This window comes from the organism of the source record quoted next, unplaced genomic scaffold, assembly GCF_019419815.1.
Source record: "Pyrus x bretschneideri cultivar Hongxiangsu unplaced genomic scaffold, Pyrus_bretschneideri_v1 Contig11, whole genome shotgun sequence".
Taxonomy (NCBI): Eukaryota; Viridiplantae; Streptophyta; class Magnoliopsida; order Rosales; family Rosaceae; genus Pyrus; species Pyrus x bretschneideri.
Genome location: NW_025999402.1, coordinates 1,181,760 through 1,235,080, shown reverse-complemented (window position 1 = coordinate 1,235,080; position 53,321 = coordinate 1,181,760). Strand labels below are relative to the sequence as shown.

Sequence of the window (53,321 nt, the reverse complement as noted above, 5' to 3'; positions counted from 1 at the left end):
AGATCATGATATGAGATACCTTTGCTTTCGCCCTTGATGATATGAGATACTTTTGCTTTTGAAGAAGCAGCGAATGAATCAGCACATATATTTGTTGCGCTTGTCTCCACATGCTTTGATCCATCATTTCCTCTTGCCTCATCTGTACTCCAGGCATCTGGTATCTTCTTTGGGGGATACATCAATGGTTGAATTTGTGGTCTCAGGAGAAGAAGAAAGTATGTTGAGAGGGTTGGTTGCATTTACATTCTCGGCCGAGAAGGAAAGTCATGCGCTTCTGGGTGTATGCCTTGCCATGAATGTTGATGTATATAGGAATTGTAATGGCAAGTGGCAATGCGGATGCGGAAATTACCTCCACACGTCTTCAGCTTTGTCAGAGAGCTTTTGACAAAGTGGCACGCGTTTTCTGAAAAGCCGGGAGCTTTCGGCTTTGTCACCCACGCTTTTCGGCAAAAGTGTGTAGCTGCTTTCTCGGCCTCCACGCGTCTTCTGAAAAGCCGGGAGCTTTTGACAAAGTTACACACGCTTTCTGAAAAGTCGGGATTGCGTCTGAAGAGCTGGCGATCTTTACGCAGGAAAATCCAGCTTTGAAGAGTGGTGTCTCTTCAATTCTGAATTGGTGATCGTGTCGCCTCTCCTTTAATAGAGGTGATCGATCACCTCTATCATGCACACTTTGAAGTTTGCCCAGAAATCGTCTCCGGCCCGTCGAGATTTTACTCCATCCAACCCTTCTCTTTTAACTTCTTGAAAAATGGCTAGCTCATCTAACCCATCAAACATTTGCTTAGATTTGAGTCTAAGCAGTGATCCAGTTGCGCCGCGTCAGGATAAGGTATGGTGCCCGTCTTTCTTATCTTCTCATGGCCCTCTTACAGGTGAGGACTCTGTGATGACGGATGCAACAACGGCTACAATAGTAGCTCGGAACCTCCTCACTCCCAAAGATAGTCAGCTGCTTTCAGGACGGTCCGATGAGTTGGCCGTTCAAGAGTCCCTGGCTCTCAGTGTTCAGTGCGCTGGATCTGTGTCCAACATGGGCCAACGCCTTCTTGCTCGCTCCCGTCAGGTTGAATCATTGATGGCGGATGTGGAAAGTCTTAAGCAGGAGATCAAACAGCTTAAGCACGAGAATAGAACTTTGCACGTGCTTGCCAATAATTATTCGACAGGCATGAAGAGGAAGCTTGATGAGATGCAAGAATCTCAAGGTCGAATGCAAAGTGACCGTCAAAGGCTTGCGTCTTTCTTCCAGAGGCACCTTTTTCCTGGGTCATCCAGCGTTCCACCAAGGATTGAGGCCTTGACTGATCTATCTTCGGTGCTTCCCGCTCCTATGCCTCTTGCTCCGATGCCTTCTGCTCCGATGCCTCCCGCTCCGAGAGTGTTGCCACGTAGTGGGGCTTCACGTACACAACCTTTGTGAAGACTCCATCTTTCTGCCATGTTTTTTTTTTTTTTTTTTTTTCACTTGTAATCTCTCGGAAATCAATGAACAAGCTTTGTTTTATTCACTGTATTGGGTTGCCTCCCAAGTAGCGCTTTCTTTTACGTCTTGCAGCCGGACGGTACCTCCGTTTAAGCTTGACTAGGTTCCACAGCATGGAGGGGTACCTCCTCCACGACATGCTCCTCAAACGTCTCGTAATAGGGCTTCAATCGATGCCCATTCACTTTGAATTCTTGCTGCGTCCTTGAACTTTTGAATTGCACTGCATCATGAGGGAAAACATTAGTGACAATAAAAGGACCAACCCACTTAGAACGTAACTTACCGGGGAATAATCGAAGACGAGAATTGAATAACAACACTTTCTGCCCAATTGACAAGGTTTTGCCTCTAAACATCTTGTCATGGACGGCCTTGGTCTTCTCCTTGTAAATCCGGGCATTCTCATACACTTCATGCCTAATCTCTTCAAGCTCGCTCAATTGTAGCTTCCTATGGTTTCCAGCCGCGTCTACATCCATATTGAAGGTCTTGACCGCCCAATGTGCCTTGTGCTCAAGCTCTACGGGTAGATGGCACAGCTTGCCATAGACTAGCCGAAATGGGGACATACCAATGGGCGTTTTGTAAGCCGTTCGATAGGCCCACAGTGCATCCTCCAATCGCAAGCTCCAATCTTTTCTATTCGGCCCAACGGTCTTTTCCAGGATTTGCTTGATTTCTCGATTTGAAACTTCGGCTTGGCCACTGGTTTGGGGGTGATAAGGTATGGAAACCTTATGCATCACGTTATACTTCTTGAGCAACGCCACAATGGTGCGGTTGCAAAAATGAGTCCCACCATCGCTTATGAGCACTCGAGGCATCCCAAATCTAGAGAAAATGTTAGATTTTACAAAGTCTGCAACAACTCTAGAATCGTTAGTTCGGGTGGCTTTAGCTTCCACCCACTTTGACACATAATCAACGGCAAGTAAAATGTACGTAAAACCAAAAGACATAGGGAACGGACCCATAAAATCAATACCCCAAACATCAAAGATTTCAACAACAAGGATTGGGGTTTGCGGCATTTGGTCTCTTTGGCCTATACTTCCGGTCTTTTGACATCTATCACATGTTAAGAAAAAAGCCCTAGCATCTCTAAACAATGTAGGCCAATAAAAACCACTTTCAAGAACCTTAAACGCTGTGCGTTGTGTGCCAAAGTGTCCACCACATGCATATGTATGGCAAAAACTCAAAATGGAATTAAATTCAGATTCATGAACACAACGACGCACAATCTGATCCGGGCATATTTTCCACAAATAAGGGTCATCCCAAACATAAAAACGTGCATCCTTTTTAATTTATCATGTTGAGCTTTGCTTAAGGTGTTAGGAACTTGCTTAGACACCAAAAAATTAACTAAATCAGCATACCAAGGGTTACTTACCTCAACGGACAGAAGTTGTTCATCCGGAAACATTTCTAAAATGGGAAGGTCCTCTTCTTCACGCACCATTCGACTTAGGTGGTCAGCCACCACGTTTTCACATCCCTTCTTGTCCCTAATTTCAATGTCGAATTCTTGAAGTAAGAGCATCCAACGAATGAGCCGCGGTTTAGCCTCCTTTTTAGTGAATAAGTACCTAAGAGCTGCATGGTCAGAAAATACAATCACTTTAGTGCCAAGTAAATATGAACGAAACTTATCTAAAGCAAACACAACGGCAAAAAGTTCTTTTTCCGTGGTAGAATAGTTTAGTTGAGCATCATTCAAGGTCCTAGAAGCATAGTAGATGGCGTGGGATTGCTTATTCTTCCTTTGATCCAAAACATCTTCTATTGCATAATCGGATGCATCACACATGAGCTCGAAAGGCAACGTCCAATCAGGTGGAAGGATGATAGGTGCCGTGGTAAGCTTGTTCTTGAGAAGTTTGAATGCCTTCTCACACTCCTCGTTGAACTCAAACGTCACTTCTTTTTGCAGGAGACGGCATAAGGGTTGTGCAATCTTGGAGAAATCTTTGATAAATCGCCTATAGAATCCTGCATGGCCAAGGAAAGAACGAACCTCTCTAACAGAAGTAGGAGAGGGTAAGTAACGTACAAGATCTATTTTAGACTTATCAACTTGAATTCCTTTTTCAGAGATGATATGACCCAAAACTATGCCTTGTTTAACCATAAAATGACATTTTTCCCAATTTAAAACAAGGTTGGTTTCCACGCATCTTTTCAAGATTAAAGTAAGATTATGCAAGCAATCATCAAATGAGTCCCCAAAGACACTAAAATCATCCATAAATACTTCAATTATCTTTTCAACATAATCTGATAATATACTTACCGTGCATCGTTGAAAAGTGACTGGTGCATTGCATAAACCAAATGGCATACGACGATATGCAAAAGTACCAAATGGACAAGTAAAGGTGGTCTTTTCTTGATCATCCGGCGCTATGACAATTTGATTATATCCCGAATAACCATCAAGAAAGCAATAAAAAGAATGACCGGCTAACCTTTCAAACATTTGATCAATGAATGGCAAAGGGAAGTGATCTTTCCTTGTTGCGGTATTTAGCTTCCTGTAATCAATACAGACACGCCAACCTGTTTGGATACGGGTTGGCACAAGCTCATTCTCGGCATTCTTCACCACTGTCACTCCGGACTTCTTTGGAACACATTGCACCGGTGATACCCAACGGCTATCAGAGATCGGATAAATCACTCCACAATCAAGAAGTTTGATAATCTCTTTTTTCACAACTTCCATCATTGAAGGGTTGAGACGGCGCTGAGCCTCTCGAGTTGGTTTAGCCCCCTCCTCTAGAAGTATGCGATGCATGCACGTAGTCGGGCTAATTCCCCTAATATCGGCCAAAGTCCACCCAATGGCCGTCTTGTGCTCTTTCAACACTCGGATCAACTTCTCCTCCTCTATGGCCATGAGTGATGAGGAGACAATGACGGGCAATGTCTCGTTGTCTCCCAGAAAGACGTACTTTAAATGATCGGGCACTGGTTTAAGCTCAAGTACAGGTGCCTGAATCACTGAGGGTAACAACTTATTAGTGGAAACTGAAATTGAAATTGGGTTAGAAGGCTTACCATGGTGTTGAGGTAGTGACTCAAGGGCAGCCACTATCTCGGCCTCCTCCATACTTCTAGGCACAGCAAAACCAGATTTTTGCCCAATTCCTTGTGCAATTGTTGTTTCAAGTGTATCCCTCTCCAAAGAATCGAGAAAATCCTGCGCCAAATCATCAATTATATCAATAGAAAAGCAAGAGTGATCGTCCTTAGGAAATTTAATACTTTCAGAAAGATTGAAGTCAATGACTTCTCCATCAAATTCCATCGTTAAAGTTCCTTTAAACACATCTATCTTGGTGCGGGCTGTTTTCATGAAGGGTCTCCCTAATAGAATCGGCAATGGGGTGGAATGGGGTGAATCCTCCATGTCAAGCACGTAGAAATCCGCTGGAAAAATCAAGTTACCAACCTGCACCAAAACATCTTCCAAAACACCCTTTGGATATGCATTAGAACGATCGGCTAATTGAATTATCACACCATCATTTTTAAGCTCACCTAAGTTCATAGATGCATAAATAGAGTATGGCATGACATTAATCGAAGCCCCTAAGTCTAACATGCATTGTTCAAACTTAGTATTACCAATAACGCACGGAATTGTAAAACTACCCGGATCTTTGCATTTAGGGGGTAATTTCCTTTGTAACACAGCAGAGACATTTTCACTTACTTGAACCACCTCTTTGTTCGAAATCCTTCTCCTTGTTGTACAAAGTTCTTTTAAAAACTTAGCATACCTCGGGACTTGCTTAATCACATCAAGGAGCGGGATATTGACTTGAACTTTCCGAAAGGTCTCTAGAATGTCCTTCTCGGCTTCTTCCTTCTTTGATTGCCTAAACCTGCCAGGAAAGGGCACATTTAGTGAAATAGAACTCGAAAAAGTCGAATTGGGACTTACCTTGGTGGTTTGGGACGGTTTAGGAGGACTAGATGAATTCGGCAAGGTTTGGTCATCCTTGACCGTTCCAACCTGTTTACCACTTCTCAACATGATGGCCTTAGCGGTTTCAAATCCTCCCTTTGGGTTCATATCGGTTGAACTGGGCAATCTGCCTTGTTCTCTAATTTGCCCCATAAATTCGGCAATTTGACCCATTTGCTTCTCCAAATTGTCCACCCGTTTGTCTTGGATTTGTCTTTCCTTATTTTGAGTTTGTACTTCCTGCGTCAAAGTAGTAAGTAACTTAACTGAGGTTGTTGGGGCGGATTGCACTTGGTTTTGATTAGGGACGAATGGCTTTGTATAAAAGCCCGGTGGTTGCTGCCTAAATCCTCCTTGGGGTTGTTGACCTTGTTGGGGGTCTCGCCATTTGAAATTCGGATGATCACGCCAACCGGGATTGTAAGTATTAGAAAACGGATCCCCACGTGATTGGTATTGGTTGCCATATCCCACGGCATTGAGTGTTTCCCACCCTCCATTCTCGATCAATTGTGGGCACGTGTCCGTAGGGTGTCCTTGCATGGAGCATACGCCACAAGAAGCTACGGTTTTGACTTTTGGACCTTCCTGTTGGAAATGTGCCCTAAAACCAATCATATGATGATACTTTACGGACATTTCAAACTAATGTAGTTTAAAGGGCAAACATTATTGTTTGAGCCGTCTCATATAAATGTTATATGCTTAAACGATAAGTCCAAGGAATATGTGATTGGAAGAATGCGATCTAAAGAAGTTAGATTCATGAGACCATTCTTTCGTTGACACATCCTAAACGTTCCTGATCATAGGATTGTCAATTGGGCATTGACAGTCCGTTAAGATCAGTACGTGCTATGTCTTCTCTCAGGGAGAGTGACTAGTCTCGAGTCATTGGTGTGTGTGACATCAAGACAAGTACGTAGGTGCTCAATAGAGAATGAGTTCACTGAACACGATCAACGAAGAGTTCTCATATTCATGTCACATGAGAACTCATGGTTGGGATAATGCAAATTAGTCTTTTGACCTGAGGCATCACAGTTGTCTTGTGGTTAGGTCCTTAATCTTTGATTATGTCAACGTCACTCTATCAGGGTGTCCACGGCATCGTCGGGGTTAAGCCACTTAGCCATGGAGGCAAGTGAATGCGCAACAAGGGATCTCTAACCTTCAAACTGTTTGAGGGAGAATACTCTATGATATGATTTGGAATCTCTGGCCAGAGTATGAATGAAATGTTGGAATGCGTTCCAGATCACATTCAAGGTAATCATATAAGCACAAGATTCACATTGGATAGTAGACATGAATAAACTATCAAACCAAACAATGTGGTCAAGAGTATTGTATTAGAGAAAGACCGTATTGCATTTGTAATCCTAAACTGAATAGGTTCTCCACCTCTTCTGATTAGCTTGGGTAACCATGATATGCTGCTAGGTGTCACTCATGGTTTGTGGAAGCCCTAAAAGTGTATTATCACTAACGGGAGAATTGAAAGTAAGTTTCAATTCACAATCGATTTGAAAGAGTTTGAATCGCCCACTGCCTCGCTAAAAGGAACCTAATGGATCGTACACCGTGTAAGGTAGAGTTTGAAGATTCAACGGAGATAAGTAAGAATAATTAAATGGTTTAATTATTTATGGCAAGGATTAATTAATATGATTATTAATCAAACGAATAAGTTCGTTGAAGACCTCGGGATAGTTTTGGACCTTAAGGCCCAATGGGCTTCGAACGTCAAGCCCATTGACTTAAGTTGTATGACAACTTAATGAATAATGATTCACAAAGGCCCAAATAGCCCAATTAATCCCCATAGGCCGGCCATTTAGAGGAGGGTAGTGAACTTGGCTTAATTGCAAGTTTGCCACTCCATTGTGAGGTGGTATAAAGACATCTTTATAGCCATTTCATCCTTAGGGTTTTCTAGGGAGTAAAGATGAGAACACAAACCTCCCTTTGCTCTCAAAGAATTCGGCCAATCTAGAGGGGAAAATCTAGCAATCTTACTTCCTCTAGGTCACTCATTTCTTCTTCAATATACCTTGGTGTGGAGACTTAGAGGTTCTCAATTTTGGGAACTTGGAGAAACCTTTTCATCCATCCAAATCCATGGATCTAAGATGCAAGGAATGAAGGCCCTCTCTTTGGGTGATTAGCCTTTGCTTATGCAAAGAGGAATCTACAAAGGTATTGATTTCTCAACTCACTTTATTTTGAGTTGAGTCTTGGTTCACCTATCTACTAGGCTTTGAATTTCATGGGTAAATGTTTTGTTTTAAGTGCATACAAGCATGATTCCGCCTTTAATTGTTAATTGCATGCTATTGATGTTGCTTAAATGAACATGTTTTTCACAAATTTTCCTTCAAGTGGTATCAAGAGCCTAAGTCTAGTAGTTGGTGAATCCTTTTGGGTTTTGTAGTTCATAGTTTATGATTTGAATGTTGTAATTGTTACAAGCTTTATTCTTGCTTCTTTGAATGTAAATTTTGTTAGAAAATTTGCCATCTCAAATGTTGTAGATGTAGTTCATATGAGCATGAATAATGGAATTAAAAGTTGGTGCCAAGTGTTTTGGGAAATTCGGCCAAATCCAAAGGGTGATTTTTTGGGTTCATGTTAGGCTTGTTAAAATGGTTTTAAAGTGCTTTTTGGAACCCCTAAGTACCCTAGGATATTAACCCTCTTTTGAGTTGTGAAAATTTGAGTTTTTGATGAAAGAAAACATCCATGGAGCTATTATGAGTTTTCATGTATGTTCTTCATATTTCTTGAAGTTCTTATCAAGAACAAAAAGTTTTGAAGTTTTGATTCAAAAGTTTTATGTTTTACATAAAGTTTTGATTATTAGTTGATGGGTGATGATTATATCAAAGATATAATTTTGATTATTAGTTAATGGGTGATGATTATGTCAAAGATATAATTTTGAATATTAGTTGATGGATGATGTTTGTTGGTAAGAAATAATTAAATGTTTTTAATTATATCAAAGGTATATTTTCTTTTCAAACCATCCCCACCATCTTTAATCTCACCCACCAAAATCCACTTACAAAATTCTTTTTATCAAAAATCTCTATGTTACTATCCTATGGCCGGCCACCCCTATAGTGGGGTGCTTTTGTGCAATTAAATAAAGTTTTGATACTTTTGTGTATTTGTATTTTGACCCAAAAGTTTGTGTTTTTGCAAAATGGCCCAAATAGAATGAGAACAAAAATTGTTTTGTCTCTTTAATGAGAATTAGATTTTCATTATATTTAGTTCCATTTAAATCAATTCTATGGATACAAAAACCAAATGAAAATGTTGCATTCAAGTTTAATTAGTTAAAGCGTTAATTAATTAAAGAAAGGGTGATTATGAACCTTAGCCTACGATAATTGAGCTATGTGAAAGGCCGTTTCAAATTTGTTTGAACCATGGGAATGTGTAGATTAAATTTTGGTTGTAATTTGATATGATCAATTGTTGTAAAAGAGCATAAGCTCTTCTTTACTTTAAAGTAATTTGATTTGATCAATTGTTGTAAAAGAGCATAAGCTCTTATTTACTTTGAAGTACTCCTTTCTTGTTTTATTCGATATGCATGAAATTGGAGTAGTTGGGTCCAACGCCCAATAAGACAACACGCCTTAATGTGATTAAACGCGTAACTAAAATCAATCTCCATCCCTAGACCGAGATTCAACACAAGGCTCGTGTTGGATCTAATCAAAGGTTCATAGTCATCCTAAGGCCCTAAGGCAACTATATAGTCCATCAATGAATGCAAACCTTATGTTAGTAGTATCATATACTTTTGCTTTAAAAACCGTTTTAAAAGCTTAGTGGGAGTATTATATACAACTAAATCAATCAAATGGACCAATAGTTGTAATAGGATCAAAATGTTTTAATTGGATTAAAATGTATGTTTATATGTGATGAGACCTAAAAACCCTCAACCAAATCAATATTAAGTTGATAAGCGAGAGATTCTTTGAATATCTCTTCGTGGCCTTCCACCGTGGTAGGCTTCAATCGTTTGTGACTTGTACACCGGCTTCACCCTATCATGGGGGAGTACAAAGTGCATGCTTACACTCAGGAGGAGTCTATACGCATATGATGAGGTGAGTGTAGGCAACGAGGATGGCCAATATCATATCATTGTGAGGCTATTCTTGAACCCCTTCATGAACTAAGCATGGTGGGAATAACTTAACTAAGTGCAATGGCGCCGATATCATATCATTGTGAGGCAACATTCTCTAGAGGCCAAATAAGATGGGTACTTGCATGAGATGCAAATGAGTAAGCGTACTCTCTCATTATTATTAATGCTAGCCGATATCGTATCATCGTGAGGTGGGCTTGGTAATAGTGAGCCTCCCATACCCTACTAAGAGTTTCCTCCAAAACTCTCGAATTCCGATGAGGGATATGGAATTTGCCAAAAATAGTGGGTGGTGCTAATTGATTTAAAGACCCGAATCAAATAGCTTAAAATCAATCAATTTATATTCGTTATGTATTTGTTTACCAATATATTTGCAAACGCTATCCAAAACTTGACAAAGAAAAACCAAACGCTTTAATTTCCGGACTTAGTTCTACAATCCTATAGATTGTCTTTAATGGCTTGTAGATGTAACTAAGTAGTCTCATCCTCACAATCTTCCTATTGATAATGTATCATTGGAAGAATATGTTAGATAAGTCTAACATGAGAAGGACAACACTTTTAATGTCATAATTCTTCAAATACAAATGTTGTATGAAGAAATAAGAGTTGCTTTGAACAACCCTTAATCAACACAAACTTTAGTGCTTGTCTCTTTGTTACACGAATAAAGAACTTGAGAAGTAAGCACAAGGGCATGGACACTTTATGTGCCATGATTCTTCACTTACAAATTGTTGTATGAAGAAATGAGAGTTGCCTTGAACAACTCTTGAAAGTTTGTTATTATGTTTAGAACATAATGGTTGGTTGACAAAAATAGTCCATTTATATGGACTTATGATGATTTTGAATCATTGAGTGTTGAAGTGTTAAACCACTTAACGAGACGGAAACTAGGCAAGGACTTTACCTTTGTGTCCCTATCCTAATGGTTCACTAAGTTTATTGTAAACTATATAGTGAACAATAACCGCACGCTCTCCAAATCGTTTGATGTGTATAACACATTTGAAATGAGTTTCAAGAGAGATAGTGGGAGTTTAGGGACCATGACTATTGTAGTCAAAAGGGAAGTCAAATGAAGAAGGCAAAATAACTCCAAGGGAACAAACTTTCTTTATGAAAGGATGGACATTGGAAGGGGTATTTGCAAGAAATGTCTTGCAAGTGTCAAGAACACACCTTTCGAAGATGTTGTAAAATGTTCTTGAAAAGTTCACAACAGTTGGTTCTTCTACTTGAATACATGATTCTATATTAGTAACTATGTTTTACAATGATGTAAAAGTGTGCTAATAAGAAGTAGAAGATTAATGAGAGAAGAGAAAGTACTTCACATTCCAAACGTGAATCGAATATAGATCTCTGCGAAAGCGGATTGTACTTACTTCCTCATATGAACTACCAAAGAAATTGGAAAATACTAAAAATTGTCTTTACATTCCAATTTTAAGGAACTTAAATCCGTCACTATAGTAGAGATGGATAAATGTTTTGTTTGACAAAAACATTGTTCTTTATTAATCAATAATTAGATTATTGTAATTTAATTGGTTGTCTCTATAGTAGAGATGATGTGGTAGTTTAACTGTTTAGAATACGATGATGCTTAAAACCCAAAAGGTTGCAAGGTAGTGACTAATCCCAACTGAGTTGTGATACCTCTAAAACATAAGTTACGAGTTGGTCATAGATGGATGCTTTGGATCGTTAGATCCGGATCCAATACCTTCTTGTTAAAATTGTATAGAGGCGAAATGTTCGAATCTTTATTCTTTTGGAAAGAAGAAAGAATCACAAAGTTGTTGAGGTTAATTCACTTAGATGTTAGTGGCACTTGTCCACAACATAATACTACTCATGTTGTATGACATTCACCGAAGATCACTCTCGGTTGGACTATAGTTTATTTTGAATAAACACAAGTCCGAATACTTTGCAAAAGGTTTCAAAGAATTCAAGAAATGTAAGTAGATGAGTAAGACGTCTAAAATATTTACCTCCTTAGATTTGATCCAAGGAAAAAGTAACACTTTAGATTAATTTCCTTGAAAAACATCAAGGAAAGTAGCATCATAAGATAATGAATTTCTCCATTAGGAGAAGAATGAACATAAATAAGATTTAGTTCGTTGGACATTATCAATTACCCATATATATATGATATATACTTCTAAGACATGTTAGTTGTAGAGATCCATCCATCATGGATCTTAGCAAGCTAGTGGGAGCCATAAACGTCTTATGAGAAAAGATCAATTGTTTGATTTCTCATAAAGATGTAAATGAATCTTTTGTTTACTAGGTTTACAAAAGATTAGTGGGAGTTGATTATATTCCTAAATTGAATATATATACATGATATATATTAATTTTGAAAATGAAAGGAATTCTTCATCGTTAAAGTTATGACTTTAAACATTCTATAATGATAGAATGTATATGGGAGACATAGTCTATATACATGGGATGGAAATCTATAATGATAGATTTCAAGATATAATTGGATTATATCAATCCCTAAAATAGACAAGAGATGCTAGGAAGTTTCTCATATGATGATAAACTTCAATTAGAATGACAATTCTAGTGAGACTAGGAAGTTGTTCTTCTCAAAGGGAATGTACCCTTTGACTCCCAAAGAAATAATGCGTAAATAGAATCCTTTATGCATACGCAGAAAGGTGATTTATGTATTTCATATTGTATGAAAACATTGATATAAGTCGTACCTAGAACGGTACAAGATGATATCAGTGCAAGCCCAGGATCAGAACCATGGCAACTGTCAAGTGAATTCTTAGGTATTTAAGAAATACTAAGGATGGATTCCTCAAGAATGAGGAAGAATTAGAGTAACGTAATGGAAGCGTAAATGTATTAGATTATGAATCTAATCCATCATAGAATATCTCTTCATTATGACTAAAGAGATATTTGGGTGGAAACGTTAAAAGTAAATGACTTTAATGTGTTCCATCATGTATGCAAAATATATTGCCATATAGAAGCTTACAACATTGTTGTTTGGATGGGAAAGTTCATTCATGAACTCTTCATTCGGTTCCAACCAGAAAGTGTATGACACTAATGGGGCGATAGCTCAAGCCAGGGAATCAAGGTCTCATCAAGGTCCGAACTCAAATGAGAGACTGAACCACATGATTGAGAATCATGTATAATGGTGACGTCGTTATTCTCAAAGTTGCTTCTATGGATAACATATAGATATCCATTGCTTAGGCCTACTACTCAGCCATTTATGAAATGAATTACAGAAGAGGTATCATCAATGATGACTAAGCTGATTGGCTCTAGTGCAAGTGGGAGATTGTTGGAAATGTGCCCTAAAACCAATCATATGATGATACTTTACGGACATTTCAAACTAATGTAGTTTAAAGGGCAAACATTATTGTTTGAGCCGTCTCATATAAATGTTATATGCTTAAACGATAAGTCCAAGGAATATGTGATTGGAAGAATGCGATCTAAAGAAGTTAGATTCATGAGACCATTCTTTCGTTGACACATCCTAAACGTTCCTGATCATAGGATTGTCAATTGGGCATTGACAGTCCGTTAAGATCAGTACGTGCTATGTCTTCTCTCAGGGAGAGTGACTAGTCTCGAGTCATTGGTGTGTGTGACATCAAGACAAGTACGTAGGTGCTCAATAGAGAATGAGTTCACTGAACACGATCAACGAAGAGTTCTCATATTCATGTCACATGAGAACTCATGGTTGGGATAATGCAAATTAGTCTTTTGACCTGAGGCATCACAGTTGTCTTGTGGTTAGGTCCTTAATCTTTGATTATGTCAACGTCACTCTATCAGGGTGTCCACGGCATCGTCGGGGTTAAGCCACTTAGCCATGGAGGCAAGTGAATGCGCAACAAGGGATCTCTAACCTTCAAACTGTTTGAGGGAGAATACTCTATGATATGATTTGGAATCTCTGGCCAGAGTATGAATGAAATGTTGGAATGCGTTCCAGATCACATTCAAGGTAATCATATAAGCACAAGATTCACATTGGATAGTAGACATGAATAAACTATCAAACCAAACAATGTGGTCAAGAGTATTGTATTAGAGAAAGACCGTATTGCATTTGTAATCCTAAACTGAATAGGTTCTCCACCTCTTCTGATTAGCTTGGGTAACCATGATATGCTGCTAGGTGTCACTCATGGTTTGTGGAAGCCCTAAAAGTGTATTATCACTAACGGGAGAATTGAAAGTAAGTTTCAATTCACAATCGATTTGAAAGAGTTTGAATCGCCCACTGCCTCGCTAAAAGGAACCTAATGGATCGTACACCGTGTAAGGTAGAGTTTGAAGATTCAACGGAGATGAGTAAGAATAATTAAATGGTTTAATTATTTATGGCAAGGATTAATTAATATGATTATTAATCAAACGAATAAGTTCGTTGAAGACCTCGGGATAGTTTTGGACCTTAAGGCCCAATGGGCTTCGAACGTCAAGCCCATTGACTTAAGTTGTATGACAACTTAATGAATAATGATTCACAAAGGCCCAAATAGCCCAATTAATCCCCATAGGCCGGCCATTTAGAGGAGGGTAGTGAACTTGGCTTAATTGCAAGTTTGCCACTCCATTGTGAGGTGGTATAAAGACATCTTTATAGCCATTTCATCCTTAGGGTTTTCTAGGGAGTAAAGATGAGAACACAAACCTCCCTTTGCTCTCAAAGAATTCGGCCAATCTAGAGGGGAAAATCTAGCAATCTTACTTCCTCTAGGTCACTCATTTCTTCTTCAATATACCTTGGTGTGGAGACTTAGAGGTTCTCAATTTTGGGAACTTGGAGAAACCTTTTCATCCATCCAAATCCATGGATCTAAGATGCAAGGAATGAAGGCCCTCTCTTTGGGTGATTAGCCTTTGCTTATGCAAAGAGGAATCTACAAAGGTATTGATTTCTCAACTCACTTTATTTTGAGTTGAGTCTTGGTTCACCTATCTACTAGGCTTTGAATTTCATGGGTAAATGTTTTGTTTTAAGTGCATACAAGCATGATTCCGCCTTTAATTGTTAATTGCATGCTATTGATGTTGCTTAAATGAACATGTTTTTCACAAATTTTCCTTCACTTCCACCACCTGAGAAATCAACGTAGTAAGGTTAGCCATTTGATTTTGAAGTTCGGTTATGGCACTTACCTCATTGACTTGGTGTTGCCGTGAGGGGTCTCTTTGTCCAACACCTTCATATTGTTGTGCATTATGTGCTCGGTTGGCAATTAGAACTTTTGCAGCCCTCGGAGTTTTATCCACCAATGCACCTCCCGCCGAGGCATCAAGCATTTGGCGTTCCATGGGAAGGAGTCCTTCGTAAAAGTACTGAATGAGTAGCTCCTCCTTCATTTGATGTTGTGGACAAGAAGCAACAAGTGATTTAAAACGTTCATAATAAGAAGGAAACGATTCACCTTGATTTTGTTGGATGCCACTAATCCGTTTCCTCAAGAGAATGATTCTTGAAGTTGGGAAAAACTTCTCCAAGAAAGCTCTTTTCATACTATCCCAAGATGTAACCGTTCCGGGTGCTAATTCGAAAAGCCAATCCTTCGCTTTTTCCAAAAGTGAGAATGGAAAAGCCTTCATCATCAGAATGTTCCCGTCGACATTTATGGGTGTCATGCTCGAACAAACAACCTCGAACTCCTTGAGATGCTTGTTGGGATCTTCCATGGAAAGCCCATGGTATTTCGGAATGTGGTGCAACAAGCTTGACTTCAACTCAAATTCATCGGTCTTGCCTTGGGCAGCCGTGGGGTATTGAATGCATAATGGTGCGGCATTGGCCAATCCCGAAGCGGAAAGCTCTTTGATTGTTCGGTTGTCCGCTGCCATGTCTACTTCACCCTCTGTTGTCTTGGGTTTCTCTTCTTCAGATTCAGAAATGGACTCGGAGCTTTCACTTGATTCGCTAGGTTCTGGGTTCTTTCTCTTTCGCCTCAATTCTCGTTCGAAATCGGCGTCAAAGACCGAGATAGGTTCACGAATCGGATGAGAACTCCGAGTCATAAACTAGTACCTAAAACAAGAAACAAAACAAGATTAAGAATTTGGAATAAAATAAAAACAAAAGAAAATAAAACAATCCAAGAGATTAGCAAAGTTGCTAATCCCCGACAACGGCGCCAAAATTTGATGCGAGAATTATACGCACACAAATTAAACCCTTCAAAATTTGATGCGAGAATTATACGCACACAAATTAAACCCTCTTTTTGTCAATTGTAGTAAATATGTAAGTAGGGATCGTTTTGGACCGGGGATTAGGAGGGATTGTTAATCACTTGGATTTGACTTCAAAAACGTAAAAACAAGTTTAAAACACTATTTGATGCGAAGAATGCAAAACTAAAAATAAGAAAGATTAAGACTAAGACTTAAACAAAATATGGGGGGAGATTTAGGTTTGGACGAGATTAAACTAAAGTGGATAGATTGCAAAGAAAACAAATTGTAAATACGAATTTGACGGAAATGAATGGATGGGAAGCTAGTTAAGGGGTTCATCTCCACACATGTTATACTTGCATACAAAACGATTTCTAATTGCTTTTCAATAAACCATGAATTCTCAACACCCCGGGTTAATTAGGTCCGCTTAAATTAACCGTCAAGTTTTCCTTAAGTTAATGAATTGGATGATTGCATACGACAACCCAAAGCATTCCCCACAAGTTCCCTACATGAATTGCATAATAGAGATACAAGCAAGAATCATTAAGTTCTTTGAAAACTATAAGTGTTGATGAGGCATTCGTTACTATGATTGCATGAAACTTATGCCAAGAATTTATTTAACGCGATTGTTTATAAGCAACCTCCACTACTTGTGAATATAAGTTCATAACTATTACGTGAAACTCACTTATATTCTAGCGTCATATTCATGCATGAAAATTAAGCGTGCACTCCCAATAAACATACATAAATAGGTTATCAATCAAATAGTTAAACAAATTGAATTCACAACTTATGAAACACAATTAGAAGTAATCAAATCATATTGCAAGCATAAACATGTATTTCGAATACCCCCCCTAGCCAAAGGGGGGTTTAGTTCCTCATACGTACAAGGCAAAGAGAATTGAAATTAAACATTGGAATCGAGGAAAAGCAACACCTAAAAATTCCAACAACTCAAACTTGAATTGTATGAACGTTTAGGCACTCTTCTCCTCCTCTTCGTTGTTGCATAAGGTCTAAGGGATGTTGTTGGTTTGGTGTTTGTATGGAGGAATGGTTGGGAAGTGTTTTGGATGGATGGGGAGTGGTGGAAATGAAGAGAATGATGCTGGAAATGCAAAGAAGGCCACGACAAAGGGATGAAATGGTGTGTTTGTGGTGTGTTGTGTATGAAATGAGGTGTGGGATGAATTGAATGACAAATGAATGAAGTGTGTGTGGTTTATATAGGGAGAGAATGGATGGGAGAGCATGTGAATGATAGCTAGGAGAATGATTAAAGGGGTGTTGCTAGGTTGGAAATGCATGTGAATGCATGTGTGTGTGAATGGTGGTAGCTAGGGTGAATTATGATGAATGCATGTGAGTGACAACTAGGTTAGTTGGTGGAAATCTGAAAATGGCATAAGGGATGCACGGCTTTGGGGGAAGTTTTTGATTATTTAAAATGTGGATGCATGATGAAGAGTTAATAAATAATGCATGTAGGGTTAGGAAATAAAATCATAACTTAAAGGGGGGATGATTAAAGGGTGTGTCTAGGTTGGAAAGGTGTGGAAGATGGATGGAATTAGGGGGAATGCACGGCAATGGTGGGAAGTTCTTTGGTGATGAATGCAATGATGAAAAGTGAATAAATAATGCATGTAGGGTTAGCTAGGTTGGCTTTGTTTGGGTGCATGTGAGTTAAAGAGGGAGAATGTGGTGAAATGATGAAGTAGGAAGGTGGAAATGCATGTGAATGCATGTGAGTGCATGTGTGTGTGAATGGGTGTTTCTTGATGGTTTTGGGGTTGTGATGCATGTGAATGCATGTGGCTAAGGCTTGTTGATTGGGCTAGAGGTTTTGCATGGCTCAAATGATTGTTTGATTGGGCTAGGCCCTTTGTTTTATGTCCAAAGTGCATACAAGGCTTTCAAATTCGTCCAACACTTTGGCTCCAAACATATGCTATCCTTTCCAAGCCCAATTTTGCTCCAAAATGCTCCAAAATGCATCTTTTTGCTTCCTTAGCCATATGAACCTAAAAACACATGAAAATGGCTTAAACTACTAAAACAACTATGAATTAACAACATAGATGCATGAAAACAAGCTAAGTAAGTCGCCTAAATTTGCTCCTATCAGTACAAGAACTTGAAAATAGACATAACTAAATACAAAAACGTCATGAGTGGAAGCATGGGGTTTGTACTTGCTACAAAAAAATTCGACTGAAAAGTTCGTACATTTTCATTCAAAAATCATAAATCGGAGGGATTCGGATGCTCTTTTCAGGAAATTGTTGTTGGTATGCCACAATTCCTCCTGCATGAGTGTGAACTCTATGTCACCTTAAAAATATGTCTTTGAAAGTCTTGATCTTAGACACTTTTAAAATGAATTAGTTATTGTTAAGTGTGTCATTGTGATGTGGTAGAAACTAACACACAAATTAAACGCTATAAATTATGCAATCGTAATATAAGTAAGTAGGGATCATTCTATTTCAAGGATTAGAAGGGATGCTAATCAACACAAATTAAACTTATAAAACTGAAAACTAAGTTAAACTAACAACAAAACAATGACTAAGGAGATTTTGGATGAATTTAACTAAAACAAAAGTAAAGGGCAGCAAGTAGATTAAGTTGTGAATGAATATGGATGAAAGGATAGCTAAATGATTCTTCTCCACACATGAAATATATGCATACAAATCAATTTCCAGTTATTCTTCCTATAAACCATGAATGACAATACCCCAAATTAATTGTGAACAACACTAATTAACTCTCAGATTTTCCTAAGTTCATTGAATTGGACTCAGCAACGCAATCAATTATTCTTCTCAAGTTCCCTAACTATGAAAAGCATGATAGAGACACATCTCAAAGGTCATTAAGTTCTATGAAAATCATAAACATTGACAAAGCATTCGTAACTATGAAAAGTATGATACTCCTACCAAGAAATTACTTAACTCAATCATGACTAGTGACTTTTACTACTTACAAATACAAGTTCATAACGATTAGATGAATTTCTCTTATATTCTAGCATCAAATCCTTGCATGCAAACTAAGTATGCATCCTTAATAAACATACAAGAATAAGTTTTCTATAAAACAGATAAGTAAATCGCATTCATGTTTTATGAAACAATAACCAGATGTAATCAATTTATATAAAACATATGATCATGGCTTCGAATTCACCTCTAGCTAAAAAGAAACTTAGTTACACATGTTCGTCATAACTGAAAAGCAATTTAAAATAAACATTGAAACTTAAAACAAAGATAGAAAGAACTCTAAAAATTCTAGCAACTTCAATGGATGAATGGTATGTCAAGTTCTTTTCTATGCCTTGTTGCCAATAACTTTTTGTATTTTCTTTATGTTATGCCAAGTGATAACCACAAACTGATCGAATCTAGGTCCAACTCAGTTTGCAAGTCTTACATAAATGTAAAGACAAAATATAAGACAAGTTAAATAAAAAGGAAAAGATAGGAAGTAAAGGATGTTAAATGGTCAAATGTTTAAGAAATAGCTTAGACAAAAAGATAATAACTTAAAGAAAAAGCAAAATACAAGAAATTGGGCAAGTTTTAAAAGTATTCGGGCAATTGAAATGCCAATCGGGGTGTAACTAGTACTACTGTTGTCCGTTCACTTAGTAACAAATCAATGAAAAAAGCGAAGGTAAAGCCTACTTCAATCCCTTTCGTTCAGTGTGAAGGGGGGCTTCTTTGATGCCCACGATGCCACGTTGTAAAGTGTTTTTGAAACACTGGGTTTGTACACTGTTCACTTGTTCTAAATTTAGATATCCATTTTTAAAGTAGCAAAAGTACACTATAATTTCCTAGTTGGGATCTTACCAAATGAATAAAATCATTATTTTAGAATTATTTTCCTAGATTAGGGTTAAATTTTTCTTTAAAGACGTGAAAATTAAAAAGACATTAAACAATTGATGAATTACAAAAACCTTTAAAGAAAAAAATTGCACTGTAGATGATACTGTAAATAATATCTATGCACCATAGTTTAATCCACTAACACCATCATTTGTAAAAAAAATAAAAATAAAAATAAAAAATTCCACAAATAAATCTTGAAATTTTCACATTTTGTGTGATTACCATATGAACTAGATTTTTATTAATAAAAGAGGCAACATTTCTGTTAGACACATGAAGTTCATTTAATTAATTATAAAAAATGTAGTTCAAACGGTAATTGTACAACAGTGAAACAATTCATATGATATTATGAAATTTTTCTTTATTTTAAGTTTTAAATCACAAAATCATTCTTGCATGTCAATAACTACATGATCATCACCTGATTTTGCATAGTATCAGAACCTGGACAAGCACCCACATAAATTACAATTGTTTCGTTAATTCATGTTAAAATTTTTAAACGTAGAACATTTAATGTGACATTTATTGAATCTTCATCCTTTTTAAGTTTTAAATCACAATGACATTCATACATACTTGCCATTGCATAATTTTTACTTGATTTTGTAAAGTGACAAAATCAGAACAATCACCTGTGTAAATTACAATGGTTTCATTAGTTCACGAGATAATTATGAAATGTAGAACAATTCATATGATACTTATTAAAGTTTTTCCTTTTAGATGTTTTAAATCACCTGGAAAGAAAAAAGCCTCCTATTTTATCTCTCTAAAACCCTCTTTGTGAAAAGCTCCTAGCAACTTTGCCACCGGTCCTAGGCTTTGGCTTGGGTGCCAAAGGCATCCTCCCTTCCTTTCTTCTTTTCCTCCCTCTTCTCCTTTTCCTCCTGAGTTTTCTCAAGTATTCTTTCCTTTGCACTTTTCCTATTTTCCTTCCCCCTCATCTCCTCAGCTCCTCCCCTTCCTTGCTTCCCTCATCCTCATCCTTCATCTTTTCTAGTTTTCACCCTTCATTTTTAATTCTCAGTTTTCCCCTAAGTTTAATCTTAGTTTTTCTTGAGCCGAGTCTTAAATATCCGAGGCTTCTTGCCTTTTATTCAGGGGTTTTTTGCTTCCTTTTACTATTTTTCTGTATTTTATTTCCCTTCTGCCCTCCTCCCTAATTGTGATACTTCATCATCATCCCACCATATGCTTGGATCAGAAGGCTCTGATCAGAAATCAAATATCAGATCCACTTCCCTCCATCACTTCCATTCCCCCAGCCAGCATGCTGGATCTCCATTGAGGCCAAGTGTTGGGCATTTTACTTACCCCTTTGCCTCACCCTCTTCCCATATGTTACTTTGTTTGATATATTTGCAGGGGGTCATGAAAGGGACTTGGATTTGGTGTTTACTATCTCAGTTTGGAGTTTGCTTCCTCCGAGGATGTGACGGCGGCTGTGATGTGATCTTTGCTACTGGAGCTTAGGATTTTCTATTGCCTATTTTCTGTTGCTTTCGGGCCTAAGCTTGTGTAGGCCTTTCGTTGTATCTTAGGTTGCTGCTCTCATTTTATTTGGGCCTTTTACTTTTTCTATAGTTGTTTATCTGGTCCTTTTTGGGCCTTGTACTAGTTTTTTATTGTAATGAAAGTTGTCTTAGTGATTAAAAAAAAGATGTTTTAAATCACAAAGTCATTTATGCATGTTTGCCGCTGTTACTTGATTTTGCAGTAACAGTTGTTGAACAAGCATCTGCATGAATTACAATTTTTTTGTTAATTGGTGCACTAGTTGCAAAACGATAGAATAGTTCACATGATGTTTATTAAAATTAGGGTAAAGTACAAAAAACTACTTCAACTATTGGTCTCACGACACTTTCATACCTCATCTTTTTAAAATGACAATGTCATACCTCATCTTACGAATTTGTGCCAATGTCATACCTCCGTCAGTTTTTCTGTTAAGTGCTGACATGGCTAGATACAGGGGTCACTCACTAATCCAACTGGATTAAAATATAATTAAATATATATTTTAATAATTAAAAATTAAAAAAATTAAAAAATATATATATTAAATCTCTCTCTCTCTCTCTCTCTCTCTCTTGCCTCTCTCTTCTCTGCATCCCCAAAACCCTTTCCCACCCGACCCCCCCGTCCCCTTCCCACCCATCCCCCCCAACCTTCCACCACCATCCTCTCTCTCCCTTCTCTCTCGCATCTCCCCCTCATCTCCACCGTAGTCTCCTTCCTCCCCACTTCTCTCTCTCACCGTGCCCAGAACCCCCTAAACCCATCTTTTTCATCCGCCGTCATTTCTCGGATCTACCTGCAAGCTCTGACCCGCTTCCCTCTCCCACTCCATTACCCACCGCCGATCCGCCGTCGTTGCCGTCTCCGAAGCTGTCAAGGTTAGGGCCGACGAGGTTGTCGTCTTCCTTTAACCCAAACCCAGATCCCACCCCAAAACAGCCACTTCCATTCCCACCAGGTGCCTCTCTTCTCTTCCTCCGCCGCTCTCTCTATTTCTAACCTACAAGCATGCATAAAAAACAAAGCACCCACGAAACCTGAGGTACAAAAAACTTTCATACCTCAGCCATGTACTCAAAGTTATCAAAGTACCATTAGTTTCACGATACTTTCATACCTCATCTTTGATAACTTTGAGTACATGAGTACACTTTCATACATCTGCCACTCCCATTGAAAACTTTGAGTTTTAATGATAAGGACAAAATAAAGGGTAAAATGAATAGTACCATGATTGACTTTTTAGTGTAAAAATATAATTTTTCATTAAAGTGAACAGTACCGTAGGCTTTTCGTTAAAACTCAATTAAACAAATACTATTTTTATTTATTTAAACACCATTTCAGAGGACGGAAAAAAAATATAAATAAGTAAACAAATAGGCTGAAAGCCCACCACCTTCAAAACGGTCAACTCTTTCCCTCTCCTCTCTCTCGCTCTCTCCCTCTCAAAACAAGACACAGTTATTTGTGACTTCCCTCATTCCCTCCTCTGCTTAAGCTGTTAATTGAGTTCTAACCATGAACAGTCCATTCTAAACCCTTCAAACAATCAAATCATCAAAAAACCCAATTCATTTCATTCGTTCTTTCATTCTTTTTTTGTTCTTTCCCTTTTTTTTGTTTCATCTCAAATGGGAAACGCCGTCGGAAAAGCCGGTTGCTGTTTCTGCACCACCGGAGAAATCTCCCAGCGACACGGCAACTCCGTCGTTTCGTCGAACCCGCTTGACGAGGGCCTGGGCCATTCCTTCTGCTACTTCCGGCCCGACTCCTCCGATACGACATTGTCCAAAGTCTCGTCCGAAGAGCCGAACCTGCCAACGACGACGTTCCGGTCAATCTCCGGCGCCTCCGTCAGCGCTAACACATTCACGATGCGCTCGACTTCTCTCTGCAAGCTCTACCCGTACAGCGCCGGCTCCGTTCGGGCGGCGAAGTTCGAGAGCTCCACCTCGTTCGCCTCCATTCCTCTGCAGCCGGTTCCTCGGAAGTCGTACTAGGGAGTTTCGGGGCCTGCTCCGATCGAGATAGGCTTCTTGTCGGGTCCGATAGAGCGAGGTTACTTGTCTAGCCCAATTGATCGTGGGATGTATTCGGATCAGATCGAAAAAGAGTGCCAGAAACTATCTGGAAGACTTTCTTTTGGCATTGAAACAAAACCCAAAATAAGGAGCTTGATGAAGATTATTAGAAGAGCGATTTCGAGCGCCATGATTCGGGGGCAGAAATCAAGCATTTCTCCGTTGAAAGGTGGCATTTCGGTAAAAGAATCGGATTTGGAGAAGGTGGAGGAGAATCAGAATGGGACTTGCAGAGTACTAATTTGAGCAGCCATGTGAGTTCGAGTAATGAGAATGAGGATGGTGGGAGTGGATATTACTCGATGGGAAGCCAGAATCTTCAATGGGCTCAAGGGAAAGTCGGCGAGGATCGAGTTCATGTGGTTGTTTCGGAGGAACATGGCTGGGTTTTTGTGGGGATTTATGATGGGTTTAATGGCCCTGATGCTCCTGATTACTTGCTTTCCAATCTTTATTCTACTGTGCACATGGAACTCAAAGGGTTGCTCTGGAATAACAAGTTCGAAATTGAAATCAAATCCGCAGAGATAAATTCATTGAACACGGATGTGGATTCAAGTTCGTTGAAGGAAACTAATCGAACCCAAATGGGGAATCGGATGCCTGATGGAGTTGATGAGGGGAATTATGCATTAGAAAATGGAGAAATGGATGGAAATGCTAATTCAATGAGAAAACAGAGTAATGCGTTGGAAAATAAGTTGGAGGGGACTCAGAGGAGGTGGAAGTGTGAATGGGATAGAGAAAGGCCAGAGCTTGATCGGAAGTTACGGCATAATATAAAGCATCCAGAGTCTATTGGTGTGGCGGGTGTCAACCCCTATGATGTTCTTAAAGCGCTTTCAGAGGCATTGAGGAAGACAGAGGATGCATTTTTGGACGCTGCAGATAAGATGGTGACTGATAATCCTGAGTTGGCCTTGATGGGTTCTTGTGTTTTGGTAATGCTGATGAAGGGAGATGATGTTTACTTGTTGAACGTTGGGGACAGTAGGGCTGTTTTAGCTCGGAAGTCGGAACAAAACGTTCGGCGGAACTTGGATCGGATAAGTGAAGATGAGCCTTCACTTGATTCGTCAAATGCTGATGAAAGTTACAGTTTAAAAAATTTGACTGCGCTTCAGCTCACCATGGACCACAACACATATGTGAAGGAGGTAAATACATTACATAAGCGGAGTGCATTTTGTTTTTAATTATTTGTCTTGGTGGTTAATCTTGAGACTAATTAGTCTTTTAAATTGCAGGAAGTTCAAAGAATAAAGAAAGAACATCCAGATGATACATCTGCGATATCGAATGACAGAGTGAAAGGTTATTTGAAGGTCACTCGAGCGTTTGGAGCTGGCTTTCTAAAACAGGTACATTTTGACTCTATGCTTAACAAGAATGAAAGATGCTGATTCATTACTTGCTTAGCAAGTCAGAGTGTTAGAACGTTTTGGTTTAGTAAAAGTATTTTAGACGTATACGTCACATGTATGAGAACTTTTTGGGACCACAGAAATGCGATTATTCATCGTGTCACATAATTTAATTATTTGTTTGGTTGCAGCCGAAGTGGAATGATGCACTCCTAGAGATGTTTAGGCTCAACTATGTTGGGACTGCTCCCTACCTCACCTGCAATCCGTCACTCTACCACCACAAACTCAGCCCGAGAGACAGGCTCTTAATATTGTCTTCTGATGGACTCTACCAGTACTTCACTAATGAAGAATCCATCTCTGAAGTTGAATGGTTCATCTCTTCATTTCCGGATGGAGATCCTGCGCAACATCTCATCGAAGAAGTGTTGTTTCGAGCAGCAAAGAAAGCTGGTAATTAAATCCTTTTTCTCTGAATGAACAAGAACTGAAAATGCAACCTTTTATTTTTTTATTTTTTTATTTTTTATGAAACACATTGAACTTAATGTGTATACTGGGGTTTTGCAGGAATGGCATTCCATGAGTTGTTAGATATCCCGCAAGGGGAACGCCGGCGGTACCATGATGACATTTCGGTCATTGTAATTTCGTTGGAGGGAAGAATATGGAGATCATCGGTGAAAATAAACATGAAAGCTGCAAATAGGAAATTCATCCACGGAAGGGTTGGGTGGATTTTGCCATTCATTGGTTTAATTGAACAAATTTTCCCCATACCCTTTGTAGCATACCCATTCCCCCCCATATATTTCATGTTCTGGTGAACAGAAAGGTCTGGAAGGAGAGTTCTTTGTTTTGGTCCCATAATGTAATCAGAAAATAGTAACCCTTTTGCTTCTCCTAAGTTCTAAGAGCATTGTGAGAAAAAAAATTAAAATAATAAAATTTCTTCCGCTCGTTCTAGTGATCATGGACCGAGCTCTAAAATCGATTCCATGTTCTAAACATGTTTACCTAAATGAGCGACTTGCATTTGATTACACGTATCAATCAAATATCAATTGAAATAAGCTTTTTACAAATCACAATTGTTGAACTAATCAAAACAAAAAAAAATTAATGACATCAGATCAAATATTATCGATATTACAAATTAAATATCGATAAAATCATAAAAAATTGACTATTATCGAGACTTATAATTCATTATTTCATCCAATTCCATTGAGTTTTACAACAAGGGATAGTAGTAGCTAAAAAAGTAACATAGATTTCATCAATCTTTCTTTGTTCATGATTCCCTGACAAAGGAAAAGAAAACTGTTGTTGGGGACAAGAGTCTGTGATTCTTGTCCAGGAGTTGAAGACAACGTTGTCCTGAAGTTGAAGACAACGTTAAAAAAGTACACCGCAGATTCTGACTTCAATTTCACTTTTGTGACGTAAGTCAACATCATACACAGTAAGAATCTTAGGATTAGGAAAGATGGAGCAGTTGATGTTAATTAAGATTCTTAATCATGTTTGTTTAGTTCAAATCCAACCTAATAAGGGTAAAGAGGTGTGGAAGATGAAGTATCCAGTCACTCTCACCTCTCTGCTTCTGTTTACCAAATCTTGAAAATAGAAACCGCTTTTAACATCTACATACATCATAATCAACACCTTTTTCTGAGCTATTCCATAGACATCGAGAAAAAGAAGCATATTGGGTTAGGTATTAGCTGAATTTTTAGGATTAAGATTTTCTCTCCTTCTATTTTTATCTCCTTTCTTATCCTCATATTCTTATCTCCTTTCTTACCCTCCTATTATCGTCTCATTTTCTCCCCTCCTCTCACACTTTTTATTTTGCCTTTTTGTCCCTATAAAAAAAAATATATAAAATGTTAACGTGACTTAATCATAACCGTTCAAGTAAGAGGGAAGATAAAAGGAGAGAGATTATGAGAAGAGAGAATCCTCCTCCAAATATATGACTCTCCTCCATCTCCTGCCATTTATGGTTAGGTATAAGAATAAAAGGTTGAGTAGGCTTAGCCTCATAATGAGCTAATAATAATGTGATTCAAATTGAACCTTTAGTGAGAATCAAACCTAATATGAATCTTAGAATGCCATTGCGCTCAGTTTTGTGCCATGTCTTCACCTTGGTACTTCTTGATCTCCAATCCTCATCCTTAACTCATTTGCACCTTTGTTCCCTTTGAACTAGCACTCCATATACTTTATCTTTGATCTACTTAAGCGAAGTCCTTTAGATTCCAACACTTCTTGCCAAAGGTTAAGCTTTGCATTTACTCCCTCCTAAGTTTCATCTGTAAACACTATATCGTCTGCGAAAAGCATACATCAAGAAATATCATCTTGAATATGTCCCGTTAACTCATCCTTAACCAATGCAAAAAGGTAAGGACTTAAAAATGAACCTTGGTGTAATCCTATAGTTATGAAAAAACTTTCGATTTGTCTTTCATGAGTTCTTACAGCAGTCATTGCTCCATCATACATATCATTTATAGTTTGGATATATGCTACTCGTACTCATTTCTTCTCTAAAATCCTTCAAAGAATCTCTTTCGGAACCCTATCATACGCTTTTTCTAAATCTATAAAGACCATGTGCAAATCCTTTTTCGTATCTCTATATCTTTCCATCGATCTTCGTAAGAGATAGATTGCCTCTATGGTTGAGCGCCCTGACATGAATCCGAATTGATTGTCTGAGACCCATGTCTCTTGCCTCAGTCTATGCTCAATTACTCTCTCCCATAGCTTCATTGTACGAGCCATTATCTTAATACCTCTATAATCCATGCAATTTTGTATGTCGCCCTTATTCTTGTAGATAGGCACCAAAGGGCTTTTTCGCCACTCATTTGGCATCTTCTTCGTTTTCAAAATCTTATTGAAAAGGTTTGTGAGCCATGTTATACCTGTCTCTCCCAAGACATTCCACACTTCGATCGATATATCATATGGGCCCACTTCTTTTCTATGCTTCATCTTTTTTAAAAGCTACAACCACTTATTCCTTCCTGATTCGGTAGTAGAATGAGTAATTTTTACACTATTCGGATTTACTCAACTCCCCCAATAAAGTAGTACTCCTTCATGTCCTTCATTGAAATGATTATGGAAATACGTTCTCCATCTATCTTTGACCACGTTCTCTGTAGCTAGAACATTTCCATTTTCATCCTTGATGCACCTTACTAGGTTCAAGTCTTTTCATTTCCCTTCCTTCTTCCTCTTCTATACCATTTACCATTTTCGTCGGTTCTAACCTTGTATAAGGTTTTACAACATTCCTTCTTAACCTTGACTTTTGCCTGTACCTCTTCCCTCCACCACCAAGATTCCTTTTGATGTGGAGCAGAATCCCTTGGACTCTCCTAATACTCCTTTTGCTGCTTTTTGTATACAACTAGCCATGGAATCCCACATTTGGCCTTGTGCCCCTTGTGCATCCAAAATGCATTGGGTGAGTACTTTCTCTTTGAAAAAGACTTGCTTTTCTCCTTTTAGATTCCACCATCTAGTCCTTGGACACTTCACGGTCTTGTTCTTTCTTCTATCTTGTTTGATATGTACATCCATCACCAACAAGCAATGTTGGGTAGCCAAGCTCTCTCCAAATATAACTTTGCAATCCTTACAAGTTATACAATCCTTTTTTCTCATTAAGGGAAATTGATTTGTATTTTGATGACCTGCTCTTGTAGGTGATCACATGCCTCATCTAGTCTTAAGGAGACAGTTGGTATACATAGTTCAAATAGGTTTACTTAAACCCGTCTAGTCTCATGAGGCCCCCTTTCTATGCCCCTCTTAGCTGCCTAGGCGCTAGGCCCCAACTCACTGCATGACTAGCGCCTAACATCTTTTAAAATCTTGGTTATCGTAAAAGAAGGTAAAGTGGGTGAGGTTGTTGTATTGATAAATTTAGTTTTGATTTCAATTACATCTTTGTCCTTAACGGTAACTGAATCATATGGTAGAAAAGACAATTTATATTAAACTTTTAAGTTGAGTGTAGATATAATTAGTATGACTTCGAATAAAATTTCTTATTGACCAAAAAAAAAAAAAAAATTAAAATTTCTTAATCTATGAGTTTGCTATTTATGTTGTCTAAGATTGTAAAAAAAGGACGTTTGATCGGTTTCACAATCAAAGTTAGTTTTTAATAATTTTAAGTCAATTTTCTATGAAACAAAATTTTGAACTATGTATACCAACTGCCTCCTTAACAACAAAAATTATTACAAATCTTCTAGAGAGAAGTCGTGTGTCTAGTTATCTTGTATGAATTGCATGAAAAGGTCAGCGCACCTGGAGATGAAAACGATGATCAATGGCGATGGATGGTACGATCCATTGTTATTAGTTTTTTTTTTTTTCTCTCTTTTTATTTATGTTGCCTTGTGACTTTGCCTATTTTCAAAATTCTAATTAAATTGGTCCTTTTCATTCCTTATTCCATTTCTCGATTTCGAATCCCTAGAAAACTAACTAAAATAGTGAACCAAAATACACCGAGATACAAACTTTATCACAAACTGCTAGGTTTCCGACATATTATCGGGATAAATTTAATCCAAATAATTAAATAGCAGCAAAAAATAATAAATAACATACAATATGTTGTCTAAATTATATATCTGGTTAGTTGGAATTGATAATGCAACAAAGAATCAAGAAGAGATTAAATTAATTCACATATATGACATTTTGTAGGATCATTCTTGTGCTCATACTCTTCATGATTAATCACGTGCAACTCTCCATGTGTTGAGCCTCTCCCGTCGACTGCAGTACTACTACGACCTCTGCAATTCCTTCTTCTTCCCTCTCTATCTGATCTTCTTCGCTCTCCAAACCTCCATGACTCTCTGCTCTTCTTCCTCTAAGCAAAAACCCACAAAGCCATTTGAATTAAACCCTAATTGCTAATTAAAATCAGTACCTTCACACAAAACACAGTGCATCAACCTCGAAATACAGTTTGACTTAGAGCAGTTCCACCCCTAACACAAATGCGCTAGCACCCAGCGCATTTTTCCACTCAGTGAACAGTGATAGACCCCAATGAATAGTAATAGACCAAATGCATCTCCACCCCTAACAAAGAATAGCCTAGTCAATTTTATTAAAATATTCTTATTTTTTATTATAAAACAATAAAAATAATAATTTTATTAAAAAAAAAAAAAGGTATCTGGTAAATTTGTGGGCAGTCCAGACAAATTCTCCCCTCTTATTTTTGCAAACAACGCACCCAACCGCTTTATTCATCTTTTTCTCCTTCCTGCCTCAATAACACCTCTCTCTCTCTCTCTCTCTCTCTCTCTCTCTAAAGGTTTGTTCCTTATGCAGAACCAGCCCTTCATCAACTTTAAAGGTATGACTTTTCCTTCGTTTTCTTAAGCTCTTTCAGTTTCCCGAGCTTGATCGTCGTTTTATTGTTTTTGCACAATTTTCTATAATTTTTTCACATTTTTTCTAAATTCAGATTTGGAGGAGCTCTGCACCAAGAACCCGGAATCAACCTCAGCCCAAGGAGCTTTGCACCAAGAACCTGAAATCAACCTCAACCTCAAGGAGCTCTGCACCAACATCTCTCTGTGACGCGTTGATCTTGCAGGAGGTTGATGGTCCGGCTGACGTCAGATGGCCCGGTATGTGGGTCTGTCGATTTTAGGCCAGTCTCTTGCCTGGCTTGGGCTGGATGCCAGTCAAAATACTGGGCTGGAGTGGATAGCCTGGGTACCGGGCTGATTTTTTGGCTGGGTGCTGGCCTATCAGTTCCGCGGCGGAACTGCTCTTACGAGAACGCTGATGAATGGGATCGGAGGGTGGAGAAAACCCCAGAAAACAGATTGAGATAAAAACCGAGCATGAAAAACCAATTAAAAATAAAAAAGAATTTGTACTGAAAAAAACCTAATTATTAATACCAAATAGCACGAATGAATTTGTATAAAAAGCAAGAAAAATTAATAAAACTTATTAGGGACGGATTGGCGAGAACAGTGATATACATATGCGGAAGAAAATTGCAGTGAGAGAGGTTGAGAGATAAAGGAACAGTGGGGGAGGGAGAGAGGGTTTGAGGTTCAACGATCGGGGGTTTAGCCGTCTAGTTGGGTCCTGGGTTGCGGAAAGCATGAGGGGGACGATGAAGCCCTTGATCTGGTCCTTCTCGGCGTCAGGGATGGGGGTTTCGCCGGAAGAGGAGTTGGGAGCCCATCGTGCCTTGAGGTGGTTTTTTGAAGTTGATGCAAGCGGCCTGCCGGATTTGGTGATCGACGGTGCACTCAGAGAGAGAGTGTGGAGGAAGCACCGAAGAATGGGCTGAAGGTGGCGATGGTGTGACGGGGGAGGACGGAACGGAGAGAGGAAAGGGATGAACTTCCAATTTGTTTTCTTATCTATTTTTTTAAGTTTTTAATTATAAAAAATTATTTTTTATTAATTCATTATTTTTTTTAATTTATTATTTATCCATATTGTGTAATGTTGACAGCCACATCATATAAATATGGACCCTACATTTGTCACGTAATCACTTAACAATTAACTTAACATGTTTTCTGATGAATGTATGATATTGAAATGAAATAATAATAAATGTATGAGATTAAAATATTTTAAAAATATTATATGAGGTTATAATTGTATCCAAATAAGAGGAGAAAATATAATTTATCCATGTTTTTAAAACCACACCTACCTTTAGGGTGGAAAAAAACCCAAAATTCCCAAACCGTCCATATCCCGTCACAAAACCAAACCGAAAAATGCCCAAATTAAAAATCCCGAAACGTTCAGTACTCAAAACCGAACCGAATCCCAAAATTTTCGGTATGAGATTTGGTCGCCTCTTTGTAATGGTTTGGAAATCCCAAACCAAACTGATATATTATTCATATATTTTTTATTTTTTTTTTAATTTATAATTTACTATTTGCTTAGACCGTTGGATTGGTTGAGATTTAATCTCAACGATCCATTCCCAATGATACTGATACGATTTTGTGAATTAGGAGACGGTGAAATAATTGTTTGCATTGGATGTCCTCCTTTATCAGTCAATAGGGGAAGGGGGAATAAAGAAAAAAAGGAAAAAGAAAACCATAATTCTTATGAATGCTCATTTTCTCATTGGTTGACTGATTTTATCAGATTTGATATTGCTATTTAGCATTTATATGATGTTAGGAACAAATTTACTCTTAAAATCCAAGAGGGTCGCGTTAAAATCCAACAATTTGGGCTTGAACTGCAAAAAATAATAATAATAATAATAATAATAATAATAAAAAGGCTTGAAGGCTCTGTACGGAAATTCGGTTTGGTTTTGGATTATAAAATTCCGTCCTGAAAATTATTTTGATTTGGAATTCGGGCTTTGGATTTGGTTTGGCATCCCAAACAATCCCTACCCATCATGCTTCTTAAAGGCTTATTATATTAACATCCTATAAATTGTTGAATAAACCCACATACTTAATACATTTCACATTTGTTTTTCAATTAAAATTTTTCTTAATACACCTCACATCCTTCCCCATAATATCCTCACACCCCACATTCTTAATATACACCTTACATTTTTTACATACACTCCGTATTTTCTATACACCTCACATTTCTCAAATCTTATAAAACTTTTAATTTGGACAAAAAATGCCGACTGGAATTTTGACAAAAGATGTTGCCTAAAATTTAAAGCATATGTGGGTTGTTTTCAATTCCACCATTAAAACCCAAGTAGTCAGTTTTTAATATTTGGTGGTAATTTTAGGTGTTTAATTCTTCATGTAATCCATGTGATCCCTAAAAGATGAATACGAATATAGAAGCTTAAATAACGCATCAAAAGCAAAATTAAATAATTATCGATATCGTCAAAATCACTAAAACAATAAAAAATATGAAGTCTTACCTCATGTGAAGCTTCCGAAACATCGATTTCGTGTTTCCTTCGTCAAAAAAAAATTCTCAATCAACATTTTTGTAGTTTCATTGGTTAGGATTTTCTTCAACAATAGAGGGTTGGAAGAGTTTTGATAGTTGAAGAAAATAAATAATATGTTAAAAGTAATTTGGAGTGTACATAAATTTTATTTTATAAACCTAATAAGGTCAAAATTGCCATTGCATAGTAAGGTAAATAAGTTATTTAATACTAAAATTTAATGTGAGGTTCAACATTTTGTAGGATGTTAATATAAAAAACCTTCTTAAATCCCTCTTCTTCTTTAATTCCCACTTGAGAAGCATTTCTTTTGTGGGAAACATAGCCCACACCAACTTGGATTAAAAACTTAAAGCAGCACCGCATCAATTATAATGGGACAGCTGATTAGCACAATTTGCATTAATTTGCTAAGGCCCAAATTCTAGGGAGAAATTTTTGGAGGTGACGGGAACACACACCTCAGCAAGGTAGGTGGTGTTCCCAACCTATTAAATTTTGATAGTTGAATTTTATCATTTGATTAGTTAATCATATCTGAAGAAGTTGAAAAGTCAAAAACAAAAAGATGCATTTTTAACTCTGTTACCGTTACAGTGTTGTCCATGTCTCGAAAATTGAGGGAAGTTGCACACACTCAATTTGACACACATCGACCTAAATCAAGGCATGCTGGCTGTCATGTGAGGATGACGTAGCTATGTGCACAGTGCGAAAGTGACAGTATTATGAAAATGTGAGTAAATAAAAAAACCAAACTAGCTATCTTACACTAGACAAGTATAAAAGTGTGAGTGAAGGTATTTAAAGTGTAGATACACATATTCAGAGCATAGGTAACCTGGATGCAGTCTAGCTAGCTAGGTAAAAATTATAGAAGGCACGAAAGAAATCCGTACATTATTTGAAGTCTGTCAGAACCGCTGTAGAGTCCTTGTAAGCCATCAACATGAACTTCTAATTATAACCTAGAGAGGCGCAAAACAAAAAACGTGAGTGGGCAAAAACAAAGCTTTTTAAAACCATTTCACTTTCCGAAAATAATAACCCCTCATCGTAAAACCTGTATAATCTCCCAGAAAATAATACATACGTATATAGAAGTCATGCTCGAGAGTAGTGAAAACCAAGTATATGCCATGTCAAGTATCTCAACAATGAAATAAGGTAGCCAGATGAAATAAATTAATGTAAAATGATATGTCAGTTGGAGTCACCTAACGTGACCTGTACGGCTGAGCCTATAGCTCATCTACCAATTCTTGCCCATGAGTCGGAACCACTTAATGTGGTCTGTATGACAAGCTGGGTGTAAATAAGTACGCTCAAGTGTTACGATCACGTGAAGGTTGTGCGATAAATCGCAAGTCACCTACGAGTCGAAACCACCTAATGTGTTATGTACGACAGGCTGGCACCTGCATTGGATCCAAGGTGAGCATGTGGTGCTGGAGGTGAACGATCACGTGAAGGCTAAGCCCTGGCCTCGGGCGGAGCACTAACACCGGGGTGCAAGATAATGAGCACTAAATGCTTCTAAACATAACCATACACACTGCAGTCACTATCAACAATATGTACTCACCTAAAGCTTACTTGGACGTCCGTAGCGTCGTGCAATAATATGCATATCTATACTAATGCATATACTAAAATGTAATGCAATAGACATGACATTTAAAAAAACATAAATCCATTTAAAAACCATTTCTGGGAAAATGGAAAACATATATATGTGTGTGTGTATATATATATATATATATATATATATATATATAGAAAACCAAAAGCCCACTCACTGGTATGTAGCAGGGTTGTAACCCCAAGTCTCGCCTGGCTACGCTCGTCCTCCGGAAACGTCTCATCTATATGTGAAACAACTAATTTAACGTTAATTCTAAGCACATAACCAAAACTGACACACCTCGACCCTGAATGTCCACTAGGACCCGCTCCTCGCGCACTCATGTACTTAAGCACATTTAGGTTTTAATTTATTCACATTGTATACACTATCACACTTTATGGCTTCGTTGCCGAAACTGACACACCCCGACCGAAATCAAGGCGTGTTGGCTGTCACGTGAAGGTGACTTAGCCATGTGCACAGTGCGGAAGCAATATTAATATAAGCAATGGGAAAAAAATAAAAACCCAACTAACTAGAGCATTAGATAAGATAAGGTGCAAGACGAAATAAGTATGAATTCACAACCAGAGCATAAGTAGCCTAAGTGCAGTCCAGCAGGACGAATACTAATTATATAACACCCAAAGATGACCATACAATGGTGATAATCTGTCAGAGCTGCCGTGGATTCCTCGTAAGCCACCAAAAAGCACTCCTAACTAGAACCTGGAGGGGCGCAAAACAGAAAGTGTGAGTGGGCTTTTGGTTTTTAGTATATACTTATATACTTGCTATTTTCCCATAAAATGTGTTTAAATGAAATTATGTTTGAAATACCATGCCTATTGATTTATGCTTAGACTATGAATTTGTATAATATGTGCATTTTGTGATTTGACGTGGTGGACGCTCAGGTAAGTACCAGGTGAGTTGTAGATTGTTTATATGAATTGATGATTATGTGAGATGTGTTGAGAGCTCATAAACCTGCACCCCAGTGTTAGTGCTTTTGCCCGTGGTTAGGGCACAATCCTTCACATGATGTTCACCTCCCGCACCATACGCTTACCTTGAATCCAAGTTAGGTGTACAGTCCTGTCGCACATACCACTATAGGCGGTTCCGACTCGTAGGTGACCCGCGATCATTCGCATAGTCTTCACGTAATCTTAGCACTTGAGCGTATTTATTTACACCCAGTCCTGTCGTACACCCACTTTAGGTGGTTTCGACTCATGACGAGCACCCTATATTTTTAGAAAAAAATTTCGATGTCCCACGCGCAGGCATGTGCCTGGCACACTGACGGATTCCCTAACGGCATTAGGGAATATTCCGTTTTAAAACTAACGGAGTTACCTGACGCTCTCAGTATATTCCGTCAATGTTGACGAAATATTCCTTGTCTTCTCCGGTGACTCGCTGGAAACCGCCGCCACCTGCCGTCTATGTTGCCGATTTCTGGAAAATCTTAAAACTTTAATATCTCACTCATTTTTCGACCAAAATTCATGAATTTTATATGGATTTAAAGCTCTCAACTAGAAGAATACAATCTTACCTATTTGAGGACCTAAAACCGACAGGAAGTGGTCGGAATAAAGCTTGTTATAATCTGGCCAAACTGGAACTTTGTGAATCCCCTTATCCCAACTGCAACTCCACCCTAAATCTACTATAAGGTCTCTATGGAGTTGATTAAAGACTTCCTTGAGCTTTAGAACTCTGTGAAACATCCACAATCACAATGGAGTAACAGAGCACCTCGCCAGAGCTCGTGAGTTCCCGTGTAAAACTTATCCTTTCCTCGAACTATTGGTATGGCTGAGATCGTAGGCTTGAGAGGAACACGATGATGACCTTGAAAAGCTTGATCCGTGTAGTTTTTGGTGAGTTTAAGAGTTGGTAGGCTCAGGTGCACGGACGGGAGAGAAAATTCGAGAAGATGAGAGAGATGAAAAGGTTTGCACGTGTGTGTATGTATGTATGTGTTATGGGATTAGGCAGCATAAAAGGATCACAAGCCCTGATTGGGCTATGTGATTTAAGGCTTAACAATTGGTCCAAAAGAAATAAAACAAGCCTAAAAATTCTAATTGGGTCCAAGGTTGTAGGAAAAGAAGATAATTGGTGGATATGTTATGGACAACCCAAAATTATAACTCTACCCAATTACACCTATTCGTTCGTAACATTTTCGTTATGAACCCGATTCGACCCTAACTCGCATCAACGCGCTCGTGACGTCAAGTATAATTTAATCATGTCAGTGACAAAAATAATTTAAAACTATATACGTACATCCCCATCACTAAGCCTCGAGGGCATAATCGTCACTTTACATACTCGGAAATAAATATATACAATAATTTGGGGATGGGTCGTCACACAATTCCCTCTTTTCTTTCTTTGAAAAATAACAAAAAATTACTTCATCAATGGAATCTATTATTGCACAGCTCCTCCTCAGGGACAATAAAAAACTACTGAAATTTTCAATTAAAACCCAAATCCTACATCTAGACAAGAAAATTGTAAAACCCAAAAACTAAAACTAAACTAATCAAGGTACAAAGCTTCCATAGGTTTAGGGGCGAAGAAGAAGATGGCCTCAAGATTTGGCTTCCTTGATGAAAACTGTTCTCATGGGTCAAGCTTTGCTTTCGTCATGGCACCACCGGTACTTGGGGTTATGGGTTGCGGAAACACTGTGATTCAGCAGATAAGATGGAAGGATTATTTTTCCCATTTTTTTTTTCCCTTTCCAACAGGGCAATTTTCCTCCTTTTTCTCTCCTTCATATGATTTGGCAACCCTGTTGTTATGAGGCTATGTCTCCATCCATAATTTGGAAAAACACAAAATGGAAAAACAAAAAACTTTGGCAGTAGCCCTGTTATGATCGCCCGACAGATGAAAATGTGAACAAACGGATGAATTTTGGAGTGATTCTAATTCAAGGATGTTCATGTGCCTCTCAAGATGATTGTGTCAAAATTCCAGATTTTTCTATGAAGCCGTTTGACCGTGGCGATGAAATTAAGGCCCAGCGCGCAGCTTTCCCAAATTGATGTTTTTGGACGTTTTGGATATTTTGGAGGTCAAGATGGCATATTTTGAGAAAGATTCCTTCTGAGAATTTGTAGGGAACATCTTCAGCTTTAAAAATAAACCTTTTGGGATCAAATCGGAGTTGATTTGGTCAGTCAAAAGTGTGATTTTCTAAGAAGTCCGAATTTTAGTTTAAATAGGAAACCTTTTATTTTCTGTTTTATTATTTTATTATGTTTCCTAGTTTTATTCTAAGACCTTTTCTAGGAAGGATTTTATTTTGTAGAAGTACAAATAAGGCTTTTTAGCCATTAGGTTAGAGGGAGGGGAGAACGCAATACTTTGGCTTTGGAGAGCTTTTGACGATTCAAGTTTATTTTCAAGATATTTTCTATCCATATTCTTAATAATATTTTGTTTTCTGGTTGTTAGTAACTAGTTTCATTTGCTAGGATGAGGCCATGATCCTTAGCGAGAATATATAGTCTCTTTTTAATTTTCTTATGAATTTATGCATGCAAGTTTTGGATTGTTAATCACTGTGCTTTAAACTATCTATTTGTCTTAGTGATTCGCGACCATTAGGATATTTAGAAAAGTAATTTGATGCAATTTTGGCGGATGGCTGTCCCTAAAATTGATTAAGGCTTCTTGTGGTTAACATGTGTAGCTACTTAGGATGGACAACACGTCTTAGGAGTTATATGGTTTTTCAAAAGGTTTTCACAAAACTTAATGAGTCTTGCATGTTCACATTTGATCTGGACGCCACGGACGGGTTGCATATTAGATATATGTTCTATGTTGGGGGTTCCAAATAGGGCATACTTTAGGAAAACCTAACCTTCAAAATATGCATGTGTAGTTCATAAGGAATTGGAAGAACTACGTAGGATTGTTAGGGTGACGGAGGAACCTTAGTGCTTTTCCAAATTTGTTTCTTAAAAATATTTTCTCTTTGATTTGTTCCCTTTTAATTAGTTATTAGTTGCTTCCCTAAATTACTTTTATTAAAATTCGTTTTTATTACTTTAAAATTCAAAATCAACCTTTTCCAATCTTTGTTTTCAAATAAGGGGAAACCGGATATAAGTCCAATTTTTTGAGTCAATAGTAAGAATAGTCCAGTTTATTAAAATAAGTCCAATTTCTTAAATTTAATTATTTTATTATCAATAATTATCTCTTCAATGAAAAAATTTATTGTAAAAATCAAATTTCTTCCTAATTATCTCTGTGTTGTAGGCATAATTTACTGAACAATTATGAAGGCCATAGAGAGAAAGAAATGTGCGGCAATAGTAGAGAGAAGAGAGAGATGTGTAATTGTGGGTGTGTTCTATTCCACCCATAGTGCCTTTATTTATAGTAGTAAGGAAGGTTAATTCCTTACCCTTTAGGATTACAACATTTAATAGGTAATTTACTCCTAATAGGAATATAAGATACATTCCCATATCTACTAGGATTTACACAATCACATTCCTATTCCAATAGGACTGCAACACTCCCCCTTGAGTGTGTAAATACTCAAGTAAATGGCGCATCAGGTCTTCAGCAATGAAGCAAGTACAATTGATGAAGTCATCGGTACAATGGGCGAATGCGAGTCTCAAATCAACGGAAGAATGCATAAAAAGTAAAACTCACAAAACCTCGCTATGGTAAAACCCAAGGTGGGGAAAAACCCATAGTCTAAGGAGAAAAGTGGGAAGTTGCATTAAGTCAAAACTATACGTCTTTTGGACACAAGTAGAATAGCTCACAAGGGCATGATCAGCCCAGGATGGGTGCCTCGTTAAACCCTAGTTATGTAGCAAAAACCTAGTGGGAAAAATGCTCCTAATTGTAAGGAAAAAGAGTACATTAAGATCAAGTGAGTATACTTCTGGATACTCTCCTTGAGTTTGACATAACTTCCAAATGAGAACTACAAGCATTGCATATGATAGTTAGGCATACCAATTCCTCAGACAAGCTTCTGGAAGGTTGACTTTGGCAGTGACGTCATGTAGAGGTCGGCAAGGTTGTTTGGGATCGGCTTACATGACTTCAATCTCCTGATGCTTTGCTGATGTAGATGTAGGCGCAATATGTCTTGGCGTTGACTTCGTTGATGTATCATGGCTTGGTCGGGTTGATACATGTGGCATAATCTTCATGGATCGTTGTCAGGACTTAACGATGGATGAAAACACAGCAAGTACTTCAAAATTCTCAACAAGAACTCCTAACCCTGTCTCACTTGTGGCGTAGTGAAGTGAGATGAGTCTTGGAACGATTCGAAGATTACACAACTAAGGTCATATCGTGGACCTTCAAGATATTGCGATATCCCTAATGGTAAAGACATAACCATTTGGGGACTTTACCTTGTACGAGTTTGATAAGTAACTAGCATCAGCATAACAAACAAGGCAAGCATCATTCCAAGGATCAGAGGGTTTGGATCTGCTGAGATGCGTTGGGATTTGCCCATAGTACTTTCAGGGTACGTCTTTAATACCAATTCAGTGGTTGAGTGTAGGCGCGGTGCTGCATCTTTACCAAGATCAACAGTAAATGAGATGTCCTGTCTAAATACAATGAGCTAAGTACAGCGAAGCGCAAAGTTGAACTCATATATGGAATTTCAAATTCCATAACCTCTTCAAGGCCTCATTTGCATATAACGTATGGACGATCAAAGGTATACTCAAAGGTAACACATTCGGGGTGTAGTTCGACTGGTAGACCAAAATACCGTCAGAACAATGCTTCAACTTCAGGTTAAGGCATAAACGAGTTTTCCCAAGATCCTTTATCTCAAATTCTATCTTCAGGTGCGAGGCAGTTTTCTCAAGCTCTTCCGAAGTCTTAGTGAGATTCGTGTTAACGACATAAACTGTAACTCTAGCAATTTGGAATAAGACTTCATAGTTTAGCACGCAAGGGCATAATTCATCCCTGACTGATCAAATAATCACGTAGACGGGTATACCACATCCGTCGAATTTTTCAATCCATAAGTGAACACCTCAAAACAAGTTACGAGGGTGTTCTGTGGTTTTGGAACTATTTGAACCAGTCATTGTAATTCTTCGGGAACTTACATGTAAATCTCCGTATCTATATCCCCATGGACAAAACACTAACCACATTTCATAATGCTGCTATTAATCACAGGACATTTGAGAGAAACCTTGCACCGTAAGGCGTCCATCATATCGCATTGTTTCATTCATCTCATAACGCTTCCTTTCCTACTTGTAACACAACAAGGTTACCATAATCATATTCAAATTAACCTCAATAGAGAATAGATTATGCCCCTATTTGAAAATTTAAGTCCAGGATCATCGACCTTGCTTATTAGTTCAATTAGAAGATCTTCATGTTCTTCTTATTTGTTTAGAACTGAGATTTTGTTACAACAAGCATCGGTACATCCTAGCTTGATGTCAGGGGATGAAAGGTTGGTTGATGAACTATTATCAGAAAAGGATAATTCCAAATCATCTTCTGATTGACTATTGTCTGTGTTCCTAAGTTCTAAGACTTGAATTAGCTGAAGTTTCTTTTCCTCAGAGATCTTCAATTGGTTAATAGTTTTCTTGACACGACAATCATTGGCGTAATGGCCATATTTGCCACACTTGTAGCAATTGCCTTTTTGTTTTGGATTTTTAGAGTGGATTTTCCTGAAGGGTTTCCTTTTCCACTTATTGGTTTTGGGTTTTTCATAAAACTGATTAGTTTCAAAATGTTTATTTTTGGATTTATATTTATTGTATTTGGGGTATTGTCTACCTGAGTACTTATTGGAGTACTTATGATAGACTTGACATTTAGCAATAGGAGGTAATCCATATTTTTCACAGAATGTTCCGAGCTCATACTTGGCTATGGATTTGTCTTTGTTAACTTGTTTTGAAAATTTCATATCAATACACATTTTCAATCCTTCCTTCTGGATAATATTAATAGTATTTCCATAAGTAAGGGTATGATATGGTATGATACCTTCTTCATTTACTAAGACACTTCTAATTTTGCGTGCAAAAAGATTTGGTAAACCATTTATAAATTGTTCTTTCCAAAACGGTTGGGTACTGTTTTCTCTGTGCATGACTCTTGATTAAAACATCTTTATACCATTTGAAGTCACTTAAGGTTAGACACCTTAAATTACTTAGTTGGTCGTGAATCCTAGAGGTGACATTACTAGGTGTTCCTATGAAATGTTCGATGATTGTGAAAAGCAATTTATTGACTGCATCTGGGACTCCTTGTCCAATATGCTCGTCAAAGATTGGTATTCCTTCTTCATCTTTCTTAACAACGTTTTTTATTTCATTTCTGGATTGCTCTGTGAGATGTTTCTTCCACCAAGAATGAAGCATTCCTGTAAATCCAGTGACCAAAAGGTTGACAACTTGTGATTGGTTGAGATTATGATTGGTAATTTAACTATTAGCAACCATAGAGATATGTTGGAGTTTGTTGAGAAGTTCTTGTTCTAACAAACCATCTATATTCCATTCATAGAGTTTATCAGAAGAGACTGAGAATTGATTTTGAATATTTATTTCCTCACACTGGATATCCGGAGGTGTTGGCCTGGGATACCAATTTTTGGTAAGAGACGTTGGGTTGACTCGCCTATTGGTGATTCTTTTGAGTTCAAGGTTTCGAAAAGCTTGTTCAACTTTTTGAATGGAATCCGAATCATCATCTGATTCAGAGGAAGATGAAGATATTTCTGATTGAGAAGGATATTTTAAGACATGAACTGTCTTTTCCTGTTTTAATTCTGTTAGCATTTGATCAATTTTTTGGCTTATGGAGATTGTTTTCAAGGCTATGGCCTTTGAAGAAGATTTTGAAAAGTTAACCAAGGGTTTTTCCCTAATTAACGATTTTGGTTGAGAGAGTTTGTCAATTTTTGTTTCAATTTTGTCAAGTTGTTTACCAATAGTGTGAAGACTCTCATTGGTAAAATTATTTTGTTCAATGATGGGTTTTACTCCTGCATCTTCCTTTGGAAGTTTAAAAGGAGTAGCTGGAATTTGAGTATTCGCAGTGGTGATAAGAATTGTTTCTTGTGGAGGATGACTAGAGGAGACAACAGTTTTGTCTTCCTTAAGCCAATTTTCTTTGGTTAGTACCTCTGGTTTCTTTTCAGACTTATAGTACTTGTCAACATAATCGAAGAAAAATACTTCAAATATGTGTGTTTCCATAAAAATTTTCCATTTTTTATGAATTTCTAATTTTTCTTCTTGGGTATATTTGTTTCTAAAAATACTTCTTCTTGGAATGTTTTCTTCAGCTTCAATATCAGCATTGAGCTTTTTCCGATTTGGTTTAAAGGGTTTGTTTAAAACTAAGAGTTGGTGATTAATCTGACGTGCATCAAAATCAGATTATGTAGGAGAAGTTTGTTATCCTTGATCTTGGGGTTGGTAAATGGGATGTGTAACCTGACAGGTTGTTTCGACAGACTTTAGCTTGATGTTAATCAAATCATTGATTAATTCTTGCTGAGTGACAGATGAACTGGAGGCTACATCCTTTAATTTCCTATTAGCTATTAAATTGATTAACTCTTGATCTTGACCTATCCTATCGATTGGTATGGATCCAGAAAAAGAATTCCTACTAGGAGCAAATAATTTATGGCAGTGGGTGGACTCACAAGATCTTCTGGTTAGACGATCAAAATTAATTTTAATAGTTCCATCAAAATATTGTTCTATGTTGTCTAAATTAACTAGACTGTTTTGGATGGCAACTAGTTTGCTTTCATTAATCAAACACCAATTTGAAGGTAGACTAATATCTAACCACCTAATGGTTCTGGGAACTTTGATGTTTGCATTTTATTGGTTGGTTTGGATTAGAAGAGTGTGGTCTCTAGGACTCTTAGTTAGGGCTTAAAAATTCATGTTTGTACCAGTGACTTTATAATATACTCTGTATATTAGGGCCAATGGTTGCGTTCCTTCAAGAACTTGATATCCCGAAGTCTTGATATTTAGAGTGAGTGCTTTCAGCATATGGGGAACTGAAAGACTTATGGTAAGATCTGGAAAACAATCAAAATGGATAGGTTCATTGTATAAGCTTGACTCGATCATTCCATGTATACTATCACTAAAATTAGTGATTCTAGCATCTCGGGGACATAACAAAATATAGGTGTTAAGACCTCTACGTGTTAAGGGTTTTACGGCTATTTGAACTAAGCCAATATGAATGTAGTTATGACCATATTTTTTGTGTGCCTTAATTTGTTCAGAAGAGAACAATTGACAAGTTTCATGTTCTTTACTAAGAGCATAAGCTTTTTCAACTGTTTTGACATGATGTTCACTTCTAAAAGAGGTTACTGACCATTTTTTTTTGTAAATATTTTTACTCGAAACCTTGGGCATTTTCCAATCTCCAAAGTCAACACTATCATTTGTTTGAAAATCAAGTTTTTGTTCTTCATTAACAATATCTGGAATTGTTCCTAGATTGGATCTAGAGCTAGTGCTAGCCATTGAATTAAATCTAAATAATCTACTCATGAAGTTCACAAGACAATCAATCAAAATACAGAAAACTTATATTGATTCACCTTCCTCGCGTATTCGCTAAACTCCTTCCCCGCTTAGGCGCTCCGTTCATGCCTCTCCTGAGACTTATTGTTTGGACGACGTCTTACTGTTTGGTTGGGGAGTTAAAACAAACAACTTAGAGGACCGACATATAAGATAAACTGTAAATTGAAAAATTGAATATGAACCTGACTTGCAGATTATGAAGATGCTAATGCAATTACCACTCACTTGGCTCTGATACCAAATGGGGGCAGAAGCTATTCTCTATTGAGGTTAATCTAAATATGATTATAATACAGGCAATCACTATCACAATTATTGTTATCTTCAGAGCTACTAGATGGAAGAGGAATAAGATGAGGAGTATAAACATCTGGGCTAAATATGCCATGATACCAATTATGATAAACAAATAAGAAAAATTGAACAAATGACTGATCGGTATTTACCTTGTACTTTGCCATGAACAACGGTAGAAGGGAAATTCTGTCGTCGAACCGGCTTCGATCAAATCTTTTTTGGAAACCAGATGATAAAACTTGCATGAGATCTTCAGGCAGTAAACTGGCTGTTGGACCATGAGTTGACCATCATTTAGGAAACCATGCTGGGAAGTTTAACCTTAAATTTTTATCAAATGTGATGAACCAAGAGTGACTAAAGTCAGATGTTTGGTGTAGAAATATGTTGGTTCAGGCTTAGATGTAGTCAAAGTAATTGTAATGGTTGTTGGGAATGAGAACATGTTGGGTATGAAATGGTTTGGTTTGATAAAGGGGGATTCCCCATTCTTGTTCGGAAAGAAATCTTCCAATGTGGAGGGAATGGTAAGGTATTTTGTTTTCGTGGGTGGTACTGAAAATGGGTTTGATAGCAATGCTTTCTGTCTCACTGAGAATTACTTGGTAATATTTGAGTGTTTTGAAAGATTCAATTGGTAAGTGATGGAAATTTGGGGGTAAAAGTGTTTTGGCTATTTTTTTCTGGTGGTTGTTTTTTATCAATATAATGTGGATGCTGAAAAGGTATTCCATTGAGTTTTTCTTGACATATGGGGATGTTTTAGCAAAGCTAGGTGTTCTGGGTGTTGAAGGTGATGGCATGGATGAATATGGATCATATGGATTGGCTAAAGCCTTTTGTAGTATAATATTTCCATAAGTAAGTTTATGATATGGTATGATACTTTCTTCGTTAACTAAGACACTTCTAATTTTGGGCGCAAAAAGATTTTTTAAACCATTTATAAATTTTTCTTTCCAAAACGGTTGGTTACTGTCTTATCTGAGCATGACTCTTGACATAAAAACATCTTTATACCATCTAAAGTCACTTAAGGTTAGACACCTTAAATTACTTAGTTGGTCGTGAATCCTAGAGGTGACATTACTAGGTGTTCCTATGAAATGTTCGATGATTGTGAAAAGCAATGTATTAGCTGCATCTGGGACTCCTTGTCCAATATGCTCGTCAAAGATTGATATTCCTTCTTCATCTTTCTTAACAGTGTTTTTTATTTCATTTCTGGATTGCTCTGTGAGATGTTTCTCCCACCAGGAATGAAGCATTCCTGTAAATCCAGTGACCAAAAGGTCGACAACTTGTGATTGGCTAAGATTATGATTGGTAATATAACTATTAGCAACTATAGAGATATGTTGGAGTTTGTTGGGAAGTTCTTGTTCTGACAAACCATCTATATTTCATTCATAGAGTTTATCAGAAAAGACTGAGAATTGATTTTGAATATTTCTTTCCTCAAATTGGATATCCTAAGGTGTTGGCCTGGGATACCAATTTTTGGTAAGAGATGTTGGGTTGACTCGCCTATTGGTGATTCTTTTGAGTTTAAGGTTTTGAAAAGCTTGTTCAACTTTTTGAATAGAATCCGAATCATCATCTGATTCAGAGGAAGATGAAGACATTTCTGATTGAGAAGGATATTTTAAGACATGAACTGTCTTTTCCTGTTTTAATTCTGTTAGCATTTGATCAATTTTGTGTGTGTGTGTGTGTCTATATATATATATATATATATATATATATATATATTAATTTGGTCCTCACACATTTAGGCAAATGACATTCACCTAATGTTGGTCGAAGTCTATGTATCTAAGCATGCTTGTGCCATTCTTAATTCAAGTGGTTGTTTGTAACCACCTATGGATTTTTGTGGACTGTAAACCAGTATAGTTGCACATTGCATGCTGTGATGAGCAGGAAGTTTTGGGTCTTCTCATCACGTTGCGTTTAAAATATCCTATGAAAAATGTTACCCTAAGAAGCCTAAAGTTTGTGACCATAAGCCAATGTCTTTTAGGCCAACTTCAACTGAAATGGTTAAATATAGTCACGTCTAGAATTAGTCTTGCGAAAAATTATTTTTAAGTTATCAGTGTCGTGCCATACTCCTATATCATCTTCAACCGAATATGCTAAATATAGCCCCTAAATAGTTTATTATTTTAAGTTTATACATTAAATTTATTAGTTAATTAAATTAAATTATAATCTCTTAGTGTATATAATATCGTTTGTTAAAAAAGAAAAATAATTAAATCACCATTAGATGTTCTATAATTATTGCAATTGAGAAGCCGGCCCCAAAAAATAAAAGGCTAAAAGGGAGGCTACATTTGACCAGCCCGATGCTCATTTGGCCAAATAAGAGTCTGTGGGCTCCACAAAATTATAGTCTAACCATCGGTTGAAGATGAGTTTTGGGGCCAATCAAACTATTTTTTTGTTTTTTTTGTTTTTGAACCTTTTGCCCTCTCTATTGGAGATGGTCTAAAATCACCTCCAACCCCTTGGTGTTAAAGCTTGGAAATTTAAGCCAAAAAATCTTAAACCATAACTCGGAAATTGTTTTTCTTTTCCAATGGTTATGACTTAAAATTTTAGTCCAAGATTATTAAACAATGATTTTAGTATATATTTTTTTTCCGGAAACTTTGTTTAAAACAAAATTTACGTAGGTTATCCTAATATATTTTTACTAACATTTTATTCTAAAAATATTTAAATTCGGATAAGTATTTCAAAATCATACAAATACATATTTATAGAGTTTTAAGCGAATTTTTTATTTACATATTTTAAAAAAAAAATTTAGATGTTAGATTTAATTTTGGATTGTTAAATCTTTTTTTTTTTTCACAATTATATTTGATCTCAGTTGATCACAACAGTTGCATTATAAATGAAAAAAAATTAAAATTTAACAGTTTGGTGGTTCCAGAATAATTCATGATATGCTTAAATTTTAGAGGGAATATAGCTAAAAGATATATTTTCTCTCGAAACTTATTTTAACTCAATGATTAGAGATAATTTGGAGGGTTTTAAACCTTATATTTTAAGTCTATTCTATGGGTTGAAGAACAGTTAGCAAGGGTTTTACCTCTGTTCCCAAACCCATGTAGCACAGATGTACATTGTCCGTCTGGATCAGTTGGATTGGGGTGGGTAGGTTTGCAGACCCAGATAGGGGTTGGAGGGTAGGGAGAGTGATTTCAGGGATTGGAAATCCCATCCCTTGATTTCCCCGTCATCTCTGTTTTCCCCTCATCTTTCTAACCCCTTCTCTTTCATTCTCTTTCAGACTCTCGCTTTCTCCCAACTCTCCATCTCTCTCAACCCTCACCTTTTTCAATTTTTATTCTAAAGGACCTCCCCCTGAGAACAAATGTCAACTTACAGAACATGGCCAATTCGACCATCCGATAAAACCATAGGCACCATGTGCCTGCTGGCATTGGCCCTCCACCATATATCATTGGCTGTTCAGGTACAAAACCCGTTAGACGAAATTAGATTACCAAGACATAAGAGGACCAATGTAAATTCAGTGATGTACCCGCTGAAAGCCTTCAGCAACACCATATCCAGCCCCCACAGAGCCATATGGATATGGATTTCCGCCAAAACCACCACCATACCGTGGGTGTGCAAGGTGGTTTGCATGAGGCCCGGCATTGTACGAATAAGCCCCATCAGGTTTCTTCTCAGTCCGAGGCTTCGCAAGGACAACTTCGAGTGGATGACCTATAAAACCCAGAGGCCGAGAGGCCTGAGTCCACATCGCAACTCGCCACTCCGCCGCCGTCGACTGAGAGAACATCATCGATCCCGACTTTTGGATTGATTTCCTTGCCACCTCCGTTCACAGTGTAGGGAGCGACGGCTATCCCACCGCCGAGGCCTATCTCTTCAAAGTCGGTATGTGATAATCTCCAATACCTTCTGTGCGATTCTCCGATTTGAATCTCGGATGCCTCCTCAGGCAGAGCAGATTTGTGGGTTTTTGGTTTTCAGGGTTTATGGGTTACGGAGATGAAAACCCATTTAATTATTTTATTATTATTTTGTTTTAATGCTGAAATCTGGGAAGGCTCTGCTGGAGGTGGAGGTGAGAAGTTTAATTTTATTTAATTTAATTCATAATTTATTTTTTACTTTATTTTTTATTTTTTACAGTTCATTTGGATAGAGTAGATAGAGAGATTGTCGGATTTGTCATCTGGGTTTGGAGAGTAACAGCCACGAATTCGGGGCTCCGATTGAATTGGGTTGTTCTTACAAGGATGATTTGGCTGCCGCCCACAAGAACTGTGCTGGTTCAAGATTAAGGGCAACAAGTGAGTAAATTTCTGTGTCTTTTTTATATATTATATTTCGAGTCCTTTGGTAAATTGTTAGCTAACACGCTTAGACAGAAGAAAAAATTGAAGACAGGAATTGTTAGCTAACACGCTTAGGCAGAAGGAAAAATCGAAGGCAGGACCTCGGTTTTTAGTTTCTTGCATTAGGCAATGTTTATATCTGTGATTTGATAAAGCATACAAATATAATTGTTCAGTCTGCGATATCGCCAGCAGAGCCTACGTATAGTCTTCCACAACCCAAGTTAGAACATCTGTGTATGATCAAATATTGAACTATAAACTACTAATTGTCAGAACCATATACGATTTATACGGAAAGGTGAGCCTTGCTGCATTTTGTTGTAGTTTCTGTGAGTTTAAGTCCTATGCTTTTCTATGACCCTATGCTGATTAAGTTTCACAGCATCAGATGTCATTCACTTATTAAACGGTACGACAGAAATCTCCTCATGGTCTGCAGGAAAGGAAATCTTTTATGGCTCTAAAGCTGTTTCATGAAATGAAAATTCAGAAATGTAGACCCAACATATGCATGTATTCGGCTTTGGTAAATGCATTTGCAAGGGAAGGACTTTGTGAGAAAGCGGAGGAAAATTTTTAGCAGATGCAAGAAGCAGGGCACGAGCCTGATGTGTATGCGTACTATGCCCTTATGGAAGCTTATAGTTTAGTCTCTGATGGATTCTGTAGTTTAATTTGAGCGGTTTGATCAAGTATAAATGTACAAAACTTCCATTGTATGATATGCAGCGCTATATATCCGAACTTCTATAAGATTTTGCTCCCCAACAGTTGTGCAGGGTTTCCTTATGGGGCTGCGGAATTTTTTTTCTCTAATGCAGCACATAGGATGTGAACGCGATAGAGCTTCATATAGTATCATGGTAGATGCATATGGGAGACCTGGTCTTCATGAAGGTAAACGTTAAACACCTCGTACTTTTCACTCATTTCCCTTGAATAATTTGATCTTTACTCAGTTCACTTGAAGATGAGATGAAATTGTTTCAGGGAACCATTGTGATTGCAATTGAATTGTATGAGTTGATAATATTCTTAAATCATTCATTGAGTAAGGTTTTAATCTTCTGGTTTCATAAAGGTTGAAGCTCTTGCAGATTTTATGTAGACCCATCTGCTCAAAACTAATGTATTTATGATGTTCCTTTTATTTGTATGTTCACTTGCCGATTGGAACTGATTTACATAAACACCCATCTTTGATTTGTTCATTTTCTCATGAACTCTTTTCTATATGTGATCATTGAGGTGGTATGTGCTTTAGTTGGCTTTTTGTTTTATGAATTTTATAAAATTAAAAAAAAGCTGCTGTGTACTGAGTTTTATTGGGGTAAATTTATGGATACCTGATTTTTTTTCTCTCTCTCATATAATGAAGAAAACTTCATTTTCAACATTGCTTTTGTTTTTAATGATGTTTTCTTGCTTAGTGGTTACTTATCTCCTTGGATCAATTGTATTTGTCTAATAGAGGAGGTATCATGCAATTTCGTATTGTTTGTTTTGTCTTGATATCTTCTTGCTGGTGTGAACTTTATGCCAATCCAACGATCTCTATATTTTCTTTGATGATTTTGGTGCACGGGTGGAAGGTGAGAGAGAGAACTGCAAATCTTTTTCTGGAATATTGAGGGTGGAAGTTCCTTGAACTGATAATCTGGCCTTTCCCAACTCAAAACAAGTTCTATTATTGTGCTGCACCGGAGTGATGGCAACCATGTTACATTCCGAGTCCAGACGGTTATATGCTTGGTGGTGGGATAGTCACATTTCAAAGAATTCAAAACGGCTTCAGGAGAATCTTACAGGTCTTGATTTTTTTCCGTTAAATTTATTTGTTTAGTAGGACAAAACAAAGGACAGTATAAGACTCTCATGTCCTGTTACTTTTCTTTAAAACTATGATCAATAACATCCACGTTCCCATTTGAACATGAAACTATCTCAAGTTTTGTGATCTATGATATTAGCATGATATAATGTCAAGCATGTGAAAATGTTTTAAAAGAAATTTTCAGGTCACCGATAAAGAAAAGAACGTTCTTGGAATTTTCTCAGTTTGATTTCTCTCTTTCTCCACAATATGTGCAATTCAGTCTGTTTACCGATTATGTTTGGGCGAGAGTAGTACTAGAACGAGTGACCTCCTGGGAAGTCCTCGTGTTGCATCCTCCCACAGCCGACCACACTTAGTAGGAAAAGGCTTTGTTGTTGTTTCTTCATTCTCGTTGATTCCCCTCTCTCTTCAGTCTAATGTTTTTGCATGTACATCATCTTTTGTATGTGGATTGTATCGATCTAATCTTTTCATGAAAATAGCATAATATTTTGTAATACAATCTTTCATACATTTCAAACATAATTTTTCATATGATTTTTAACCCCGCAACAAAGTGCGGGCAAAATTTTGTAGTTGGTTCTATAATGAAGTGAGATTTACAAGGTAGCAGCTGGGATTGCATGGGAATGGGCAATCAATTTGCATTTTACAAGCAATTGTCTTGCTTGTAGGTATATTATGTTTTTTTTTCTACCTTTTAGTTAGGTTTCATATCTCACTTATAGGTATAATATACATTGATATATTTGCTACTTAAGTTAGGGTAGAATGTTTTGTAGATATATTTATGTTAGTATATATTTTGGAGTTGGAAAATGCATAATATTAAAAGATTTTAATTGATTTTTAATATTTTTAGAAAATATAAAATGAGTATAAAAGAAATAAAAACATCTGATTAGATAATTGGACTCACTCTTAAAAACACTCTATGTTTTTGGACCTGGATTTAAAGGCCCTTTCAAATAATTAGCTAAGAATTAGTTTAAATACATATTATTCATTCAATCTCTGTGGAAAACAACCTTGCTTAAGCCGTTAATACTACAACAACCTTGTTCTCTTGCAAGTATTTTGTGTGTTTTTATCTCTACTGTTGCAGGTGGTAAATTCCATATCAGTTCTCTTTGATGAGGTGATGTCTCCAATTTCCTTTCCCAAATTTGTTTATTTAGATATTCAATTTTTACAAGAAGTGAAATAATTTTAATCACGTATAATTGTGGACCTTTTTTTTATAAGTAGACATATTTTGTTCTATGTTAAGACTTTTTATTTGAAAACTACATGGATTTATATGAGATCAAAGTGGGAATTTCATGGATGGTGTTGTAGGAATGGCAATCCTCGGCTTTCATGTTTTGGATTGATAAAAAACGGAAGGAATGGAAAAAGTTACAACACTAATCTTGCTCACACGTCCTGAATATCTAAGAAATGGTAATTGCGTATTTTCCTTATTCATAATTATTATTTATTATACCAATTTGTATACACCTTGTTGAGGGATTATTTATTATACCATTTTTTATACACCTTGCTGAGGGATAAACTGAATTCTGACCAAGTCAATTATTAAAGTTATATTAATAAAGAGTTATATTGTATAATCTGCTGAATATTGCTACAATACCCTCATCCTGCGAGATTAAGAATACTTGAGAATGATGAGTTGAGATCCATGTACCAATTATTGCTATCATGTGCTTTACACCAAGACTTAAGTCTCAATGCAATTTTGAAGTTTGCAAAATGAACTCTATGCACTGCAAATCCATCACTAAGACTAAATTCTCAGTTTAATTAATAATGTGACTAGAAACTATTTTGTTCAGCTTTAGAACTGTCCTTTTGGATCTTCTCAGTGAAAAACACCTTTCTTGATCATGTTATCTACTACATTTTTCAATCTCGATATCCCCTTAGTTTTGGTCTTTCTTTTGTTTTTCTGCTGCTTTCGTGCTCAATTATTGCTCTTTGAATTGTTTTGAGGATACCCAATTGCCCAAATTGTTCAAATTTGGTACTTCAGTGAGCTCTTAGGTGCATTTTTTGTTTAGTTCTTCTTTGAAATGAATATAATTTGTAAGAAGTATGTTGGCATAACCAAATTTTTATATTCATTTCTTTCATAATTGTAAAGGAGAGAGAGGTCTGTTGTATTTGGTGTGAAGTTGATTTTTTGTATTTAAATTATCTAGATGAGCAATCGGGTTTTTTTTTGTGCTGTCAGCGAGTATTTTTGCATTGTGTGGTTAGTATTTATGTAGAATACTATTTACAATGTGTGCATTTAGTATTGTTAGTATATGTTATAAATAAATAGATGGCACGAATGTTATATGTATATGTTATAAATTTATATTTACATTATCTAGATGAGGCTGAACCAAAGTGTAAGGTAAAACGTTGGCTTCACTAGAAGAAAGAAAAAAAAAATCTGCAAAAGGAGCAATTGAAGTGATGGAAATTGGGGACAAAATGAGAAATTGGGTGCTTTTTATCACAATGGACAAGTTGTTACAAGGTAATCACACTGGTAATATAAATTGAATTTTTATTTTAGAATTAGCATTTTTCTTGAGGTTCAACTGCTTGGAAAGGTATTTTGAAATTTTATTTTAGATTTAGTGTTCTTTTTTATTTAGAACAAAAGGTCAATAATTTCCTTCTTACATTCCACGTGTATGTAAATATAGTATTGCCTATTGTTAATAAACAATGAGACATCAATCACATGTGTGTACATAGTACATTTCCA

The 53,321-nt window shown here is 37.2% G+C and overlaps 2 long non-coding RNA genes and 1 pseudogene across 3 annotated transcripts; all 3 read left to right on the top strand.

The window, feature by feature from the left end:
- The first annotated feature begins 22,957 nt into the window (after window positions 1-22,957).
- Window positions 22,958-30,408, top strand: LOC125473466 (annotated as a pseudogene).
- Window positions 30,409-47,679: 17,271 nt separating this feature from the next.
- Window positions 47,680-49,488, top strand: LOC125472395. Of its 2 annotated transcripts, XR_007254352.1 has the most exons (3): window positions 47,781-48,253; window positions 48,512-48,672; window positions 49,160-49,488. It is a non-coding gene; the product is annotated as an uncharacterized LOC125472395 (long non-coding RNA). The 2 variants fall into 2 exon arrangements; XR_007254350.1 differs by having other exon boundaries at window positions 47,680-48,253; window positions 48,512-49,488.
- Window positions 49,489-50,310: 822 nt separating this feature from the next.
- Window positions 50,311-52,988, top strand: LOC103931048. Its single transcript, XR_007254355.1, has 3 exons — window positions 50,311-50,528; window positions 51,896-52,000; window positions 52,939-52,988. It is a non-coding gene; the product is annotated as an uncharacterized LOC103931048 (long non-coding RNA).
- The last annotated feature ends 333 nt before the right edge of the window (window positions 52,989-53,321 follow it).